Source organism: Puccinia triticina, chromosome 6A (genome assembly GCF_026914185.1).
Source record: "Puccinia triticina chromosome 6A, complete sequence".
Classification (NCBI taxonomy): Eukaryota; Fungi; Basidiomycota; class Pucciniomycetes; order Pucciniales; family Pucciniaceae; genus Puccinia; species Puccinia triticina.
The window spans coordinates 3,772,309-3,830,502 of NC_070563.1; the positions used below are offsets into that span (position 1 = coordinate 3,772,309).

At 45.8% G+C, this 58,194-nt stretch overlaps 10 protein-coding genes across 10 annotated transcripts; 6 read left to right on the forward strand and 4 right to left on the reverse strand.

Annotated features, from left to right (window-relative positions):
• Positions 1-12,521: 12,521 nt before the first annotated feature.
• Positions 12,522-13,343, reverse strand: PtA15_6A453 (uncharacterized protein; the record flags this gene model as incomplete). The annotated part of the gene is made up of 1 exon (XM_053170160.1): positions 12,522-13,343. One exon carries the CDS (start codon positions 13,341-13,343, stop codon positions 12,522-12,524), a length of 822 nt encoding a protein of 273 aa, XP_053021379.1.
• A 1,996-nt stretch (positions 13,344-15,339) lies between these two features.
• Positions 15,340-16,737, forward strand: PtA15_6A454 (uncharacterized protein; the record flags this gene model as incomplete). The annotated part of the gene is made up of 4 exons (XM_053170161.1): positions 15,340-15,695; positions 15,757-15,990; positions 16,083-16,587; positions 16,678-16,737. The coding sequence occupies 4 exons, from the start codon at positions 15,340-15,342 to the stop codon at positions 16,735-16,737; spliced, it is 1,155 nt and encodes a 384-aa protein (XP_053021380.1).
• Positions 16,738-20,272: 3,535 nt separating this feature from the next.
• Positions 20,273-21,391, reverse strand: PtA15_6A455 (uncharacterized protein; the record flags this gene model as incomplete). The annotated part of the gene is made up of 1 exon (XM_053170162.1): positions 20,273-21,391. The coding sequence occupies one exon, from the start codon at positions 21,389-21,391 to the stop codon at positions 20,273-20,275; it is 1,119 nt and encodes a 372-aa protein (XP_053021381.1).
• Positions 21,392-21,549: 158 nt separating this feature from the next.
• On the forward strand, positions 21,550-22,625 carry PtA15_6A456 (uncharacterized protein; the record flags this gene model as incomplete). The annotated part of the gene is made up of 2 exons (XM_053170163.1): positions 21,550-21,850; positions 21,991-22,625. 2 exons carry the CDS (start codon positions 21,550-21,552, stop codon positions 22,623-22,625), a joined length of 936 nt encoding a protein of 311 aa, XP_053021382.1.
• Positions 22,626-26,495: 3,870 nt separating this feature from the next.
• Positions 26,496-28,332, reverse strand: PtA15_6A457 (uncharacterized protein; the record flags this gene model as incomplete). The annotated part of the gene is made up of 4 exons (XM_053170164.1): positions 26,496-27,333; positions 27,431-27,674; positions 27,751-28,027; positions 28,162-28,332. The coding sequence occupies 4 exons, from the start codon at positions 28,330-28,332 to the stop codon at positions 26,496-26,498; spliced, it is 1,530 nt and encodes a 509-aa protein (XP_053021383.1).
• Positions 28,333-29,967: 1,635 nt separating this feature from the next.
• PtA15_6A458 (uncharacterized protein) lies at positions 29,968-32,060 on the reverse strand (the record flags this gene model as incomplete). Its single annotated transcript, XM_053170165.1, has 6 exons — positions 29,968-29,972; positions 30,058-31,056; positions 31,143-31,229; positions 31,313-31,402; positions 31,485-31,697; positions 31,784-32,060. The coding sequence occupies 6 exons, from the start codon at positions 32,058-32,060 to the stop codon at positions 29,968-29,970; spliced, it is 1,671 nt and encodes a 556-aa protein (XP_053021384.1).
• A 588-nt stretch (positions 32,061-32,648) lies between these two features.
• On the forward strand, positions 32,649-34,047 carry PtA15_6A459 (uncharacterized protein; the record flags this gene model as incomplete). The annotated part of the gene is made up of 7 exons (XM_053170166.1): positions 32,649-32,674; positions 32,749-32,875; positions 32,971-33,105; positions 33,199-33,264; positions 33,407-33,635; positions 33,738-33,917; positions 34,007-34,047. The coding sequence occupies 7 exons, from the start codon at positions 32,649-32,651 to the stop codon at positions 34,045-34,047; spliced, it is 804 nt and encodes a 267-aa protein (XP_053021385.1).
• A 5,035-nt stretch (positions 34,048-39,082) lies between these two features.
• On the forward strand, positions 39,083-41,065 carry PtA15_6A460 (uncharacterized protein; the record flags this gene model as incomplete). The annotated part of the gene is made up of 7 exons (XM_053170168.1): positions 39,083-39,349; positions 39,413-39,716; positions 39,916-40,330; positions 40,489-40,537; positions 40,608-40,724; positions 40,805-40,867; positions 40,931-41,065. The coding sequence occupies 7 exons, from the start codon at positions 39,083-39,085 to the stop codon at positions 41,063-41,065; spliced, it is 1,350 nt and encodes a 449-aa protein (XP_053021386.1).
• A 2,049-nt stretch (positions 41,066-43,114) lies between these two features.
• On the forward strand, positions 43,115-44,157 carry PtA15_6A461 (uncharacterized protein; the record flags this gene model as incomplete). The annotated part of the gene is made up of 6 exons (XM_053170169.1): positions 43,115-43,164; positions 43,226-43,296; positions 43,367-43,443; positions 43,515-43,608; positions 43,688-43,837; positions 43,931-44,157. 6 exons carry the CDS (start codon positions 43,115-43,117, stop codon positions 44,155-44,157), a joined length of 669 nt encoding a protein of 222 aa, XP_053021387.1.
• Positions 44,158-46,531: 2,374 nt separating this feature from the next.
• PtA15_6A462 (uncharacterized protein) lies at positions 46,532-52,752 on the forward strand (the record flags this gene model as incomplete). The annotated part of the gene is made up of 15 exons (XM_053170170.1): positions 46,532-46,568; positions 46,672-46,697; positions 46,813-46,902; positions 46,999-47,131; positions 47,223-47,548; positions 47,636-48,441; positions 48,518-49,459; positions 49,540-49,952; positions 50,040-50,524; positions 50,591-51,337; positions 51,419-51,999; positions 52,084-52,196; positions 52,295-52,356; positions 52,437-52,596; positions 52,706-52,752. The coding sequence occupies 15 exons, from the start codon at positions 46,532-46,534 to the stop codon at positions 52,750-52,752; spliced, it is 4,968 nt and encodes a 1,655-aa protein (XP_053021388.1).
• Positions 52,753-58,194: the final 5,442 nt, after the last annotated feature.

Consider the following 58,194-nt stretch of genomic DNA (forward strand, 5'->3'; position numbering starts at 1 on the left):
GTACTATGAGCTGACTACTGACTACTGAGGATGAGAGGGTTGGGGCAATGGTTGAAAGGGGCAAAGCAATGGCAATGATTCAATAGCAATGGGTTGATGAGAATGGGCACTATAATTTCTGTATATAAAATTCTCTATAATTTCTGCATAAGTTACAAGTGAGGGGGGAAGGACAGTTCTTATATGAAGGAAGGATGAGCACAGACAATGAGAAGTTCTGGCTATGGGAATGAAGGATGTAAAAATGAGGAAAGGTTCTGGCTATGGGAATAAAAGGTTGTACAAATGGGGAAAGTGATGTGAACATAGTAACTACTTGTAATGATGAGCACTACTGAAAGAGGTAAGCACAGATCCAATGATGTAATGTGTACAATAGGCATAGTACATAATGAGTAATGTATGTAAAGGGTTTAGTATGTGAGAAAGTATCTGTAAAAAGAATGTGATGTAATGATCCAACTAAGTTACCAATGGAATGAGTGTTGTAACTAATGAAGACTGTAAGGTTTCTGTAGGTCTTATATCCTCTATAACTACTGAACCATTGAAGATAAGGGGGAACTATGTATGAGTGACTATAGGTGAAATTTGGCGTAGAATCTGAATATTCAATAATAATGAGGTATTTGTGAAGGCTTATGGGGAAATGGGCAATGTAATGATGAATATATATAAAGGAAAGCAATAAAATACTACTTATGGTTTGGAATGGAGCACCACACCGGATCATTCCCCCTGTTCAGATATGAAGAGCATATTATTTCCATTAAGAAGTGGCATCACACCAGTTTAGCAAGCCCGTTCTCTTCCCATAGCATAGGTGGTGCCATAGGCTATTCACACTGTTCCCCTATGATATGCAACACATGCATCAGGGTATATTTACGGGTTTTTTCAACTTGGCGCATATTCTGCTTTCGGACCCGCTGATCCATGATGATATTGGTTCAATTAGCTACTTAGGTATTAGTGCATCAGCAGCGGGCAATAACTATCAATGGGTGGCAGGAGCCCGAGATCATACAAAAAAATCATGTTCAACGTTGAATCTTGGACTCAGGATTGCACTAAATAATTGGGACATATTACGAGACTGGAGATCAAACACTATCAAGTGTTGTCATAAGTCCTCGGCTGTTTTACTCAGTAAGGTTACCACTCACCAAAGCTCTACAAAATGATTTGATCCGGATTTGTTGGCTATTCCTGTTCTGGCTCTACAGATCTGACTGTTGTTCCGCAGCGCAGCCGCGATTTCCCTAGTATTTCTTTCTTTCCAAACTGAAATCAATCACAGGCCAAGCACAACAAATTGCCAGGACCGCCGTCAGTACCAGTTATGCTTCATACAACATCCCTGAGCTATCTGATCAAATTGATAAGAAAGGAAGGAGGATGATAGCTTATCCTTGCAAATTGTAAGTTCCTTGTCATCTTTATTATCACTTTTTCTGAATCATTTTACTCATAATCAACATTTTTTTTGTATCCTTTTAGATGTGACAAGAAAATTAATTGACCCATGAACAACACATCCTGCAGTAATCTCCTTAAACACGCTGCAAGCTGTGTCAAGAAGAAGAACAATATGGACCGTGCCCAGACCCTTGAATCTCTTGGAGTCACAGGCACTGGTCAAATTGACCCGCGGGAGGTGAGTAATCTTGATTAGTTGTTTATTTATGTAGCCAAATTTAAGATATTCAACATTCTTTTTGTGACAAACAGGTAATTCAGAAATGTGCAATCTGGTGTGCAGAGGCTGCACAACTGTTCTCTGCATTGGAAGACCGCAGTCTCCAGATCATCTTGCACACAACTGTCCTCAAAAACTTACCCCATTGATGCATGGTCTCAAAAGCGGTTCATGTCCTGTACACTGCGGTCATTCAGGTTGGAGTTGAAGGTGAAGAGGATTCAGTTCCATTTCTATCTCTTTGTTGGTTCTGATTGTCCCAATTTTTCTGGTCATCAGAACCACACAGGTGCATTGTATCTTGGTTTGGACGCATGGCAATCCCCCAACGGGTTCAACATTCTTGGTATAGTAATCTACTGGCTTAACAAGTGAGCCGGCGGGAAGTATCAGCTGGAATTAATACCACTTGATTTCATCAAGTTATCCCGCAGCCACACAGGCAAATACTTGGCTGAAACCGTGCAGATGGTTGTTGAAAAATTTGGTGTCGCCAGCAAGGTAAATCTTATTTCATTCTATCTCATTGACCTTGCCTGATTATCTTTTTTGGTTGGCCAGATATATGGAATTGTTTCAGATAATGCTTTTAATAAGTTTTGTCATGGGAAACAAGTTGAAAAATCTGAAGTGGCCCCACTTCAAAGGACAACCTCAATCGATACGCTGCTTAGCCCACATACTCAATCTCATTGCAAAAGCGATCATGTGACCTTTTGGACCACAAAAATGAAATCAAAAAGATACTGTAGAAGACTACAATTCAACTGATCAATCTGATGCTGAATCTGAATTCAATGATTACAAAGAGCAGATTGTGTTTTAAGGATTGGTCCATGCTTTCATTAATTGTCATTTTCATGAGTTGATCTGTTTGATTTCCATCCCTTTCAGGTAAACCAAGGGGAGAGAAGATCATAGGAACTTGGAATATGAAAATTTTGAAGAGGGGATTGCAAGAGTTTCCAAAAAAGAGGAATTGGACACAGATGACATTCAAGATGTAAGTGACAAAGACAAAGACATTGACAAATACACATCTTCAAATTGCCGACAAACGCTCGCAAAGGTGAGCCAAATAGCTTAATTTTGATTGTTGTACTCTTGAATAATAAGTCCACTGATGCACAATCTATCCTTTAGTTTTGTGTGATTCGTAAGCTGAAAAAATCACCAAACTCAAAAGCGGTGTTTATCAATTTATGCAAAGGAGAAAACTGTGATAAACCACATACTATTGAACAAGATGTCTGTACCCAATGGAACTAAACTCTAATTCAGCTCAATAGCATCATCAGATGTCACTCAGCAATGTAAGTTCAGTATGTGGTTTCCTTATAATCCATCCAACTGTCTGAAAAATGATCATTTCTTAGTTTTGAATGGCAGAAGGATAAAAATGGAAATATCAGATTGACAAGAACAACATAGAATTAGCTAACAATTTGGTGGTGATACTGCAACAGTTGTATGAAATAATGCTTCAAGTTTCAGTTGAAGGATTGGCTCAGTTATTGCATGTGGTGGTCTTCATTGATCAAATAATGGAACATCTCTCAATGATCATAGCTAAACAATCTTACCCACCCGACCCCGTCTTGAGGAATGTGTGCCGTGGCGGTTTGAAGCTTACTAATAAATAATACAATCTAACCAGCTGCTCACCCCTTTACAGAGTGGCTATGAGTAAGTTTCTGTTTCACATATTGTTTTTGTCTTCTGTATCCAATTCCTTTGTTTAACTGACTTCCAACAACACCACAACCGCTGTGCTTTGCTGATAAAAGCGCCAAAATAGCAAAGTGCAGCGGCCATCCGCTTTTCCTGGTGCCAAAAAGCAAAAGCGTCAGCGGCTAGACGTTGTTTTCAGCGTCAGCGAAGCGAAAATCCCGCTGCACGGATTTTCATTGTTAAATAGCGCAGCAATTTTTTTCCGCTTTCGCTGCAAAATAGCGCAGCAAAAGCGGCACAGCGGCTGGGAGCGCTTTTCTTTGCTTTTAGCAGCTTTTCGCTGCAGAAAGCGGTTCTAGCACAGAGCGCTGCGGCGCTTTTGCCCGCTGAGCCGCTTTTTGCTGCAAATAGCGGTGAGGGCGGAGAAAAAAGATGCACAAAAACAAACCTCAACTGGTTTGTGGGCAGGATTATCATAATTTCAGGTAAATTCACCGCTTTTCAGCGCATAGCGCAGCGATTTTGCGCTCTTTCAGCGGTTAGCGCAGCGGAAGACCCGCTGCGCGCCGCTGAAATCTGTTTTTTTTGGGTCAGGCTTTAGGCACGCCAAAAAAATGCCGGATGCACGCCAAAAAAGGCGTGAACTCCGGACCACTCCAAGATTTTTGGAGTGGAGGATCATTCACTCCAAAACCAGCCCTCATTTGGAGTGCCCAACCCGGCACTCCCGGCTGGTATGGAGTGAACACCCTGCCCACTCGATGACCGGCACAGGCCGGCCATCAAGGGCAGTATGTACACTCGATGACCGGCACAGGCCGGTCATTGAGGGCAGTATGTACACTCGATGACCGGCACAGGCCGGTCATCAAGGGCAGTACACTCAATGACCGGCACAGGCCGGTCATTGAGCGGACACACCCCTCTCAATGACCGGCATAGACCGGTCATCAAGAGACACACTCCTCTCAATGACCGGTGTAAGACTCAAAAGTGTTCCTGAGAACCTTTTGCTGAATGGAGAAGGGGATGATGGAGGTGCAAACTCTGCCCTTCTATGCTATCAGTCAACAAGACCCACCAAGCTATGCTTGGCAAGTTTTATTCAAGTGATAGGGTAGGTTGGCTCAAGATGAGTTGTTTGATTGACAAGGTATAGAGTTGATGATTTATATAAGGGTTGGTTATAATTGGTAAGGGTGAATATTGGGGTGAGTGATGAACTGAGGAGCTGACAACTGGGGAGGAGAGAGCTCCTTATATAGACAGAAGTGGAGCCCCAGAGGGCTTGTGGGTTAGGGTTTCAGCTGATCTGGACAACAGTGAGAGGGATTTTAGCTGGTGAGAGTAGATACAAATGATGTCATAATGTGTCAGGGGTACATAAATGATGTCATAAGCATGCAGTAGGGCTGCATGAAAGCTGCGTAAAGTGACAGTAGGCTGCATTAGTTGACAGGTCGATGCAGGGGGTGCATAAATGATGTCTGAACTGCAGGATCAGTGCGGGATGACATCATAATATAGAAATAGAAAAGTACTTGATACTATGTGATGACTATAGTCTGATGGGGAGATGTATGCTTGTATCCTGTGATGTGTATAAGCATAATACTGTGATCCTTGACTTGAGGCTTGTGACAGGCTGGTGACTGGGTATGCTGAACGTGTGATGGGTGTCCATTGTCCAAGGGTGTGTAGGTTCCAATCCAGAGGGGCTCCAGTGACGCTTCCAGTTGGGACTAGGGGTAAAATTGGCCGTAGAATCCATTTCTGGGGTCCATTTGATGGTATCTTAAGGCCTAGTATGAGTAATTATGTGGCATAGAAAAAAACTTTTTATTTTTCCACTTTTCCGTCTACCACACCGGCATAGACCGGTCATCGAGAGACACACTCCTCTCAATGACTGACATAGACCGGTCATCAAGAGGACCAACGTTGTATCCGCTGCGCTGCGTTTAGCGCAGCGAAGCGGTTAGCGCAGCGATTTTTCAAGTCGCTGCGCTACGCGGTTTTTGATTTCTCCGGAAAAAAAATCAAAAAATAGCGCGCTAAAGAAGCAAACATGTAGCGGTCAGCGCCGCTTTTCTCTATGCCATGTGGGAGCCAAAAAAAAAAAAGAAAAAGGTTTTAAACCACATAGAAACATGTTTAGAACATAAAACTGTTCTGCTATCCGCTAATTTAGCGGGTAGTGTAGCGAATTTTTGCTTTTGCTGCGCTTTCGCTAATGGCCCTGGGAGGGTAGCGGACAATTGCTGCGCGTAGCGAGTAGCGCAGCGGTGTTCTCGCTGCGCTCTCGCTTTTTGCTCTGGTCACGTAGCGGTCAACCGCTGCGCTGCGCTAAAAGGCCCCTTTTTTTAGCGCAACGCAGCGGATACACCGTTGAGAGGACACACCCCTCTTGATGACCGGCATAGAATGGTCATCAAGAGAATATATCCCTCTTGATGACCGGTCTATCCCGGTCATCGAGAGGACAGATCCCTCTTGATGACCAGGATAGGCCGGTCATCAAGAGGACACACCCCTCTCGATGACCGGGACTGACCGGTCATTGAGAGGGATATACCCTCTTGATGACCGGTCTATCCCGCTCATCAAAAGGACAGATCCCTCTCAATGACCGGTACAGACCAGTCATTGAGAGGGATATATCCTCTTGATGACCGGTACAAACCGGTCATCAAGAGGGGTGTGTCCTCTTGATGACCGGTACAAACCGGTCATCAAGAGGGATGGATCCTCTCGATGACCGGTCTATGTCGGTCATTGAGAGGAGTGTGTCTCTCAATGACCGGTCTATGCCAGTCATCAAGAAGAGTGTGTCTCTTGATGACTGGTCTATGCCGGTCATCAAGAGGGGTGTGTCCGCTTGATGACTGGCCTGTGCCGGTCATCAAGAGGGGTGTGTCTCTTGATGACCGGTCTATGCCGGTCATTGAGAGGAGTGTGTCTCTCGATGACCCGTCTATGCCGGTCATTGAGAGGAGTGTGTCTCTTGATGACCGGTCTATGCCGGTCATTGAGAGAAGTGTGTCTCTCGATGACCGGTCTATGCCGGTCATTGAGAGGAGTGTGTCTCTTGATGACCGGTCTATGCCGGTCATCGAGAGGAGTGTGTCTCTCAATGACCGGTCTATGCCGGTCATTGAGAGGGGTGTGTCTGCTCGATGACCGGCCTGTGCCGGTCATCAAGTGTACTGCCCTCAATGGCCGGCCTGTGCCGGTCATTGAGTGTACATACTGCCCTCGATGGCCAGCCTGTGCCGGTCAACAAGTGTACATACTGCCCTCAATGGCCGGCCTGTGCCGGTCATTGAGTGTACATACTGCCCTTGATGGCCGGCGCAGACCGGCCGTCGAGGGGGGGCTGGTTTTGGCGTGGCAGGGTGTTCACTCCATACCAGCCGGGAGTGCCGGGTTGGGCACTCCAAATGAGGGCTGGTTTTGGAGTGAACAATCCTCCACTCCAAAAATCTTGGAGTGGTCCGGAGTTCACGCCTTTTTTGGTGTGCATCCGGCATTTTTTTGGCATGCCTAAAGCCTGACCCTTTTTTTTTCCTCCCGTATCAATTAGCAAAAAGCGCAGCGGTTCACCCGCTGCCAAAAGCCTTAGCAAAGCGGGTCCAAAACTGCTCCGCTTTTGCTACGCTTCCCGCTGTGGCAGCGCAGCGGTTGCAGTGTTGCTTCCAACCATCTTGATCACAAGTCCTCCACCCCTTTTTCAAGGATGAATACTTCAAAATTGCCATCTGGGATAAAGATTGGATTGAATAGTATAAGCCTAAACCGATGCCAACTTCTTCCAAACCTACTGATCCCAAAGCAAAGGTATGTTTTCTCAATGTTTTATAGTATAAGCCTAAACCGATGCCAACTTCTTCCAAACCTACTGATCCCAAAGCAAAGGTATGTTTTCTCAATGTTTCAAACATTTTGCTTCAGTACATCTAAAATAGAGTATTCCTAGCCCCCCACTGGATCTGTCTCAACTTGGCGCCGCTTTTGAAGCACGCTCCGGGAACTCATCAATGGATCCGCTTGAATTCTTGCTTTCCAGGGCTCTTGTCTTGGATGGATCACAACCCGTCAACGCCTTTGAGTGGTGGCTGCAGCAAAAGCGGGGAGGTAACCGTTATGGTGGGTTTTTGACCATGGCACTGGATGTATTTATGGTGTTCAAAGTTGGTTTGCAGAGTTTATGCATGCATAAATCATAAAATCATAAAAATACTTTGGTGAGGAAATTTTGTTTTACATAATCAGACAGTCACATCCCCTGCAAAAAAGATTTTATGATTTTATGATTTATGCATGCATAAAATTATGCAAACCAACTTTGAACACCATAATTGAGTTGCCCAGGTATGTTATTTCTTTCTATTTGAGTATTTTTCCAATTGCTTTCTACTTTAGTATTGGTGCATTCCTTTGAATTTCCAGCTACGTTAGTCAATGTGGAGCGCGCGCTCAGTTTTGGAAGAGATGGCCCCACCGACATAGGATCGGTTGCGGAGACCGATATTATATCAGTCGCCTCTGGTCGACCTTACCGCGGGGCGTTGAAACCGATACAACCCCCTTCGCAGTGTCATGTAGCTTTTCTGGACATGAAAAGAGCTAGAAGAGGATTGCCCGAACTTTAAAAAGCATGTAACAATATGCAGACTATGAATTGCCGCCATGTTTTTTCTCAACTACTTTGTAACGTCGAGATATAGCTCGGTTAATTTATATCTAGGAATCATCTGTTTTTAATTAATGGACCCAGCTTTGAGTATGGACAACTCCGCCGCATGCTTGTGAACTTCATCAATTCCCTCGTAAATTTCGTGCAACGGCAGTAATTCCGCCACTGTTTGGTGCTGGACACAGTCGCAACGTGGATATCTTTGGGCTACTGAGAGCCAACATCGAAAAATCTAGTTAGGCTTGTTTTTTGGAGCCATATTGACCCTCGGCTGCCAACCACCGTTTCCCTGCAACTATAGAAGCAAAACAATGTGACTTTGTTGCTTGGAAGTCGCCTCGCTTTCTTCTCAAGGAAAATTTCGCCCGAGGACCGTCACAGTGCTACATACACTGTATCGGATTAAGTGACCCATAATCACCCGGCCTTGGGCGTCTACTTCCTAGGCTGTTGTGGAATCGGAAGCATTGGGAGAATTGAAAGTTCCTTCAGCGGTTGGGACCCGAGACCATCCGATCAAACAATTATTTCATTTAGTTGATGTCGGATGGCAGCAACACATTCTGGATCACCATGGAGGTCGGCTTCGATTGCAAGGTAGTTTCAAGATCATTTGGCTCCTTAGTTGAGCTGGAGGACCACCTGCCATGGCAAAAAACCGTTGTGAGCACCAATGTTCGTGTTTTGCCCTGCTAGACTCGGGCAGGGGAAATACCATTTAGGTCGGGCTGGTTTGGACGGCCAGGATCATACAATTTTATGAGGCCTATCTCGCCACATCTCACCATCACCAATAATTTTAAAATCCACACATCTAGGAACAGCTAGAATGATTGCCTCTAAGTACTTCTCCATTGTGATTGGCTTATTGGCCCACAGCTATTCATACCGTGTCCACTCTCAGGCGGTTAATCCTGCATGCTCAAAGGATCTGCAAACCACTCAAGCCAATTGTCAAATGTATGTTGAGTGTGGATTTTCTCCTTCCCGTGACTTCACTTCCACAAAGAATCACCAAATTGGCTAGAACAAGGATTTTTAATTTTGGCTGATCTTCTATTAATTGATTCCTGATGTTTATCAAAAACAGTGCTTACCGTGGAATTCAATATACTAAAGGTGCAATTACTGGAGAGGAAACCAAAATTGTTGTCAATGCTGGAAACTGCAAGGTAATTCATAAGTCTAGTTGCAACTTTTTATGCTTCCAAAATAAACATGTTTTATCCAAGCAACAACCATGCTAAATTTTTTCTTTTCCATCAGATAACAATTGGTGTATCTAATAGTGGAGGGTAAGTCAATCCCCCTCTTTCAAGTGATTCATGCCCTCATAAGTCAGCATGAATGTGTTGATGGACCTTCCAATTTCCTTACTTACCAGCGCTGTCATAAAGAAAGATATAGAAGATGCCGTAGATGGAATTTTCAAAAAATGCCCTGTATCATTTGTGTGCAATTTCATTACTTGGCATAGATTATTTTGTGAACCAAGGAGCTGACCAGATTCAAGATTCAATATTTTTAGCCTGCACAGAGTATCAACAAAAACTTCCGTGTTATTGTTATAACAATCAGACCTGATGATGCTCCATTTGGTAGCAATTCAAAACTTGGAACTCCAACCTGTGGCTTCAAAAGCAGAGCTATGTTCACCAAAGTTTTGATTAAACCAGAAGATTGCTCACAGTTTGTTGCTGCATATTTGGAACAAAAAATACATGAATATTTGGTTGCTTTGGATCTGATGACTTGTTTTTATAGGGCCTTGACTTTGGGGATTCAAAACTTTGGAAGGAAACCAATAATATTGAGTAAATCTGGAACATGTACTGTAAGTCAACCTGTAACAAAATCTAAATCTTAAACATATGATATCAAGCTAATTTTTCATCATCTGCACTGATGAAAATTGGTACTTATATCAAAATAAATGTGTTCATTTTTCCAGGTTTTGGTTAAATCAATTAACGATTTACCCATTACCCTGTCAGTATTTGATTAAAAACTCTAAATATCTATGAGTTAGTTCTCCTGAAATTAATATAACTGATTTAATCTATTCTTGTATTTCTTTGGAGCAGAGTTCAGCCAGATTTAAGTGCTCTACTGAACAAAATAACAGATACATGCAAAATCAAGGTAAGTAAAATCAAACCTGATCTGCATAATTTAATAAATAGAAATTTAATTTTATAAATTACTTCAACAGAATGGGATTCAGCCAAATGGTATCTTAATGAATCCTGGTGGTAACAGTGGGCCAAATGCAAAAATAACAATTGAAATAGGAAATACTATCAATGAAAGTTAGAATTTAACACAATCACTGCCTTGAAAAATCATTCATTCTGTAAATGTATGTACCATAAATAAATTGGCCCCTCAATCCCAAGAAAAGCCTGCAGTCTTAGAGTCAGCACAGCTGGCCAAAAGATCATTTATTTCTACCTCATTTCTCTTATATCTTTTTAAACTTAATTTTTAACTTGTTTATATTTCCTTGTGCAATTTTAATCCTAGTCCTCACTGTTCAACTTTCAACACCTCTACTGAGTTTGATCTTTCTTAAAGCACATGTGTCATGTGTGCAACACGTCACCAACACGTAAAAGCGTCTTAAAGCATCTCCAAAGGTCCCGGGGTTGATTGGCTTGCCTTTAGCAGCCTGCAAGCAGATGTCACAAGCTATCACCAATGTGTCAAAGCAGTCCATATTAAGGACTGTTGATTTGGGCGGGGGTGGATCTCACACTGCCAAAGAAAGCAGCCAAGGGCGGTGTGGTGGAAGAGAATCATCTCTGTCACAAAGTGACTGGACCACTCCTCCACAAGATTATCATGTAGAAAGTTGGGTGATTTTACTGCCATAGTGTGTAGGTTTTAGGAATGCAAGGGGAAACTCCTCTGTGCTGCGCCCTGTGAGACATCCAGTGTCCATCCCCTCCGGGCTGAGGTTGTCGGGTTGGGAGGAGGGGGTATTAGTGTCCAAAAATGGTGAGGCGCATGATGCGGTGGTCTGCCTGAGCCCTGCCAGTAGTGAGGCGTGATAAGAAGTAGAAATCCAAAATTAAAATATAAATAACCGCAAGTATGTAGAGTAAATCCATAGTAATTACTCAAATTAAAAGAAACAAATTTGCATGTAAAGAAAAAAATCTGCAGCAAATAAAGCAACTCTGCTCTCAAACTTAGTCTGTGGCAACTATATAAGGAATTCTATTCAAACAAATTTAACAATCACATAGTTCAAGAATGACAATGTCTGTACAAGTCCTGGGGGGACAAACTCCCTCCCCCTGTAGAAAAGGAAATACATGAAGTCATCCTCCTCCACCCGCCTCTCATGCACGCAATCCACCAAGCCACACTCCCACATACATTGTGTGTCCACTCCGCTCTCACGCTGATCTTCTGTCAAATTTGCCGCACATTGTTGACCAACATCAGAATCCTCTTGCCATAGCTTCCCTGCCCCTGCCTAGCATACAATTTTGGGATCCCACTTGCCACCTATGCCCGCTGGTGTAGCCCGCTTTGACTGCCACGGCTTCCCCCAATCACCGCCGCGACTAGCCATTCCACGCTGGCCTGCTTAGTTTGAGTCCAGCTCTGCTACAGCATTTTGTACAATTGCCCCGCGCTCCAGCTTGGTGAACCTCCTCCGTGCTGTGCTGCTCCGCGCCAGCCTTGCGCACTTGCAGTCCGCAACCCTGTCCGGACATATTTGATTACCCAAACTGAATATATCACTACAGCGGCTTTGATTGACACCTGCTAATTTTGGCAGCTCCACTGGAGGCCAAAAACGCCTTCCGGGCCGCTAAAGTTGAGCTCAGGTCGCGCAACAGCGGCTCTGTTGGACATTCTCTTAGCATGGGGTTAGACAGGAATGAGCCAAAGCAGGTGTCAATGTTGGATAGATGTCAGAATGGCTGGTGTATGCTTGGGTGTATACAGTAGGATTGGGAAGCCCAATGCATATGCAATTCCTAAAAATATGTATTGCATTGGGGGGCTTGATTAGGGTTCTCAAAGTTGGGTGACATAAAATCCTAGAATCTTTTACTCTTTGATAAATGTCAAAAATTTGATATGGAGTTATTTGTAATGTGATCTACTATCATCCCTCTACCCTCTGCAGGTTAACCCATATCAGTTTTTCAACAGTGAAATTGCACTCATAAGGCTTGGAATTTGTATGTTTTCAACTGTGAGAACCCTAAATGGATGGGAATGTTTTTGTTTTAATTCAAGTAAATTTGATTGCTGCATTCAAAAGACTCATGCCACTATAATATGAACAAGATGATTTGCTACTTAGAAACTGGATAAAGGAAAATTAGAGACCGGATGAGGGGAAAAAAAAGGAAAACTGATACTGAACTACTAGAGAAAAAAATGAGAGAAAGTAAGGAAGAAGAAAAAGGAAGGAAAAGCTGAAGATTAAGTGAATTAATTCCTGAAAAAGAGAAACCGAGATCGCGTCGGAGGTGGTGTTACGGGCTGAGTGGGTTGGACTCGTTCCCAGTAGTACTGATGACGCGAGATGGGGGCAAAGCTGGGGGTGGAATCTGAGCTGGTTCGGATGGAGCTGGCGGAAGATGGGAGATTGTTGGGGGAAGAAGAGCCTGCTGAGAGTGAGCTTGAAGCGCGTGAGTCGAAGACCGAAGGGATCCTTCTGAGGAACGCGACGGTTGCTCGGACTGGTTTGACTGCACGTTCGTCATCTTCATCGTCTTCCTCATCATCGCTATCGTCCAAGTAGCCGTCATTATTGTTGAGGAATACCGACAGAAAATCACGTTCCGCGTGCTGGTTGTTGCTGCTTCTTGAGACTTTGTATTTGGAGGCCGCGTTGTGAATGTTGGGTGAACACCACGAGGGGGATAAGCTGTACTCTTTCTTCTCGGCCTTGATGCTCGTGATCTCCTCGAGCTGTTCCTCTTGCTCACTTGCAACCGGACGGGATTGGATTTTTTGAAGCATCTTTGCACATCCGCCGGAGTCCAATCTAGAAATTGAACAATTGATTTTGGAGGGCGATGAGAGGCAAGGTGATAAGGCAACCCGAGTTTGCAAATTTAGAGGTGAACTGGTAGTTTGCTGTTGGGAGACGGAAGCTCGAGTTGAGATGCGCGGTTTCTGCCCGCGAACTGATGAAGGGCGGTAAGAGGCCTGTTTCTGTCGGACGCAGTTGCTGCTTTGGGGTTGTTCACGTTGCTTGGGGCGGGCAAGGTTGCGACGAGGCTGCGATGAGGATTGGATGGAAGACATCTTGATGCGAGTACGGTTAAACTCGCGAGAGCTGTGAGCTGAGTGCGAAGTGTAAAGGGTGGTGTGATACTGGGGGTTGAGCGCAGGAATAGTTGGGAGCGGGGGCTTTCCGAAAACTATGAGGGATGAAGTGGGATGATGGTGGGAACTCATAACGGTAGTCCTCTTTTTATAGAAAAACCTAGCTGGCTCGAAAACATGCACATTGACATTCCGCCCAGTTAGTCGTCTGACTCTGACTTGACCCAATTGCAAGCCCACTCAAATGAGGACCGGCCGAGATGGCGGTCCGGCCTCTTCCCCGCGTAGGGCTCGGCGGACCAGATTGAAATCGTCTCCAAAAAAATATTAACCAGCCCTCTCTTGGTTCTGCCTTCAACTTGCTCGTCATGAGGGGTCCCAGGATCGCCCCGGGCCCAGGCTAACATGTCCTGACAGTTCACCATTCATGCACACCCACTGGAGCCAAGTTAGTTGCTTCCAGCCCCCTCCCACATGCCGTTCCGCACTAGCATGCAGGCACATCAAGGGTCCCGGTTTCTCCACGGCGGCGCACGGGCTGAGGCTGTGCCAAGCCGGCCTTGCGGACAGATCCGGGCATGCCCTTACATCCCTATCCAAGGCGTGCTCATGGCAGTCTCAGCCTTTTTCATTTCTCCTGTTGGGGTCGTGGACGAGGGGACCTTTCTTGGTTGGTCCGAATCCCTGACATGTGCTGCGGTAGCGCCACGACGCTCTCAACGCGTCTTGCGTCCCCACCTTCTCACAGAGCTCGTTGAGTCACCCCTGTTTTTGGGGGACTATTATTTGAGCTCTCTTCTGTGCGTTGCGCCCGGTGGCTGCTGTACCACCACCCTCCCAGCTCATCCATGTGAGTGGTCAGGGTGTGTTTCCGGGCTCATTCTAGGCCCGGGGAGATTCATCCAAGCCGGAAAGGAGAACGCCCGAATCGAAAAAAATGGAAAAAATGGGGTCGACATTGTTCCCTCTCTGAGTCTTGGAAAGATGTTAATATTTCCAGCTCAACTGGCCTCTTTCCTCTGAACTCGAATCGCACCCACCGAATTAGGTTTGAGCTGAGCCAGCCAGGTTTCAAAATAGATACCGAGAAATAGCTCATCAAACCAAGTCGAATCGATGTCCGCACTGTATCTACATCCATGTTGTGTCGCGTGTTACGCATCGTCAAATGCCTCCCTGTGAAGTTTGATGAAAACACCCATTGGAGAAAGGGCCAGGCTTTCAGGGGAGTAGATATCACCACGAGACGATTCGACGTCATCCGACATTGTAGGCCGGCTTGCGTTACGTCCCGCAAGCAAATTCCACTAAGGTATATTTCTACAAACAATCGGCCAAAACATTGTGTAAAATATACAATCGACAATGTTGCTTCCTTTTGTCTCTAGAGTTGGCCGTGATACATTTTGGCCATTCGATCTCGCTCAAATCAAACTGGCAGCCGGTCTCGGTCGAGGGTCTCGTTGGATTCCGACTGGCCTGGCATTTGGGACAAACGATCTCTAAACAATGGCAAGTGATCTATTTCTGGATTGTTGGCTTTAGACATGAGGTTACATGACTTGTAAGAGCATAGTCGTGCTGAGTCTACCTTCCTTAGCCTTTTTTTACTCAGTGACGCAATAATAATGCCCCCGGCCCATTGCCCTGAGGTTTCTATCCGCCAACGTTTCCGTTTCTTTGGAAACTTTCGCGAATGGTTCACCCATCATCACCTGCTATTTTTTTTCTCACACCGGACATTCCTCCGGTCTTCTCTACCCTCAGTCTCCACGACTACATTTTTGGCGAAGAGTTCCCCCCTTCTTCCCACACCGATTGGCATTCTTAACCGCTCCCGACTTAGAATACAATTGCCGTTCCCCAATTCCTTTCGTCAATCCTCCAATTCAATTTCATCTGACCGTCTTATCCAGTCCCCAATCGGGAGGCCAAAAAGTCTTTACAAATTACGTCTCCGAAAGAGAATTTAACCATGGGTGGACTCAACTTATTACTTGTTCTAGTACTATACTTCGTCCTAATATCTACCGTGGCTAGTCATGGTTATGTGAAGTCCTGGGCATCTGAAGACTTAAAATTTCAAAAGGCTCAAAAACAACCTCTCAGTGACACCGCTTTCCGGAACGCGCCATCAAATATCGGCTGGATTGGCAGTCAATTTATCAACACGCCTGCATTCGTTTGTGGAGCCTCAGAAACTCCAAAGGATAAGGTGGCCCCACCAGGCGGAATCCTGTTCAGTGCGCCCGAGCAAAGCGCGAAAAAGACTATGTCGGTCAACGCTGGTAGCAAGGTATCGTTAATTATTGGAGGGAACCAGGGTGAAGGGTAAGCTAAGACGACTATCGTTGGTATTCTTAAACTAATTTTCCATGTTCGATATGTCCAGCTTTCCTCACCCCACTGGACATATGCTGGCCTATCTTGGCTATTGCGGAAAATCTTCGACGGCTTGTCAGGACTTTGATGCCTCTAAAACGGAATATCACATGATACAAGCCGAAGCCGATGGGATCTCTAACAAGCTCCGGAAACAGTTTAATTCTGAACAAGATGGACATCGCTGGGATGTCCCAATTCCGAAAGACATTGTGGATGGAAGCTATATTCTGCGGCTGGAAATGTAAGCTTTCTCTCGAACAGCACTGCTGACAAAGAAAAAGGTACCCAAAGCATGAGCTCTAACAATATGATTTTTTCTCCTTCTTTTTTCAGGATCGCATTTGGCCAATCAAGTTCTGAAGAGGGCCACCAGGATCAATACTACGTATTTTGTGGACAAATAGCAGTCAAAGGAGGTACCGGATCAACTCCTATCCCGGAAGATGACCAGCCCACCGTCAGGCTTCCAGGCGCATACAAATCTGGAAATATCAGCCCGAAATCACTACCCTCCCCGCTCAAGTTGGTCGCAGACTTGAGTGCCAAAGAGGCTAACAGTTCAAAAACAAAGTTTGAAGCAAAATCTTTTGAAAAAGATGAACGCGACGAAATTTTGTCCACTGGTTCCTCAGCGGATCCAGACCCGCCAGCATCGCCACCAGCATCCTCGGATAAAACAGATAAGATATCGGCGACATGTGGTGATCGATGTTTCAACAAAAAATTGACCGAGGTGAAGGATTTGGCTCCGAGCTGCTCTGTCGATCAACTCGCATGTCTTTGCAAATCTCAGAAATTTGTGAAGGCCTATCAATCTTGTTGCAATGATCATTGTCAGGTGAGTTTCCTTGGACCTCATTGCATACGTCGTTCGGTCTTATCGCTCGATCTCATCACTTGCGATATCTACGCTTTATTTCTCCTTTAGGGCGTTCGAGAAACTCGTGCAGCTGTCAACGACATATACGTCAAATGCGATTCAGCCTAGTCTTCCTATACTTCGGAAGACCGCCCATATTGTCAAGGATTGATCTTTGATGATCTCGCAATTTGTATTCTTCTCTTTGTCTTGGGGGCTTCGTTGTGTATATAATTTTCAAATGGTTTGTAGCTTGCAGCTCACATGTTCGGTTGATTTCTCTAGTTTGTTTTTGTTAAATTATCAATTCTTCTTCGACTCGAGTCTCTTTCTAAATCCTTGATCAAGTGAGCCATGACTTGGTTATTCGCGAAGTACGTATAGGATGCATTATGGCTTGACGTGATTTCCTTGAGACCAAAACTATTGAGATCAGCTGATTGTCTGCAATCATCCACCCATCCTTTCGAACTCATTGCTCACCAAGCTGAGTGTTTGAGTTTGATAGCCTCCTTAGTGCGTTTGAGTTGACGAAGAGGCTGGACAATGCCGTCTCAAATATAGATGAAATATGTTGGGGTAGGACACAAGTACCTCCCCAGAGCATCCGCATTGTCGTAGGAGTAACTTGAGGAGTAGCAGATAAGCTTACCCCCCGGATTAGCGCCACTCCTGCCCTCCAACCACATCGGCGAGGGCATGTTAGCTTATGTATGTAAGTTGTGTCTGGTCAGCCAGGGGCAGCCGCAGGGAAGGGCAGGGCACTGGGGCCTGCATGTGTATAGCCATTCCAAAAACGCTTGGCTTCCTTGGAAGGATTTTCCACTTGGATTCCCTACTAACTTAACTAAGTCCCTCTATTGGGGACGCCGTCCCGCAGGGACCCTCCAAAGGAGCGACTTCGACCCTGCGGCAGGAGAGAATTTATAGAAAAATGATGTTTTTCAATCCTTTCTCATCTGAACGCGCCATTTGTCACCAGGTAATAAGTTTGTGGGGAAGCAAAATGTGCACAACATCATGGAGTTCCTTTGTACATATTATACAAATTTTTTGGGGCCTTGGGTGCCCCATGAAGTCCTTTATTGTGACTGACAAGTGTCCACTTCATTGTGCATTCCACATTTTGCACTCTACAGAATCTGAAATTGATAATGTTACAACTATGATTGCAGCCCAGAGGAGTTGAGGATGAGAAAAAATTGTAGAAAGAAGGGTGCAGCTGAAGCCATCCCAGAAATGTAAATTAAAGCAAAAAAGGTTCAGAAACTCATGTGGGAGATTGGTTTTAAAAAAGTCCCCACCAAAATGCCTAATTCTCTACTGCCACGGGGTTGACATAGAATGTGAGTCCCTCTTTTGGAGATTGCTTTGCTCCCCCGAGGAGGGAATTAGCTAATTTAGAAATTTTAGCAACAAAAAAAATAGAAAAATTGGTGCGCTACCCGCAGGTCAAATTCACAGTGGTGCTGGCGCTCCAGCTTAGCGCGATCCCCTTGTTTCAGGCCGAGGGACGGGGGACCTGGATCGCCAAAAGCCCCAGTGGGCATATCTGCCATCAAGTTGCATAGGCCATTGATTGGAATTCTAAGCATGATTTGAGGGCGCTCAATCATCAATGTAAATCTGGCAGAGCTTTATTTGGGTAGAATGAATGTTTTTGTTAACTTTTAAGACATGTGCTTCATCATTGTAAAACTTTTTTGTTGAAAAGAAACCTATAATTAGTTATCCAAGCAAATAGTTATGGATCAATGATTTTTCTGCCTAGATTTGATGATTACAAAGCAGCCGGTTAGCCTAAATGTAATTGACATGAATTTATTTGAGATGTCCACTTTACACCCATTGGGGGGTACCTGTTGCCCTTCAACAGGTATTTGTGGGCCCTTGCAGGGACCCATGGCTGGTGCAGAGCTATGTACTTCCTTGAATTCTTACTAAGATGGAACACCCCTCACCCGCCATGGGTGCCTGCAAGGGCACACAAGTACCTTCTGAAGCGTGGCAGGTACCCGCCAACGGGTGCAAAATGGCCCCCGGACTGGGTTGCGATTTGGTTCCGGCAACACATGGGAGTTGTTTTCCCAGAAAACGGGAGCCGTTTTTCCAATCCTCTCAATTTATTGCACATCTCTGAAGATTGGTATCCATCCAGTTTGACACAAATTTTCATCTGGATAAATGCCCGCCGCTTCGAAGGGGCCTTGCAAAGCAAGCCTCTGAAAGAGGGGCTTGTGAGCAAAGTGTCCACCATGGCCTGAGAGCTACGGCTTTTTTTGGCTTCTTTGCAACTCCACACACCGTGAACTTTGGCATGGAGTGAATCATCTCATCTTTGTGGCCACAGCACTTTTTGGCACATTTCAAGCAAATAATATCCATTCCCTTGGGTGGTGGCAAGAGTCCAAAGGCGCCGTGTTCAATATTGGCAGCGGGGCATACCTTGCCCCCCAGGCCTGCTTAAAGTTGTTTAACAATGTTCACAAAAAGCCTTGAACACCCGCTTGATAATATCCATGCAAGTTGGACCCGGCCAACTTGGAATCCCCCATTGACAGCAAAGTATGCAACCAGATGCAACCCCTTGGCCATCTAGCCCAGAAAGATGAAGAAAACCCAAGCTTTGAAAGAGATACAGCCCCTGTATTCCTCCAGTGGTTCACGTCAAGAAGGTCGTACTGGCCAGAACCCATGATATTTTTGGCCAGCTATCACAGCGCAGACAAGCAATTTGGGAATTACAGTATATGTATAGCAATGATGTCCTTAGGGATACATACAACTTTCAGGCTACAACAGTATATATATATATTTTTGCGGTACATGTATATAGAGAGGATAGGCATAAATATGTACTCTGGAGGAGAAAATACATCTAGCTGTGGGGAAATTAAGAGATCAGGGGAGATGGGCAGGTCGGGTTCCGGGAATATATATGAGAGGACCAGAAAAGAGGGATACAAGAAACTGGGAATCGGACGGCTTGGTGATTGGTCTTGAGCTTGCACTGGATACGTCAGGGAATAAGCTTTAGTATATAAATCAAGAGGGGTTCTTCCTAGATGCGCAAGAACGGCGAAGTAGCTTTGGACTGTCCAAATATAAACAGATTATTGTTAAAGATAAGCGAACGAGCACCATTTCTGCCAACTGAGGATGAGAGGTTTGACGATGCGTTCGAAGGAGCCTTGGTCGAGTAGAAAGAGCTCCTGGTGAGTTTTGCCGCAATCGGCGCAAACAGTCTTGCGGTTCGTGGCGGGGCGTTGGAGGGCGGCGTGGCCGGCGAGTTCGAGGAGGGCGAGGCGCTCCCATTTGCGATGGAAGCGGATGCCGTCGCGGGCGACGGAGTGAGCGCCGTTGAGATAGCAAGGCGCGGGGCCGGGTGCTTCGGGGAAGATCCCGCGGACGATGGGCTCGCGCGACGGACACTGCTTCATCCATTGGCCGAGCCGCGCCACCGGCCGGACCGACCGCCCGACTTTGATGTACGTCCCTCCGCCTTCCACGCCCGCCGCCTTCGGCCGCATCTCGTGACAGTACAGATATCCCGTCGAGCTGCCGTCCTTCTCACTCGGCACCTTCGACATCTCCATCTTCAATGCGATCTTCACGTCTTCCGGCAACCCCGGCGCAATCCAATCTATACAAACGACAGCCTCTGTCAGCACCCCGCGATGGTCACCCGAGCCGGGCGGACAAGCGGGCACGCACCCGAGAACTTGACCCATGTGCTATTGGCGAACCATGCGCCTTCTTGGGCGCGAGTTTTGTGGTAATGCTGGAAGCAAAAGCGGGGGACTGTGGAGTGCGGGGTGGGGGACGGGTCGTCATGGGCGGAGCTGGAGAGCCCGAGGATCGCGTCGAGCTCGTCGAACCGCTCGGCCATCCCCTCGCTCGCCTTCATCGGCCTGCGCGAGCACGGCTTTCCCTGCTGAGTCGTGCCTGCACAGCGGCCGGTCGCCGACGGAGTGGCTGTGGGCGAGTCGGATGGGGAGGTCGCCGCGGTGATGGTCGGCGTTTTCGGCGGGCGGCTTGTTTGTGTGGCGGGCTTGCTGGGCGTCGAGGGCTTCGCCGCGGCGAGGGGCTCGGTTTTGCTCGGCTTTCTGTGTGGGGTTGGAGGCTTGGACGCGGTGGACTGATGTTTGGCGGGGTTTGGGGAGGTCGGGCCGGTGAGATCGATCGCAACTTTTCCTGCTGGGTTTGAGTGCCAGGGGTTGGGCGCGTTTGGGGTTGGCTTGGACGGGGTTTGGATGGGGCTGGGCAGGTTGATGTTTAGTTTGTTTGAGCTGCTCAGGGGTTTGGATGCGGCCGGCTTTGGATGTGAAGCAGACATGGTGTTATTATTGGGCCTGGCTTCTGTTGGGCGAGCATGATTGGTGTTGAGGGGTGTGGGGGATGGGGGCAGGGCTTGAGGTTTCTTTCCGGTTGGTTGTGGGATGGGGAAGGCGATTGGCTTCGGGTGATTGATCGGAGGGCTTGGTGGGGCTGGAGGTCGTGAGGCGGGGATGGGCAGAGGCATCCGGATGGGCGATCCTGATGGGTTTTGGGGGGGTGATGGTATCGGGGGCCTTTGGGGAGCGTACCAGGTCTTGCTTTGGGCGGCTGGACGCTGGCAGGATGTGCGTTGCCATTGGGCTGTGGGGTGAGGCTGCTGGGCTCCTGGAGGCTGCTCGTGCGATGGATGGTGGCTGAGACGCATACGCTGGAAACGGCCGAGGATCCTGTCGATGCGTGAGGGGCCCGGCGGGTTCCCCCCTTCTGGTTCCTCCGGGCTGGCCATCGTGGCTGGTCGGCGAGGATGTTGGCGGGGAGAAGTGACTGGGAGGAGGAAGACTGGCTGGATTACATCAGCACCGCCCTATGTATGTAAGCACCGCCCGCCACTCACAGCAGCAGATTTCAACAACCGCAAACCTCCGAGGAACGCAGCCAAAGAACATGAGCGCAGCCCCAACAAGCCGGCGCTCGGCCGGCTCGACCGCCGTCCGCACCCGACCGGCCCGCACGGGAACAGCAACCGCCAGCAGCAAAACCAACCAGAAACAAAGGATCAATCTGGCAGGCTCGACGGCCGTCATCTCCGATTATTTCCACTATGCGATCAACTGCATCCTCTACCAACGCGCGATCTACGACCAGGCGGACTTCAAGATGGTCAAGAAATTCGGCCTGCAGATGATGGTCGTCGAGGACGAAATGATTGCCGACTATCTCAAGAAGATCGTCGATCAGGTTCGCGGTCAGTCTTCTCAAGCCTTCCTGCTCGATTCTCTATCCCTTCCAAAACCAGGAGAGGAACAGCCATAAACGTGATTCATTTCATAGAGGAGATAGCCAGACTGATGTGTTCTCAAGTGAACCGAGCATTCTCATGAGCAGTTTGGCTAGTTGAAGGAAAGATATCCCGACTAGTACTGGTCATCCAACGGAAAGACAACGGCGAGACGATCGAGCGATGGGAATTCGATGTACACGTTGAACACCCGGCGGTCGACGCACACGGAACAGATACAGCACCACCCTCTGCCCAAGCGCAGCCCTCCTCCTCCTCGGCAACGGATCAACGCCAGCCTCGGGCGAAATCGAAAACGCTGGCAGAAGTCCAGAGCGAGATCCAGGTGATCATCCGCCAAATCATTGCCACTGTATCTTTCCTGCCGATCCCCGAGGCGCCGCGTAAGTCCCGTGTCTATCCATGCAGCCTCGACAGCCCGATACCGAAAGCGGCTGTTCTTGTCCCAGGGACATTCAAGGTGCTGGCACACACTCACTCCGTTGGCCAGGACGAAGCCACTCAATGGAACGACAGCGACGCCTTTGACATCACCGAGGGAGCTGAAAGGGTACCATCTCTCCCCTGCTTCAACGCCCCCTTCTGTCTCCAAATTCACCGCTGGCCCTACCGTCTCACAGGTCAAACTCAAATCATTCTCTACCGCTTTACATCGGGTAGACACCGCAGTGGACTACAAGTTGAGCAGCACTCTCTCTCCGCTTCACTGGCCGTCCCCTGACCGATTCGACTTTTTTTCTGCACGGATCAAATGTGTACCCAATCGTCAACGACATCGAATCGTAGACTGGGAGAGTCCGTCATCTGAGTCGCGGCGTGGTAAACCTATGCTTGTACAATTGATCGATGCATTTATATGGTTGTATTGCCACATATATTGGTTTACTCTCCAGGAAAGTGCAGTCCAAGGAACCCCTCATCGGTTCTGCGAAGGTGGGAGTATGCGGAGAATTAATATTCATCAGAGAATCCACAAATCCCTGCCGATCTTCTGCAGTATACATACATTACATGTAGAGGTACCCATGTGAACCTTGAGTTCTGGAGCTCTCCGAGTTCAAAATACACCCGTCCATGCACTTCTTTTATATCCAATATATTCCAATCTTCTCTTCCAATGTTTTTTTCTGAGCCTTCCTTCATAAGCTCAAAGGTTTCCTGTACCATAGGTACACCATTCCCAATTTCCCAAACCTTTTTCCCAATGTTTTCCACCAAGTTGCTATCCTCAACTTCGCCTATTTCCTTTTCCGGTACCTACGCTATTCCCTCCTCTACTTCCAAACACGAGCCAACCTTTTTTAAACGGACTTACTTCGCGCACTGCGAAAAGCTCTTCGCGCACTGTGCAGTGCGCGAAGTTTGCAAACACTTCGCGCACTGCGCGTGAAGGGCGCAACTTTTTCAAATTATTTTTTGACCAATCAATAGAAAAGCTTATTATTGTCCTCTGTGAATTTATTTGGAGTTTTTTGAAGCTTCCTTGTATGCTTAAAAATCCCACCAATAAAAAAAACAAGTACAGCCATTTGGGGACCTGGAATTCATATTCCCACCAGTCAAAAAATCCAAATAATTTAGTGAATAATGATACATATGAATTCAAACTTTTTAGAATTTTTTGGCCACTTTGTGCAAGAATAAGGCTTTCAAAAATTAGGAAAGTTCACCACTTACTGGCGCATTTTGGCATATCTTGAGAAACAGTTACTGGTTTTTGAAAGCCTTGTCCTTGTACAAAGTGGCCAAAAAGTTCTAAAACTTTTAAATACATGTTTAATATGATTCAATAAATTAATTGGATTTTTTGGCCTGTGGGAATATGAATTCCAGGTCCCCAAATGGCTGTACTTGTTTTTTTTATTGGTGGGATTTTTAAGCATACAAGGAAGCTTCAAAAAACTCCAAATAAATTCACAGAGGACAATAATAAGCTTTTCTATTGATTGGTCAAAAAATAATTTGAAAAAGTTGCGCCCTTCACGCGCAGTGCGCAAAGTGTTTGCAAACTTCGCGCACTGCACAGTGCGCAAAGAGCTTTTCACAGTGCGCGAAGTAAGTCCGTTTTTAAAACAAGAATATATTCATTATTTCTGTGTTCACCCTGTCCATGGCTATCCCTGTCCAAAAGAAATACCATTTAGCTCTTCAAGCAAATAACCCCCCATCTCCTGCAATGCAATCATTCTTCATGGCAGTAACTTCCACTGCCCAATTGATCTTGTCTCCTGAAAACATGCTGCTTCTATTCCTGCACTTTGTTATTCAAATTTGCCAATTTACTAAACCTGGGCCCCAGCTCCTACCAAAGATAATGGACACCCAATGAGCCCTGTGCCGCTCCTGTATTCTTTAACTTATCCCTGTCCTTTGTTATTCAAATTAATCAATTTGCTATACCTGGGCTCCAGCTCCTGCAATTGAATCCTTGGCCCTTTGCCGGATGGCAATCCAGCTAGGCAAAAACCATAAGAATCTACAAGAGCTTCTAAACACTTTCGACCTGCCAACGTTCCCAGAGGATTGTTTTGCCCTGAATATCAATATGCCAGTGGTATTTATCTGCAGCTTATGCTTGGCCAATGGCTTTGCAAATGGTGCTAATTTGTAGATTTGTGACATACTGCCACAGGTAAGTCCAAATCATAACTGGTCCTAGCACCAGGGGAGATATGTTCCCACTCCCCAGGGAGTGCCACAGCTGAATTTTATGTGAGTTTTGGTTGGATGTGGGCCTGGTGTGGATTAGTAACTCATCCCTAAATGAATTGTCAAGTGGATGGAGAAGTGATTCAAAAGTCAGCCATAATTGATTTGGGACTCAACACAATGTTGTGTAGAATTCTCTTGTTTTCTAGGCACAACTGTAGGAAAAGATATGATGAAATGATATTTCACCCAAATCCAACTCATCAATTGCTCCTGTTTACTGATGTTGAAGGATAGCAAAGCAAAATTGAAATTCTCAAATGTAATTCCTCTGAAAAAATGGGTTTCTTGTAATTCACATGATATGCCCTCATGTACAAAATTAAAGTAAAATTCAACTTGGTACTATTGGGTTTAGAATTTTGGAATGTGGTCATGTTGCAGTTAAATTAGTGAAACCCATTTTCTTGGAAATGCGGGAATTAATTTGAATTTGGCTAAAAAAATGGTGAAAAACTTTTTTAATAGGGTGAAACTCTGAGTTAAGTCGAGGTTGGACTGCGGTGCCACTCCAGTTTGGCCAGATATCCTTGCCTCCTCACAAAAATGATCTGATGAATTTTGCTTTTCAAAATTCACATGTGCACATGCAAGTGAATTTTTTGCACTTTGCTAATAGTCACCCTGATGTACGCGCGTACATTTATGTGGAAATATCACAGGATGGGCCTTTCAAGGCCACATGAAAAGTAAGAGCATCCGCATTGGTGCCGGTGCCACTTGAGGAGTAGTGGATTAGCTTACTCCGGGATTAGCGCTAATCCGGGTAGTCAACCGCATTGGTGCAGGCTTAAATGATGAGTAAGTATGGTGTATGCACCTGCAGCTTATGTCAGCTGTGTTTGGTGCATACATTTGAGTGAGGAGCAGTGCCCGCATGCATGGGAATATGCATGCAAGGCTTACTCCCAGGATTAGCAAGGAGTAAAGTTACTCCTCCTTAGTCCAAATCGTACTCCAAGGAGGAGTTTAGTCCGACTAAATCGGACCCAATGTGGTTGCCGAGGAGGATTAGCTATGCTAATCCCTCCTTAATCCGTGACCAATGCGGATGCTCTAAAACCTTTGTGTTGAGACACCAATTGTCCCCTTGATGTACGCGAGTACATGAGGGGGACAATAACACAGGCTGGGCCTTTCACATCTCCATGAAAAGGACACACTGGTCATGGAGCCAAGAAAGGCCTATATTCTGGATGAGTTCTGGATGAATTCTAGATGAGTTCTGGATTATTTCTTGGCAAGTTATGGTTTATTTCAGGCTGATTTACAACTGATTTCCACAGCTGACTTCCATTCTTTTTCATACCTATCCAATTTTCATTTACCAAAGGCCTCCAGCACAGTTATAGAAAAAAGTTACGGTAGGGCACTCCCTGGGGAGTGGCAAAATATCTCCCCTGGTGTAGTCTACCACAGGGTGCCTCGAGATGCTGCCAAGAATCACTCTGACACACAAGCCCATTTTTCAATTTGGATCTGCATTCAATCAATTTTAGTACCCTATAGCCAGTTCCTTCTGGTCAAAGTATTTTGATCTGATAAAAATATTGAGGTAATCAGGTGTTCACCTTGCATGACAGAGAAATTGGGGATCACATTTTTAATAGCTTGTTTCTTATTTAATGATCTGTGCAATATAACACCTACAGTTATGATGCATCCAAACATGGCCCAATACTATTTTATTTGTTGATAAAATGATTTTGAGGCTGAGAGACTGGAAATCCAACAGCTCTTCCACCTCCAAGCCAAACATCCGCAAGCCATTACAAAACATGCTTTTCTTGTAATGTATAATTCTACAATTCCATCAAAAAAGAGACACAGACAAACCATTAAAAGAGAACATGATTTAGCTACAGGTACACGACAATCGACATCACAAGTCCAGCATTTTTTCGACTTCCGAATGATAACTAGCGGCCTTCGACGGCTGCTCTGCTTTGTTCGAGTTTGAAGGATCTGAGTGGGAAGAAGCAGCGGCGGCCGCGGCCTTTCGGGCAGCCAAGCGAGCAGCAATTTGTGCAAATTTGGAGGGCGGCTGGACCGCGCTTGGAGCACTACTGGCCGGGAGAGGTGCTGGCCGATCGTCCGCAGATCGGGGTCCTTCCGGCGGCTGTTCCCGAGTCGGCTTGAAGCTGGTCTCTGCCGACGAGCTTGCAATAAATACGGGCGGCAATCGGGCCAGTGGCCCCGAGGATGATGACGATGATGATCGGACCGTAGGGGTCGGGGTGCTTGCAGCACTGGGGCCTCCGATCGGCTTGAACCCAGAGGTCAAAGAGGAGGAAATGGGCGCGAAGCCAGAGGCTTTTTTGAAGCCGGACGGTTTGAAGTTGTTGTTATGTTTATTTCCATCGAGTGGCAAGCTGGGACCCATACCCGAATCTGCGGACGGACCCTGGTTCTGGCCGGTGGAAAGGGTCGCGGCTGGTCCAGGAAGCTTCGCCCAGCCCGCAGTTGAGTTCTTGAAGCCAGCGCTAACAGGCTTCGGTAGGGCTGGCTTTACCGAGACGGACGGTCGGGCATCGAGGGTCATTCCAGCTGCGCGGGCCATTCGCTCGAGCTCCTTAGCTTCCCTTTTTCGCTCTTTCTCGAGTTTAGCTTCTGTCGAGCGTCCTATTGCCTTGCGTGATTCTCTCGCCTCCAAGGCACGCTTTGCATGATGATGGGCGTATGATCGTTCATGCTCCTCGAATTGACTGATCGTCGTATATCTTCACTCCGAGGAAATTGATACACAAACCAGAGCAGACAAACCTCAGCTAAAGACTGAAAGATTTTGAAAGGCATAGAGAGCGTAAGGAGACAAACCCTTTATCACACACTTGGCAGTGAAATGTTTTCAGCCGATCTTCCCGTTCGACCACTCTAGTTTGAACCTCCTTCACTTTTTCTTCTCTCTTTATTTTGTCTTCCTCGGTTTCTCGTGCAATGATGATACTTTCAAGTTCTTTCGGCTTAGATATCGCATTCGAGAGCATGTAGGCATCTTGCGTTGCTTTCCCCAGCCCGAGAAGGGGTGTTTGAGCGGGTGTGGGAATCGGTTCTTTTCTACCTAGATGTATACAAGTAAGGTTCAAGAGGACTTGTCTCAGATTGAGATCGGGCTTTTTGTGGACTTGGGTGCTTACCTTTCTGTCCGACACCCAGTCCGTTTCCTTGGATCCACCCCATCTTCAAAAGTAATTGCATTCCTTTGTTGTCCATCCCCAATTTGGCGCCTTGGTGATCCGAAGAGTTGTTCGAAAGGTCTTGCTTGCCAGAATGGGAGACATGATCATTTTTCTGGGGTTGATGGTCCAATGTGGCTTGCTTTTGATCTTCCTCATCTGCACTCAAGATGCTTCCGTATCCCGATGATGACGAGGAGGATGACGAAGAGGAACCAGGTGAGATGGAGCGAGTACGCTAGGTGAAACAGAGATGCGAGGCGGCGTTGGAAGAAAAGATGGAACGGAACAGAAAGAGTATGATAAAATGCCGAACCACGTCACGCAGGTTTTGATATGAGAGATAGAGGGAAGGAAGTAGGGATGGGTTACCTTTAAATGATATCTTTGAGCAAGTTGTGATAAGTCGTTAAGAGAAGACATGCTTGATAGACTGATGAAGTTGATCCGTTTATTTATGCCGAAATCGGGTTTTTGATAGTTCGATGATAATTGCTTGCTGTCCGGTGTTGGTGTGGTTCCGGGCCGATGGTGTGTCGGCATGGGCCGAAGATGCTCCCGGAGAGCGCTGATTGGCAAGGGGGCGGAAGGGGTTCCCGGACCCCGATACGATACGGGGACGTGTGGGTGGGCTTGACCTCCCGACGCAACCTCCACCTTTGCCTGCCACAAAAAACCCTTGCGAGCTTGCTGCCACAGGCGAGAGCCATGCGAGATGCACTTCTGTCGAGGGCCGGTGCTGCACTCCTCCACAAGGTTCACTTGGTACAAGGGGCAAGGTACTCCGTCAAGTCAGACACCCCTTGTAGACTTTTGTTCAGCTTGCAATATGCTGCAAAATTATCACCGCAACAAAACTCTGTGCAAACTATATAAATCACAACAATCAAATTGGAAATTCAAATGGGGTCACTGTCAATTCAAAAAATGCTGAATTCTCATCTTAGAAGTGTTGCTCCAATCTAATTCCCTTAATCTAATCACTTGGATTACACATGAAACCAGTTAAAAAAATTGTTTTGGAGGTTCAGAATTTCAGGAAGTCTTGTAGGTGGAATACCAAAATATGTGAGAACAAAAGGATCTATGAGAAAAATGATTGAAGTGTGACAGATGAAAGAGAGGATATGACATTTTGAAACATGAAATAATATATAGTTTGACTCTGAGTTGCTTTCTTAACATTCACATCAAAACATATAGTTTCTGAAGGGAAATTAAGTGATATAGTTCCAGAGCCCAGAGGATACATGATTTTCAGTTTTATGTGGCTTTGAGAATCAAAATAAACTGTAAAGACTTAAGGAAACAAGTCATCATCAGACTAGAGCCCCCTCTTTGAAATGCAGGTGAGCTTAGGTGAACTATGCAGAGAATCAATTTAGTAAAAAACAAGCATTGTGAATTGTTTCCATCAATTTGCTGTGTGGAATGAAAAACTATCAGTTGATGTTAGGATTGGCTTGCTGGATGTTTTTGTTTTCATTGGTTCTTTCCATGGAAGTAGTTGACGTGATTTCAGTTGAGGGGTTAAATTTCTTGCATGACGATTGCAATTTTGTGGAGAGCTTAAATTCTGAACCAAAAATAGAAAGAACGAATCTGAAATAAAAAATTCTTTCCATTTTTCAAAATTAACATTTTTGTAGTATGTTCCAATCAGACGCACTCCTGTCTTGCAAAGATATATTTTTTTAAACAAGCTTGTCTTGAGGTTGGTTGACTGTTCTAATTCATTAATCATTTTCTCAAGATCTTCACACAAAACAGTTGTCATCACATCATATTGGAGATTTCTCTTGTACAAGGTCATGTGACGACTGTGATCTTTAGGAAGACTTTCTGGGTGAAAATTTTCTGCCTCTTTTCTATTCATGAGGAATTCAAAATATAGTTGCATCATTTTCTGCTCCTTTAAGAATGGTTCTTCATGCATTTCTGCACCCATGAGTTGAAGGATTTTTCCATTGAGTTCCCAAATGAATTCAAACAGCGGGAGCAATCTTGTTTTGATTTCAGGATATGACAACCCAATGGGTCTAATTTTATTATTTTTTATTGAGGCATAATCCCAATAGCAGGAAAGCCAGCTTTCTGTAGGTCTAATTGATCTAGAATCAGGCTCCATTTCTGGCATCAATTGTGTTGTTCCCCATAGATTTGAACTTGCAATGATTTTTAACCTTTTTTGAAATTCCAGCACATTATTCACAGTACAACTTTTTGACATGTGGAATTGCTCATTATTTCCTATCTTCCACAGCTGACACTTTGGCTTGGTAGGAGGAATTGGCTGGATGAATTCCATGAAGTTATAGCGAGGGCTCATCAGATCATTTGGGCCAAACAATGGGAATTCCTGAGTGCAGTCATTCTTCCAGGGTATCAGATTCAATTCAGGTGGGAAAAACCACTCTGGCCTGTCTGTCCAAGCTGTTCCCAGGTCTTCCAATTTGACAACCAAATCCATGTCCTGTCCTTTAAAAGCGTAATTCCATTTTTTGAAGTTTGTGTTTTTGTAGTAAAAGCCAATGAGGTGCACAACCGCGTCACTAATAAGTAATTCACCCTCCGAAGTAAATAAATACTCTCTTGAATATGCCGGCCGAAAGGTCTGGTAGCAGTTTTCTGAACCTGGCTTGGAATGAATAGCTTTCAAGACCTTTTCGTACACCACCCTGCCCTTTTTGACAATCAAAGACTCGTAACTTTCTGGGTCATTCAATGACGTAATTGCTTCGGGATTGTTGAACAGCTTCATAAACAAAAAAAACCACGTGATCAAGCCACTTTGTTCCTTCCAATAATACTTACTGGGATTTGTAATGCGATTGGGTTCTTGAGCAAGACTGGGTTGTTGAACACCAAGAATCTCAAGCACCCTAATATGCACGGCCCACAAAAAAGAAGCAAATATGTTGATCTGATTGTTTTGCCAGTCGCTACCAGAGGTTTCTCCCATTGTTTCTGTTTGGGGATTTGGATATGATTTATCTTTAGGAAAACACCAAGATTTCAAATCCGCCATGTGTGGTTTGAGGTAGGTTTCTACTTCTGAAGTTGCAGATTGTCCAACATGTTCCCAAATTACCCAAACCCAAGCCCAGAAAGCTGCATTAACGCCTTCTAGCTCATATTCTCTGACTGCTTTTTCTGTGTTTGTAGGGCTAGATTCAGTCAGAATTCCATATCTATCCTCACCCGGAGATTGCTGGCCTTTATTTTCCATCATGCTATCCACTTCTTGGAGCTTGTTTGGGACATCAACTTGTGCAAAAATAACGGTATTAGCGAGTGCTGGCAGCTGCATTCAGTGGTAACCGTAATATCGCGGCTTTATCAAAATTATTTACCATTATCGTGCTGCTTCTCCGATGTATACTCTGATGGAATCAGAGAAACTTGGATCTCTCTCTGTCCGGGAAGGCCTTGGGCATCAACTTGTGCACAAAAAAACATTTATGGTGTTAGATGGTGCTGCATTCCGTGTTATGCTTATAGGGGCTTTGTCAAAATTAATTACCATTATCTTCTTGCTGTTTCCCTGATGTATGCTCCGATGGACTAAGAGAGAGTCGGGGTTCTCTCTGCGCAAAAGGACTGGGGACAGCAACTTGAGCATAAGAATGATATATGGTGTTAGATAGTGCTGCGTTCTGTGGTATGCTTATAGCAGCTTGATCAAACTTATTTACCATTATCTTGCTGTTTCTCTGATGTATACTCCGATGAACTCAGAGAAAGTTGTGACTCTCTCTGTCCGAAAGGACCCAAGGATAAACCTAGATCAGAAGCTAGTTTTTTTGAAACATGCTGGGGGGCGTCAGAGTCTCCTTCTCCCTGAGAAACCGACTGCTCGATTGATAGCCTCTTGCGGCCTGATATAGAGTCATCAGAAGGGGCACGACCTGCGATGGGAAGATTCATCAGGAATCAGTTACTTTTTTTTCATTCTCCAGCCTTTGCGAGAAATGTAAAGTGGAAGTTCACTTACTTGAACGACTCAATACCTCCGGTGGAGCTGTCTGCGGGCGTTCTGAAGGTGGAACATTACCACTTTCTTCCGATTGAGAACTTGGTGAAGTGGGAAAGAGCGACAATGGGGATGAGGTTTGTGGGTGAGTTCCTCCCATGATGGACTGCCTTTGCCCCTCAACAGCTTCATTTAAGCTGTTTGATGGGTCTAGATCGATGAGTACTTTAGAACTGCCTGCCAGGATCCAGTGAACCTTGGAAAGGGCTAGAAGGAATAAAACTAGGGAAATATTCATTGGTGTTAATCAAACCTCTGTATCTCGTTTTGGAAGATAAACTAGTAGGGCGAGGAAATGAGACCTGAACGGAAACATTCCTCTATTTATTTCATCTAATGCTTCCCCGAGGTGTCAACCGCAGTTTTTGTCCCTTGCAAGTTTGGAATGAGAGAAAGCTTGAAACTTGCAACTGTATCCTGTCCTCGCTGGTGCTTGATTGGGCAGCAGTACGATCACGACAGTAGGTAGCAGTCCAGGCGTGGTAGCAATCCGCAACTCTGTAACGGTTTTGGCCAGGAAAAACTTTTACTTGACAACTGCGCACAGGTTAAGTGATTAAGCTGTGGTCTATGTACAGGTCCCTTGCAAGTTTTGAATGGTAAGAAGATTTATGTATTTTGCTGGCGTTTGAGTTGGCCATGGTAGACGAAGCAGCACAGGTGTGATTGAGCTGATAGGCTTGGTCTAAAAACCGGGTCCAATCGGGAAAAACCCGATTTCCCCACGTATTTGGTCGGGGTTTTCCGGGGTCCTGCCGGGGCCCATCATTCGAGCCCTAGATAAACTATCCAAAGCAGGTGCAATTTGTCTTGTGCAACCCACGATATGGAAATAAAAAATCAGATATTCTTGTGAGTTTGCATCTCTTCCTGACGGATCAACAAGCGAACAAAAAATGGTGATAAGCTTAGCATGAAATATTCAGCGTGACTGGAGGCTGCTCGGGACTGGGCTTAGCGGTGACGTATGAGCTACTCGAACTTCACGGTTTAGTGTGCGTGCTCGATAGGGATGAAGAGCAAGGAAACAATCTGGAAAAAAAGCATGATGGTGTGAGTTCTCGATCCTAGCAAGCTACATTTGAGGTAACCATCTGAAAGGGAAACCGCTATTGATTTGTTTCTTTATCCTGACGGAATGATCGAAGCGGCTGCTCTTTCAAAAAGCCGATGTACGGTCAGAGTTGGAGATCCACACTGGCATAAAGAAAGCTATTGAGACATGGCCGGAAAGGACGATCGGAGGACTAGTTCATTGCGCCGGCATCGGGGCCGGAGGTAAAGTTCGTCACCACACACCTAATCTTCCCATCGAGCCCCAGTTTTAGTCTAGACCAGTCATTCGAGGAAGCCTGACACCCCCTCCTTTGCTCAAGGTCGTCGGTTCGAGGGGGCAAGCCGGTAGCCTTGAAATCTTCAAGTCGGTGATTGACATCAACCTAGTCAGTTCGTCTGCATCACAGGGCCAGTACTGAATCATTACAGTCATTAGGAAAAATAAGCGCAAAAGAAGAAAAGGAAGAATGTCTAGGCACTAAGACATTACTGCTTGAAGCGATGTACTGATGTATAACATTCCCATAGACTGGGAGCTTCAACGTTGCGCGCTTGGTAGCATCGGAGATTGTCAGTCAGAGTCTCCCTATCAATAACTCGAAAACAGGCCAGAAAGCAAAAGACGACCAGGGCGTCATCATCCTGACGAGCTCGACCAGCTATCAAGACGGACAGGTAGGACAAGTTGGGTATGCCGCAAGTAAGGGCGGGGTTGCAAGTATGATATTACCCATGGCCAGAGATCTGGCAAGGTTTGGTAGGTCCACAGCTGATAATATGTTTCAAAATTTGGGCGCGCACGAGAAGTAGACAGAACCTCATACTACTGCTATGGTTCCTGACTGCTTCAATCCAACAGGAATCCGTGTCAATGCAATTGCCCCGTCACTCTTCGATACTAAGATGGGAAAGAGCGTTTCCCCAGCCGTCAAGGAGAACTTACTCAAGACACTCGAATATCCGCTTAGGTTTGGTGATCCTAGAGAGTTTTCATCGTTGGTGGTGGAATGTATTCGCAATACTTACCTTAATGGAACAGGTGTGCTGCCTTCATCAAGTTGGACATTTCCGATCAAGCGTCCTCAATTCTGATATTGTTCCTCTCTCCTGGCCCTTTGCTATCTCGAGTCATTCGACTTGATGCTGCTGGGCGAATGGGCAAAATATAAAGCATTATTGCTGTGCTGTGGGATAATTCTTTTGAGCCCTGAAATGAAACGTGTAATGCTAATAGCTAATCCAATTTCTCTTAAGATACAAATGAAATTTAAACAATGTTAGGCAAAATACAATCTGTACTGCCTTTTCTCACTTCAGGAAAGAGACAAAACAAAAAAAACAGGGGTGTGAATAAATTGTGCAGCAAAGGAGGCGGCAGAAGGTTTAAAGAAGGACAAGTTCACAACAAACATATTTGGAAATCAGCAGAATAATGGATGACTTCCTGATTTAGAGAGCTCTAGATGCCCCTCTAACTCCTAAATTAAGATGCCTACCAAAACAACAAAACAACAAACAGTGCACATGAAAGCAGTAAGCTACAGGCTGATGAAACCATTTTCCTTTTTACTGAAAATTAAGAGTTTGGCTGTGTAAATTGAGATCTGGGAGGCTGTCAGACTCAAAGGGAAGTGGGAAGTCATCCAATCATTGTCAGCAATCTTGAGTTAGGATCCTTGAATATTGAGGCCAAGACACAAATGATTTCCACTCCATCATAATTGTGACTTTGGATCAATTCCTCCAGGGCAGGAGTTGCTTGGCTTTAAGTTGAGGGTATAGTTTTCTTTCCATTTGATCACATTTCTCTGGATTGCTAAGGGTGGTGATCAAATTTAAAAATAACTTATCTGTTCCAAAAACAGAGCTCCACTTTGTGAAGTTTTGGTTCTTGTAATAACTGCCAATAAGAATTACTGCAATCTGTGTCATTATTAAATACTCCTTTGACATACCATCTTCCTGAATCTGGGCCTGGCCAGGAAAAAAAAAATCTATTATGCAATTTTGTAATGTTTCCTTGTGATGCTGATTTATTACCTTTTGTTCCTCACTAATCATTCCCAACTCAGGTTTTTCTTCAGCAATATGAGTAAGAAATACCTCAGAATGCATTTGAACCAATCTTTGCTCCTTCAAAAAGGTTTCTTCAAAGATTTCACATCCCATGCATTGAAGAAGTTTTGTATTGATATCCCACACAAATTCAAATATTTGGAACCATTTTTCTTCAAATTGAGGACCTTCAATCCTTTTGCTAATTTTAAAGATTTCATTCACATTTTCAATTTAAAGAATCATAAATTTGAATACATTTTGAGCAGATTCTATAAACTCAGCGGTTGGGCCAAACCCAGGAAGTATTTTGATGCCTTTCTGCAATTTCAAGCTTGATACACTTTTCCATTGATCTTCGTGTACATTATCCAAACCAAAAACATGATGGATCAGAAATTGGTTCAGGTCTCCAATATTCTTCACCTCTGCAATTGACTTCATGCAAGGAATTGGTTCAATACATTTATTGTAATCATGCTGAATAACAATTATATCAGTTAAACTGAGAGCTGGTAGCTCATGTGTGCATGGATTTCTCCATGGTATTAGATCCAAATTGCTTTCAAAGGTCCATCTTGGCTTCTCTTCCCAAGATTTCCCTGAGTGCTCCAACTTCATTATAAAATCCATGTCTTTTTCTCCAAAAACATATTTCCATTTTTCAAAATTTGTAGTTTTGTAATAAAAGCCAAGAAGGTTCCCAACAGCTTCACTTAGTCCTATTTCTGCTTCTGAAACTAAATACATCGTGCTTTCATTTTCTGGTTGATGCATTTTGTAGCATGGCTGCAGTGATTTTTCATCAATAGTAATAAAAGCTTCTGTAATCTTTTCGTAAACCAACCTGCCTTCATGAGTGATAAAATAGCCATAAGTTGTCCCGCGGTTCAATGAAAAGTCCATGTTGGGTTTTTTGAATTGCTTTATGAACCAAAGACACCAATTCATGCAACTCATCTGTTCTCCAATGTAGTAAGGACTGTCTTGATAGATGTTGATATACTCCAGCGCTTTCATATTCACAGCCCATAATAAGCATACAAAATACTTTACCGGATTTTGTTTCCGATTCACACTTGATGTTTCTCCAATATTACTAGAGGGCGGATGTGATTTGTTGGGAGAAATATAGACAGAAGTCAAAAGATCAATGGTGTTTCCCATGTGGCTTTCTACCTCCTTGATTGCTGTTTCCTGGACGTTTTCCCAAATGAACCAAATCCAAGCCCAGGTCCTCGGGTGAACTCCTAGTGGTTTGAATGCCACCGGAACGGAACCATCAAGGACTTTCTGATGCGTTGTAATGCTATCCTGACTGGCAAACCTTACCCTTTTATTTTGAAGTGTTTTGTCCACGTCTTGAAGTTTACTTGGACGTTCATGCTCTGGGGTAAGGGGTATTTCTCCTTAGCAAGAGTCTTTGTATGTTGATTTTGATGTATTTTAAAAATACTTACCAATAAGTATTTGTTCTTTCAAAACTTTCCCCGATGAACCGGCCAGAAAAATCTCATACTTTTTTCCACACGCTTGGGGATCCAAAGACAGACTGAAACCTGTGTAAGCTGCGTCTCTTGAAGCTGAATGATTGGGGGTACCGCCTCCTTCTTCCTGGCGCCCCGAACCCGGTTGCTCAACTGATACAAATTTTCTTTTTTTGCTGGCAGTGGAATGGCCGGCATTACCTGGAGTGCCACATCACACATAAAAAAAATCAGCAAGTCTTCCATATCAGCCAATCCTTCCAAAAGCTGGAACAGTAACAAGTTTTAGATGCTGACGTACCTAAACTTGCATGATGTGATTTTTCTAGGGCTACTTGTTCTGGTGATAAGAGACTGTTATCTGATAGAGAAGCGCCCGAAGTGGGAAACAATGAAAGTACAGATAATGGCAATGGGGATGCCCCGGCGGGTTCTTGAACATTGTCACTAGATAATGGAGCTGAATTTTCCAACTTATTTTCTGCCAAATCCAAGTGTTCCGTGGTTCAATCAAACTTTCCAAAGATTAACAAAGAACAAAAAGTTTCAAATCCCGACATACCCAATGGATTCAATGTTGCTGGTAGTACTTTGCCAGGCATTTGATGTTCCGGAGAAATCAAATTATTCTTTGAGGGAGAATTGGCCAGGGGGGTACACAACGAAAATGGAGATGAAGGCAATTGTTCCTCTTTTTCCCCAGCTAATGGAGATGAATTTTCCAAAACATCTTCTACAGTAATGATTGGAGGTAAGATTTTGGGGTTAGATGGCCCTTCTGAAGCGGCAGAAAACCTGGTCGGACTTGGGGGATCTAAATCAATTATAACTTTATCCTTCATTGCTGAGATTATGTAGATTTGGACCAAGGCCGTTAGCAGTCCAAAATGGAATAAAGCTTGCATTTTTGGTGTTTTAAATCCTACATGTACCCTGGATAGACCAGATAGTCCTTGTCTCCACAGTATTGGAGGAAGTAGTGGAAGGAAGGGGGTTTAACTGTCTGTTTATCTATTTCTGACGCTTTTGCATAAATTAGGAGCTGGCAATGACCGCAGGCCTCCGCAGGCTTTTTGTATTGAAAAATGTAAAATTTCAAGGTGGATGTTTTGTATTGAACGAGTATGTATTTATGTACAGTGCCCCCCATGACTTCTCAACTACCCCTACAGGGGGGTTCCAAATTTTGGAGATTTTTTTTCCAAAAATTATTTTAAAAGTGGGCTGATGCTGGGCTCTTTTTGGCCCATTTTTTGATGCAAATGTCACATTTCACTAACCAGACCTGGTAACATGCATGATAATAGTCCAAATTCATTGAAATTTCACTGGACTCGCTGCCAAGAGAGCAATGAAGAAATATTCTTCACATTGCCACATTCCAAAGAGTGTACTGATGGATATGGCAATCATCAATAACTAAGGAGGTGCATATTTGCATAAATACCTACACCTGTAGTATGTATGTACATAGATACTTTGGTCTCTAAATACATAATAAATATTCTATAAGTCCATAGTACATGTCTGTAACCACATACTATGGTCTTAAAACCAGCTGTTCCAAATTTTGCATCTGAAAAAAATGAAACTTTTTTTTGAGGCATTGCACAGACTTCAAAGTTATATTTTTGGGTTCTCCTACGTCTGTAGGGCTCAAAAATGTATAGTTTACATGTGATACATGTCTGGTGACTTTGAACACATTGTTCAAAGTTCAAATTTTTTTTGCAGGTGTGGGGTAGTTGAGAAGTTGTGGGGGGCACTGTATGCACAATTCTGCCCTTGCTCGTTCACTTCGCTACCAGTACGACCCTAACTTAACACAAGTCTCCCCTGGGAGGCTCGCTGTGGCTGGCCGCGAAGCGGCCCCTCCCTGCGGGAGGGGCCGCTTCGCGGCCAGGGAGAGCCCTCCGGGCGGGCACCCCCGGACCCTCCGTTCGAGAGGCTTAGTTAAGCTAGAGTACGACCGCCGGCCTACTAACTTAACTAAGTCCCTCTACACGGCGGGGGTGCTTCCTGGCCCGCGCGTTTGTGGAGACGACGGGATCACCGGCTCTGTGAAATCCACGTGGATTTCACTGCTCCCCCCGTCGTTTCCACCCTCCCGTGGAAAATGCGTGGAGACGACGGGCTTTCCCGTCGTCTCCACCCGCCTGGGATTTCCACGTCAAGAATGACGAGGATTCCACGGCCGCCTGCGGGATCGCGGTGGAGCCCACGAGCACAGGGGCAGCCGTGGATTCCCCGTTGTTCTGAACAACGAGGAAACCACGGCGATGGGGGCATCGCCGGTGGAAACGACAAGAGCCAACGACGGGATCTCCCCGTCGCCTGTGGGTGCACTCACACCCATCGTGGGCGTGGAAATGGCTGCCCATTGACGCTCACAGACCTGTCGGGCATCAAAGTCCCCAGGTCTCCCTCCATCTCAGCATCTGCCATCCGAACTGAGGACGACAGATCCCCCCCAGGTCAAGGTCACATCCTCTCCCCCATCCCTTGCACCCGCCCTGGCCCTTGATATCCGACATCGATCGAGAAGAGATCGTCCGATTGCTCTTGCAAAGCCTCAAGGAAATCGGTTATCCGTTAGCAGTTTCATCAACCCCCCACACACACAAAAGATGGGCTCGCTCTGACTTACATTGTTTTGGGAAATATGAGAGCTGCAGCCATGACATTGGAGGTCGAATCTGGATTCTCCCTCGACCCCAGTCCAGAGATCACCTCCTTCCGCCAAAACGTCCTGAATGGAAAATGGCGCGAGGTCGACGCACTGCTCCTCAGGGAATATCTCAGGTACTCCGACCAATCAGATGACGCCCACATCAACCCTTCCCCCCTCTCCCCCGTCTTCAACAAACATGACAGCTGCGACAGTAGGATTGCCCAAAGTCTCTTCGGCGTCGATGCCCACGTCCTGAAAGTATGTCTCAACATCCATCTGTCTCTCCAGGCCTCTTCTCTAATAACTCTCTCTCTCTCTCAGCTGGCCAGGTTCCTGGTCATCCAAGAAAAATATCTCGAGCTGCTGGAGTCCCGCCAGATTCGAAAAGCGCTTGTCGTCCTACGAAGTGAGATTGCGCCCCTGGTCACCCCGCCCAGTCAGATAGGCTCCGCCTCCTCCACCCAGAAGCCAAAATCACCCCCATCGGGGATCGGCCTGCCGTTCACCAACAAGCTACCATCCTCCCCAGCGAACGCCGCCCTGGCTGGATGGTCAACCAACCAGGACAAAGACCCCGGTGTCCAGAGGCTCTGTCTCTTGAGCTCCCTGATGATGTGCGGTACTAGTGAGTAGGTCCGTGAGAGGGCCGAATGGGATGGGGTGGCCTGCGGCAGTCGAGTGAAACTTTTGGAAGAACTACAAGGTATCTGTTTTAGATACTTTCACACCGGTCATTTCAGCTCACTCACATATCCATAAGCACAGTCCTAGGTTTTCTACAAACTGAACTGTTGCCTTTTCTTTTTCTTCTCGATCGTCCCTAGAATTGATACCTCCACAGAAGCTGCTCCCACACCAGCGCCTGCCGCATCTGCACGAGCAATCGAAGACGCTCCAACGCCTGCAATGTTTGTGCCATGTGACAAACCCTCCGATCTCGCTGTTGTCGAACCACACCTGCAGCCGGTCGGCGTTCCCGACGGAGACCAGCCATGTGCTGTCCCAACACACCGACGAAGTCTGGCGGATCGAATGGTCCCACAACGGCCGGAGACTCGCCTCCGCCGACCGCGCCAAGACATGCATCATTTGGAAGCTGGTCCCCTCCCCCAAATCCTTGGCTGCCTCCAACGGGGACTCGGCCCGCCACAACACGCGCTCCTCTCGCCTCTCCGGCCCCTCCTCACCCGACAAGAAACCCTCCTCCCGCAGACCCCATCCTGCCACCCCTCACAGTCCGTTTCGTCTGCTTTTTGAACAGTCATTCGTCTCGAGATCGCTCATCCCTGTCTCTCTCTCACTATCCATGTAGATGACGATTTCGAGTTCGAAGTCGAGCTCATCTTGGACTGTCATCCCGCCGGGATCGCGTGTATTGCGTGGTCGCCGGACGACAGCGTCCTCCTGACGGGCGCCGATTCGACGATCACAATGTGGAACACAACGGTCGGCCTCCTAGCCCCAATCTCTCTTGTCCTCTTTTCTGAATCTATTGTTGTGATCGGGGTTTACATAGACGGGGCAATGTATCGCGACGATGGTCAAACATGCCTACGACGTGGCCGCCTTATCGTGGCTGCCGGACGGCCGAAGCTTCGTCTCGGGCGGGCTAGATGCCCTTGTGCTGTTTTGGGTAAGCCCTGGAGAGTACCCAAGCCAGTTGGACCAGTGGGTGCAGACTAACGACAAGAAATGTTGGACGGCGGCGTGCAGGACTTGAAAGGACAAAACACTTACAAATGGCAGGTCGGTCCGACCCGAATCACCGATCTGGCGGTCTCTCCAGACGGAAAGATGTGGTTGTCACAGTAAGTCTCATGTTATCACTCTAATCTAAAGCCAAAGACGGCGCGTGAGATTGCCAGCATCTCGGTTGCCCTCCCCTCTGACAAAGAAGTGCAGGCGATGCTGCGTGACAGAGCCCAGGAGGCCCCGGGTGATGAAGATGAAGATGGTGCCGCAGACGGCTTCTAATTATTCATCATCACCTTTGTCTCTCTCATGTTTTCATGTTTTATTTTTTTTCCTTTTTTTCCTCTTTATGTTGTTTGTTTTCTTATCATTCCTTGTCCCAGTTCTCCTCCATGTCCCCCATGCAATGCAGTGCGTGGTACCCAGGCGGTACCACATTCTGCTGCAGATATAACCCGCGGATTTGATCCGCTCCGCGCAAGGCTAACCGAGCCACCGCACCCCCCAAAGGTGAATGCGACGGACCGGTCAGCCACGTGGAGACCACCGCTCGAGGTGTCGCTGCCTCGTGGGCTCGACCAACCCGTCGTGATCACGGGTTTTCCTCAGTGGAATTGCCGTCGGTGGTGAGGTGGGGCCGGCGTGGACCCGACCATCCCGTCGGTGCCACGAGAAATCCACGGAGAGCCAAAAGCCCACGTGGATACCTCGCCGTGCCCAGTTGGTGGAGACCCCGTGAACGTGTGGACCAACAGCCGCTGGTCCGACCTCGCGCGCGGCTACCACGTGGAGTCCTCGTGGAATCCGCGTGGTTTCCCCGTGGATGGACTCCCCGGGTGTATTGGAGCGGGGACGCCGTCCCGCAGGGACCCTCCGAAGGCCTACACCACGGGTGCAGTCTGACGTCGATCCGACGTCGCAATTTGCGTGAGCGCCCACCTTTCCGACGCCGCGCTAAGCCAACGTGGAATTGACGTTGGGAGGCAAACCGTCGGACGCGTCGGCATGATCCCGGCGTCTGAAGGGGTAGTCGGATGGCTTCCGGCGTCGAACTGAGCAGTCGGTTCAATGCCGACGACAAGTGTGATGTGTACCCGACCTTTCGGGCGGGTGGGTTGTACTGGCCCCGACGGCAGCGATGGCAGCCAATCCCATCCTCATCAAGCAAAACGGACCACCACCTGCAGCAGTCGAACTCACTATCTGAAGCATTGGGAAGGTCACATCACATGAACCGCAGTGCAGACACCGCTGTACCAACTACACCTTGGACGTACGCCTGTACAATGGTTTAAATCGCACTCTAACCCCTTACCGAGCAAATCCTTCCTGAAATTTGTGGTAAAGTTAAACCAGCTGGTTTATTTTTTATTTTTATTTTTTCTTTCTGTGTATAATCTGCCGATACTCTTGCAGATCATTTTGGTATAGGTCAAGGGTCCCTTTTTTCAGGTAATTTCTTGACCTTGCCAACGGACAGGTCGGTCCGACTGAGCAGGAACCAGTCAGATTGAGCTGTCTGAGGGCCTTGTCAGACAGGTCGGCTGGTTTACTCAGACCGCCGACTGGCTGACAACCTTTCGGGCGAGCCGACGCTCGTGCCCCACCCGTCGGGACTGTCGGCTCGATCCATGCGCCGGGCCGACCCTGATGACCAGCGCATCGGCATGGTCGGACTGACCTTCCCGTCGGCAAAAGTACTTTGGCGTCAATTTACCCCGGTCGGGCAGGTCAGGCTGACCCTTTGGCGTGTCCGACGTCGCGCCCGGTCGGCCTGACCATAATCCGACGCCGGGGCAAAAACGACGTTGGCACCGCTCAACAACTGGAGCCGTAGTGTACCAGCTCGTTGCAAGCGGGTATCAAATTGACTGCGAGAGCAACGTCAGGTTGGATGAAGCAGACAAACCTGCGGGGCCCTCTCGGGTAGGAGTCGGGCATGGCCGGCCAGTCCTGATCATTCAAGGGCCGTCTCGGCCGAACTTAGTCAGTCCCTCTTCTGAGGGGCGGGCAGGCGCGAGCCTCCGAAGGACAGAGACCCTGCGGCCCTCCTCCAGAGAGGCTTTGTTAAGCTCGGTCTCGGCGGGTTCAGGCTTGCCCTTCGTCGGGCCTGGTCAAGCCTGTTCGGCGCTCTCCCTCCGGAGCCACGGGGTGTACCGTGTGTGCGGCCCGAGGTGTGCGTCACTGATGACGTATGTATTTATGATTTCGGGTGTTGACCGAGCAGATAACAACTGTTTTCTGCCTCTATCAAGATTCCAACACCTCCCAGTCCCACATAGTGGATCTGAAGTCGAATCAACCCTCTCGGAATCCTTATTCTCCAAGCTTATGGACTCAGCGACTAGCTCCCCCAACGATGAATTGGAAGACCTTCACATGTAAGTGCTTTGGTGCAACATAGGAAAACGCAATTCTCACTGAGCAATGTTTGTGAAGCAGATCCTCTCACCCGGTGCTGAAGCATAAGATGTCGAAACTCAGGGACAAAGAGACGCCTCCAGCCGAATTTCGTTGAGTTAAATTAAATGTTGCTGTTGATTTTCAATCTGATCGATTGAATTATCCTTTTATGATGGATAGGAAAACTTCTGAAGGACATCTCCTTCATAATGGCGGTCGAGGCTTCCCGCGATCTGGAGACGGAATCTGTCGAAGGTGTACGTCACATGACTGCATGAGATCGGCAAAACTTCCAACTGAGCCGGTATCGTATGGTTTGAGTAAAAAGCTTCAATCTCCGATCGCTCCCTACACTGGTGTCGCCCTGGAAGCACGCATTGGCATTTCACCAATTCTTCGGGCTGGAATTGGAATGACTGATGGTAAATGTAATTTTTTTAAATTCCATACATAGTCAACGATGCTACATTCTGAGACTAATTCGATTTGAATCTTGGTTAGCGTTTTTGGACATATTTCCAGAAGCATCTGTGTTCTACTTGGGCCTATTTCGTGATAAAACGTTACTCCAACCGGTCGAATACTACCAAAAGCTTCCCGCGGTGCCACAAGTTGATACAGTCTTTTTACTCGACCCTATTCTTGCAACAGGTCAAATACCGATTCTAAATGCCACAAACTCTGACAAAGGATAGCAAAAAGATCTGACTTTGACTCGATTTTGTCAAAAACCGCATCATTTAGGTGGTACCGCTATAGCAGCGTGCAACATGTTGGTCAATGCCGGAATTCCAATGGAACGCATCAAGTTGATCACGATTTTGGCCAGCATGCCAGGTCTCCAAGCGGTCATCAAGGACTGTCAAGGTCTTCAGATTTGGTGTGGATCAGTTGATCAAGAATTGAAAAATGGAATGATTGTTCCTGGCCTCGGTGATAGTGGCGATCGTTTGTTCAATACACTGGGCTAGTTAGGTCGTGCTTATCAAATTATTCCTTACATTGTTTTTTCTTATCCATCACCGTTTTGATGCGGTTAGCGCGTATTCTTCAGCTCGATTAATTTACAACAACATGTATCACCCAGACTCTAGATCCAAGTATGTATCCATATCTCAAATGTTTCATGTGATTTGACGTCACGCCTATTTGTAAAATTGCTATCCCGAGTTAAACAGGTGGCGTTGCCCGACATTTTGTCACTCAACGACCTCGCTTAGATACGAAGATCAATCTAATCTTGGATTATATTGGCTAAATCGGCCTTATGGTCACTATGAAGGTGACAATGTTGAGTGCTAGCCAATCACCTGTTGGATCAATTAAGTTGAGCATGAAGACATCGCATGTCAACTTCGATCAACCAATACCTGACTTCTTGCCAATTGGATGCACAAGTCTTAAATCTTTTCCTAGTTCTGCCGCTTGAAAAAAATTGGCAGAGGATTGGGTTGGATTCATCACCAGTTTGAATTTCAAAAACAACAAATACTGCCATCCCCTCTACGTGTCAATACCAGCAAATGTCTCACAACATCAATTTCCTTTATCCTTGTCCCTCCAATTACTTGTTTCACGAACAAGCTGGGGTCCTTGGTTTCTTCATCCACTCATGAAGTGACATATTCGAACCCCAGAATACCATCAGGCGCCGCGGGACGTCTGTCTCATACAACTTCATTCAGCTTACACAGACCGTCCGAAATGAGGAAAATTTGCACACAAAACCATCCAAAAGATAAGCAACTAACTTCAAAAAAAAGGTAGATGTTCCAATCATAATCATCTGCAGCGTGCCAAGGTAAAAACATTCCGACACCAACGAGATTCGAACTCGCGCAGGTAAACCTACCGCCTTAGCAGGGCGGCTCCTTAACCACTCGGACATAGTGTCTTCGGATGACCGACTGTTTTAGACAGGCGGATATAGAACCCGTTAATATACTGAGGAGTGTCGTTCCAAGGTGATCGAACCCTTTGATCAGTATGTTTGAGGTCCAGAAGTGCCAGAGCACTTGCGATAATGGCAGCATGTAGACTAGTAATCATGATACGAATGATAAGAGAGCAGTACGTCTGTACGCCGTTGCTTGATGAGAGATTGCGCGTTGCTCAGATTTTGTACACAAATCCCAGCCGATGATCGATGTTGGATCTCGGATCGCCTTGGCCAGACCCGCCAAGGCTTTCAATGGAGTTAGCTGGAGTATTTTGTGTGGTACGATCTGGGGCGTTGATGAGAAGTAGGTGAAGTTTTGTGTGGCCGATGTCGTATGGTCAAATCAAGTCGTGTGAGGAGCTGTATCGGAGTCACACGGAGGGGTGGTTTTGAATTATTGTACGTCGATTGATGATGATGATGGTTGTTTGATCGTCGCCTCGTTGTGGTCACCTCTGGCTCCTTCTGGCTCCCGTTCGGTGCCGCGACCCGCCCGTGATGACGATGCCGATGACGATGAACGATCTTCGACCGCCCTTCTCCGCGAGCTCAGCGACTCGCCGGGACCAGTGATTGTCTGCCTGAATTTACATAAGCTTATCAAGATGCAACTTTCTGAGTTTTCTTTTCTCTTCACATCCACACCGATTCATGCACCATGACATGCGGATAGATAATCCCTGCTCGTTCGGCTTGCTCATAACGCCACGTTGAAGATGGCCTGTCTGCTTACATGTGGACATCATGCTTTGCGACGTGATTGTGGTTTTGAATTTTCGATGGTTCATCGGAGTGATGCTCTTTTGGAGTCCTTCGATTGTGTTTCGTTCAAGTGGGCTAGTCTGATGAGATGTATGAAGGTGTTCTTGATGAGGATGGCAATGTTTCGTCGGCTGGCCAAGTCATAAAGGGCTGTGTCCAGAGGTGCTTGGCTTGAGTCGAATGTGCTGTTAATAATCTTTAGGTTCGGCTTACATAAACCCAGCCACCTGTGGAGGTGGTGTCAGTTGTGTCCTCCTCTCCCTTGACCTCTCTCTGTCCTTCCTCTGCTCCACTGCACCCTCAACAACCCACAACAGCATCCACCCACCCTTTCTCTCTCTCCATCACCGAGTCCCTCGACCGATTCAAACTCATTCGGTCCGATCCACGTCGTTTGTTATTCTTATTCCTGTTGTTGTTGTTGTCGCTTGCCTTTCTCTCAGCCCAGACCAACCATCCATCGATCCCATATCCCACACACAAACCAGCCACTACATAGTGGGTTTGAGATTTACATAAACCAACACTCCTACGCGCAGCATCCAAACCTACTCTCAAAACTCAGCCCAACTCAAGCACTCTGAGCCCGATCACCGTCAAACGCATCCCAAGAAACCCTCGATTATCACGAGCTCAATTCCATCATGGAACTGACAGTCTCGTTAGACTCCTATACGAAGGGTCAGTCGATCAAATAGAGAGAAAAAAAAAACAAAGAAAACTGTATCATCTCAGAGTGTTGACCAAATATCATTTGATTCTTTCCCCTTTGGAAAATATATAGGTACCAGAGCGTGGTTTCCAGATAAAGTATGAAGATTTGAGCCAGCTTATCTTCTCAAAATCGAAAACTCTACATTGAAAAAGATTGGAGATCGATGCTAAATTCGATCAATCGTTCTCTTCCGTTCGCTATGTCCCCTAGGATGAAGGTTGGCTTAGTGCCGAGTTACAAGAAAAGGACATCTCGGCCAATGGATCGATCAAACTACTGTTCATAGACGACAACGGTAAAGTAAATAAAACCCTCCCAGGATTTCCCCTTTGTCGAACCCTTTCCATGGCGAAATATTGAGCTTAGATGTTGTTTTTCTACTGGTCAATTTTCTAGGAAAGACAAGTCACAACAACCACCGACCAGGTCCAAAAAACAAGAGGTGCAGATCTGCCACCTCTGAGGAACCCTCCACTTCTCGAAGCAACCGAAGATTTGACAAACTTGTCCTACCTAAATGAACCGGCGGGTCAGTCTGTTTTCCGTCGTGCTTGTTAATCTTGGTTTAGGTTTGTTGAACGCTTGTTAGGCTGACATGCTTCTCGATCTCATCTATCCAGTTCTGCATACTATCCGGACACGTTACACGACGGCCCGTCAGATTTATACCTATTCTGGAATCGTACTCGTTGCCGTCAATCCGTTTATTGCTGTCCCGCTCTATTCATCCGATATCGTTCAAGCATATGCTGGAAGGAAGAAAGGAGAATTGGAGCCACATCTTTTCGCTATCGCTGAGGATGCGTATCGATGTATGATTCGTGATCGACGCGACCAAACTGTTATTGTCTCCGGCGAGTCCGGTGCGGGGAAAACGGTTTCAGCAAAATATATTATGAGATATTTTGCCACGGTCGATGATCCCGATCGGCCTGGGAAAAAGAAGGTGACCTGGTGCTTTCTGTAGACTGAGTTTCACAAGTGGGATTGACCTTGCAAGTATCTGATCCATTGTTTTCTTCCCAATCCCCAGGGTGCAGAGGGATCGGGTATGACAGAGGTTGAAGAACAAATTCTAGCCACAAATCCAATCATGGAAGCTTTCGGGAATGCCAAGACCACTCGAAATGACAACTCGTCCCGATTCGGAAAGTACATCGAAATCCTTTTTGACAACGAGCAAAATATTGTGGGAGCAAAGATTCGAACGTATCTGCTGGAGCGATCACGTCTAGTTTACCAGCCTGAAACCGAACGAAACTACCACATCTTTTATCAGCTGATTGCTGGCACACCACAAGCGGAGCGAAAACAGCTTGGTCTAGACTCGATCAGCAAGTTCCATTATCTTAACCAGGGTGGACCGAGTGCGGAAAAGATTGCTAGTGTCGATGATAAGAAAGAATTCGGATTGACTCAAGAAGCCCTCAGTACAGTCGGTATTGGGATGACGCAGCAATGGGCCATCTTCAAGCTATTGGCCGCCTTGCTTCATCTTGGAAACATCGAAATCAATGCTGCCCGGACAGATGCCTCGCTGAACGACGATGATCCCAGTCTGGTTCTAGCATGTAATTTGCTTGAGATCGAACTTGGCGAATTCAAAAAATGGACCATCAAAAAGCAAATCATCACTCGGTCCGAAAAGATCGTCACCTCCTTGAGCGCCGCCGCTGCGATCAGTGTACGAGATTCCGTGGCAAAATACATCTACAGCAGTCTCTTCGAATGGCTTGTCTCTGTCGTTAATGGAAGTTTGTACAACACCGATCTCGATGATAAGGTGGCCAGTTTTATCGGTGTGCTCGATATTTACGGATTCGAATTCTTCAAGACCAAGTAAGTTATTGTGTTCTGAACTGCCAATCCTAGTCGAAGATAACTGATGTGACAACCTCTTACCGAACCTCCGCAGTTCCTTCGAACAATTCTGCATTAATTACACCAATGAGAAATTGCAAGCCGAATTCAACGCGCACGTGTTTAAGCTAGAGCAGGAAGAATACATCAGCGAGAAGATTGACTGGAAGTTTATCGAGTTCTCTGACAATCAACCTACCATTGACTTGATTGAAGGCAAGCTCGGTATTTTATCTCTGCTAGACGAGGAATCCAGGCTACCATCCGGATCAGATTCGACTTTTGTCCAAAAACTCTACACCCAACTCTCCAAGCCAGAACACGCCAAAGTGTTCAAAAAGCCAAAGTTCGGCACATCCGCTTTTACGATCGCCCATTATGCGCTTGATGTGACTTACGAGGGAGAGGGATTCTTGGAAAAGAATAAGGATTCTGTCCCAGATGAACACTTGACGCTCCTATTTGCAACCCACAATTCGTTCTTGAAGGATATACTCGAAAAAGCTCAGGAGATCCGTAACACTCCCAATGGCCAAGCTACGATCGTCAACAGGTCAACCATGGCTGCTTCGGACACCGCCACCTCGCCGATGTCGCCCACGGCTTCGAGCAAACGCACGAGTCTTTTTGATGGGCCAGCATCGTCGATCGTCTCAAAGCGCACTAGTGTTGCAACTGCCATCAGCGGTGGCGCTTCCCCTCGCGCTTCAGGTCCTGTCAAGCGTGTAATGGGTGGTGCGGCTGGCCCTGGTGGAGCAACTAAGAAGCCGACGCTGGGTTCGATTTTCAAACAATCACTCATCGCACTAATGGAAACAATTGATTCCACAAACGCCCATTATATTCGTTGCATCAAGCCCAATGAGGCCAAGAGGGCTTGGGAATTTGATCCTCCGATGGTCTTAGGTCAACTTCGTGCTTGCGGTGTGTTGGAAACCATCAAAATCAGTGCGGCTGGATATCCGACACGCTGGACATTTGTCGACTTTGCTGAACGGTCAGTTAATGAAGGTTCTGTTCGACTACCAAGATTGGTAGACAACTGACTAACTTAGCTGTATTAATCTGCGTACGTAGGTACTACATGCTGATAAAATCAGATCAGTGGAAGAATGATGTCAAGGATGTCTGTCTGAGCATTCTGAAGAGCACGATCAAAGAAGAGAATAAGTATCAATTAGGTTTGACTAAGTTATTCTTCCGAGCGGGGATGTTGGCATACTTGGAACAAGTCCGAGGTGATAGGATCAATTTCTTAGTCACTCTGATGCAAAAGAACTTCTTGAGAGCATTTCATCAAACCAGATACCGTCGAATAAGGACGACCATCTTAGGCATTCAATGTCTTGTTCGAAGGAAGATTGCTGTTCAAAAGAAGGAGCGTGCCCGAGAAGAAAGGGCGGCGCTGATGATCCAGAAGGTCATTCGAGCGTTTTTGGGCAGACAAAACTTCTTGAGGACTCGGAGTTTCGTTGTCCAATTACAGAGCCGTCAGTTTTATTCATTGAATAATTATGTCATCTTTTGATCCATTTTGGTGAGAGGGATTAAAATAAATGTCCTCTTGCTGTTGGCAGGCATACGTGGTGGCAAGATTCGGTCGACTTTCGGTCATCAAAAGACTTTTGTTTCCGCCTCCAGACTTCAGGCGTTATTCCGGACCATCCTGTGTAAACGGAAGTATAAGGTTGAGATCAGAAAAGTGGTATTAATCCAATCTCTCCAACGGAAACGAATGGCCCGACGGGAACTTTTAGCTTTGAAACAAGAGGCTAAATCAGTTGTTCATTTCAAAGAAGTCTCATACAAGCTGGAAAACAAGGTGGTCGAGCTCACTCAAACCTTACAAAAACGCACTCAAGAGAACAAGTCCTTGCAATCCAAATTGAACGAGCTGCAAACCCAATTGGAGAGCTGGATGTCCAAATATGACGAAATTGATCGTCAAACCAAGGACTTGAAGACCCAGGTCGATAAACCTACTGTCGATCTACCCGAGTTCGAAGCGCTGGGCGAGGAGAAGAAGAAGGCTGAATCCCAGTTGGCCGAATCTTTGCGAAAGGTTTGTCTTTTGTTCCTCTGTTTATTTGACATTCCATGTATGAAGTACTGACGTTTGCCAATTTAGATTGCTGAGCAAGACAAGCATATCACCAAGCTTACAATAGAATTCGAGAAGCAATCGAAGGAAATGGAGGAACGGCAGAAGCTCTTAGATAGTATGACTGTCAACGGCAGTGGCAACGATGCAGCCACAGTGTCTGGAATGAGACAGGAGTTGCTGAGTTTGCGGGAACAGCTCAGTCGGGCATTGAACACTCAGAAGGCGATTCCTCGAAGTGATACCGCTTTCCACATGTCGACTGGCCAGGGTCACCAAGCCAACAACCATTCGGGTGGTCCGGCCCCACTCAACATGAGCATCACTGGATCGCCTTCTTCACTGAGCCAGGCAAAGAGGAAACTCCGACGACACAGCGCTGATGATTTGGGACCAGAGGTCCTACCGGTGGTACCCACAACTTCGAGCGGACTGGCAATCCCCGCCAACCGATTCGACAATCCTCGAGCGGTTTCGGTCGCGTATGCTCAAACGCTCAACGTCCACCCCGAAGATCAATTGGAGGATCCGTCGGAGATCGTCATGCGACTGTTGGAAGATGAAGAGCCATTGGACGAGGACGTCTTGGTCGGTCTAATCAAGACTTTGAAAATCCCGATTCCTTCAATACAAAACCCGCCTAGCGCCAAAGAAGTATTGTTTCCAGCTCATCTCATCAGCTTGGTGACCAACGAAATGTGGAAGTACGGCCTGATGAGAGAAAGTGAACGTTTCTTGGCCAACGTCATGCAGACCATCCAGCAACACGTTATGGTAAGCAAAGTTTTCGAACGAGAACTACGTTTTTTTAGAGAGAGCTGACCGAAATCCTCCATCTAATGCGACTTCATGTAGGGTTTCCAAGGAGAAGAAGCAATCGTGCCGGGTATCTTCTGGTTGTCGAATGTACATGAAGTCTTATCGTTTGTGTGTATAGCAGAAAGTGATATTCTACAAGGCATTGGACCGGGAGTGGATGGAGCTGGACGAGACTTCGACTGGGATGACTACGAAAGACTGGTGACGATCGTCAAACATGATCTAGATTCATTGGAATACAACATCTATCACACATGGATGCAAGAGACGAAGAAGAAACTGCACAAGATGGTTGTCCCCGCCTTGATCGAATCTCAATCGCTGCCCGGATTTGTGACGAACGATAGCGGCGGGAGATTGTTCAACAGGTTATTGTCGGGTAACAATCAACCCGCTTATAACATGGAGGATATCTTGAACCTCTTGAATAAAGTTTGGAAATCGTTGAAGTCCTATTACGTTGAGCAATCCGTCATCCAACAAGTGGTTACCGAATTGCTCAAGTTGATCGGCGTAACTTCTTTCAACGATCTCCTGATGAGAAGGAACTTTTGCTCTTGGAAGCGAGCCATGCAAATTCAATACAACATTACCCGATTGGAGGAATGGTGCAAATCGTAAGAACTCCTCTCTGTATGTCGGCTTTTTCTCCCCTCGTTTACTGATTCACATGGTGGCACCGACTTGGCAACCCAACATAGACGCGAGATGCCTGAAGGTACCTTACAGTTAGAACATCTCATGCAGGCAACGAAGTTGTTGCAATTGAAGAAAGCAACGATTTCGGATATTGATACTTGCTATGACGTCTGCTGTAGGTCAAGTTTTCCTCGTGATCTATTCCTAGAAATCACAGATGACGCCGGATGTAAGCGGCTAATGTCATGTTTTTTTTTTTTTTTTTGCACAAAGGGATGTTGACTCCCTCGCAGATCCAGAAGTTAATATTGCAGTATCATGTGGCTGATTATGAGGTAAGTCTGGCCGACCGCTGCTTCATTTGTATCCGATCCAAATTGACTTATCCATTGATCAATCAAACGAAAAACCGCAGAATCCGATCGCGCCTGAGATATTGAAGGCTGTCGCCTCAAGAGTGATGCCGAATGACAAGAACGACCATCTGATGTTACCACCTGAAGTCGAAGAAGCAGGCCCGTACGAGGTGCCTTTGCCGCGCGAAGTCATGTCCCTTGATACGTATTGTCCTGCTTGTAAGTCACCTCTCCTTTTCCGCTCTTCTGATCCATGTCGAGAATAAACAGTGACTCAAATAATCGCGCTTACATCGGGTCGGATCTCCTTTTTTTATTTTCTTTGTAGGGTTGAATGTACCCCACATACGCCGATTGACCTCGGTCGTCACTTGAGAACCTGTCCTGCGATATACACCCTCGATCATCATCATGGCGATATGACTCCTTCCTCCGCCTTTTTGTTCCGTCTATTTTTTCTTTTCTTTAATTATTATGTCGTTTTCGAGAATTACAACTGCGAGATTGATTTCTTTGATACAATTTACAAAGGATTTCTCTATACGTGTAAATCTTTCTTCATACATATTTATATATAGTTATAAGTGCATGTGTATGGGTGTGTGCTTGATTGTTGGAGATTAGAACAAGCAGTTGGATGAATGAAGACCCACTTTTTTCTCTCTTTCCTGTCTCTTATATTCACACATACGTATACGTTCTAGACTTCCATTATCCTCTCCTATCAGCTTTTCCTTCCCCTTCACGTTTTTATTCTTAGCAAGTTCGTAGTTAATTGATCATCCCAATCATCTTGTTCTTTTATTTATCTACTCTTCCCCTCTTCATGATCTCTTTCTTCTGATACATTTTACGCAAATACTTCATTTTAAAAAAGTCTTGCTTGTCTCCACGTTAAGCAGAGAGGGTTCTGGGTAGTACGCGTGACGGCGAAATTAACGAGCTCGCGCGGAGGCCCGCTTCGTGTATTCCGCCCGAAGTCTCGCGGAACTTGGTTGTTCATCTTGACGGCTTTTCCGACGAGCTAGCAAAGCCTCCTCCGGGCTTAACTAAGAAAACACTGGCCATGTTGGCAGGGTCCCTGCAGGACGGCGCCTCCCCTCCACAAAGAGGGACTTGGTTGAGTTAGAAAGCCTCTCTGGAGCAGGGTAGCGCTTCCCGTCTCGTTGACACCTGAAAGATAAACTTTTTATTATTTTAATGCCAAAAATGAGGTTTCACCACGATTTCAGTTGAGCTCGCCGTGTTTATCGCGCTCGATTGTGACGCAAACTCACAGGGCGGACTCTCCTGAAAACCGCGCAGGCTGCGGGGACTTAAAAGCAATTGGTATTAGAGCAATATTTGAATCTTGTGGAATCACATCTGGAAACATCGACCCGATCATTTCTACGTTTGACTCTGGATGGAGTATACGCGGAATGCAAAAATACTAACACAAGTTCCATCGCCTTATGGCCGGTAGTTCTGCGCGCGAACTACGGAGGTGGGAGGCGCTAATCAGTGTTCAAATCTGCAAAGAACTGGAATTTCCTCCAGCAGTCATCTTCCCGTGAATAATCTGGGACTCTTTGTCTTCCAGGGCTGATTAAACAATTATGAAATCAATTTTGCGAAGCCCGCTGATTCTTCTACTTCACATCGCTCTTCTTCGAGTTCAGTCTGGACCCACGTCGATTGGACCATCTGCATTGGAGCATAAAGACTTCTGGGGGGATGAACCTACATAGGTAGGTACAGTCACTTCAAATCAGTGGTTCATCTTCCACTCATTAACAAATCGGACGTTTTTGTTGAATTTTGGTTAGACCAGAAGGGCCGTTGCTTCCACTAAGCTGGCATGTTCCAAATCGGGAGACCGCTGCTTCGGAAAACCACCAATTATTCAACATTGGAAGACAGGCTTCCTGGCTGCCAAGACCAAGTCAAACAGATCCTTTGCATGATATCGGCAGGGATCATGGCCAGGTTCAGGTCTCACAGTTACAGCCTCGTTTCGATTCAGCCTCGTCGCCGCACACCCCAACGATGGAAATTGATTTTTTTAGTGAGGAATTTGTTGTTGTTCTTGTTTTCTATCGTATATTTCCTGGTTCACTGAAAACGACTTGATGCGACACTTTTATTTTGCGCCTGCCTGTATACTCAAATTTAATCCTTCTTACAGAAAATGGACAGGAAAGGCTGTATTATCCCGAGGAGCCCGAGGGCGATGTAGCTTCCAAATTCAGGGATGGTGAAAAATGTGCGAATACGGCCTTTTTATGATTGCTGACTAGAGCACCATAGGCTTAAAATGGTTGATCACAAAATACCTGATCAAATTTGGTAGATGTCGAGCTTCAGCTATCTCTTGGTTTACCCTTGTATAACTCAAAAGTTAACAAGAAAAGAAAGGAATTTTCTGATACTCCTTCAGGCTTCGCTGCTAAGGGCAGCTCGCAGAATAATGCGAATGGGGATGAAAAGTGTGAGCTCTCCAAAAGACTTTGTATCGTTGTGGCTTATGTTCATTTCATACGAACGCTAAAAGATGTCGCCCTAACCTCAAGCAAAAGGAAAACTGGTCCTCTGCTTTCCTTGGGGAGAGTCGGAACCCAAAAAGAAAAAAGAAAAAGCTATCACCACTGCAGCGTCAGTAGATAAGTGGAAAGCCCATGACAAAAAAAACGGGAAGAACCAAGGTTGGTTGAGATGGAGTTTGCGCTGGAGAGAAAAGACCGGGTGTGCAGGGCTTTTGATCGCCGCAGTCGCAACGTCGCTAAGCCCCTGTGCGCCCTCGCGAACCATGATGGGTGTTACTTTGCGCATGGGCTATTCATCCGGATCGGGAGGGACCGCTTGGACCAGTTGGCCAAGAAGCAGCCCACCCACACTAGGGAAGCCTAGTTTCCCAGGTCACCGAGATGGACTGCTTCTGGTAGCTCGCCTAGGTACCAGATCGCCGGGGTCTCTCCGAGAGAAATCCCTCCCGGACACACAGCCCATGCACAAAATGATAGCCCTCGTTGGTTCCGGAGGGCAGGATGGCGACATCACGACCCCGTGTTTTCTCTGGCGCGCAAAGTCTGTTGGAATGATAGTTTTTAGCTAAATTTTTTGTATTCATTTTGTCTTCACATACAGGCACTTCTTCAAACGTTGTCAAGTTTGACGCTTCAGGGGCAGGTTATACTGATGCAGCTTGTAGCCAAAGAATAAGGAATAAAGGGATGGATCTCTTACCCAAAATCAACATTAAATCAGCTTCCAAAAAATTAAACCTGGCTGGATTCCCTGCCCAAGAACAAACTAACTGGTGTTTCAGCCCTGGTGGGGATCTAAAATTCACTGATAGAACCCAAATTCCACGTTTTGCTGGAAGATTGGGAGCAAAAATTAATCACAAGAAGAAATCCAATGTCAACGTAGAAGATAACATAGAAGATAAAATCAAGGAGGACAAAGAAGTTGAGTATTTCTCTGATTTAGCACATACACAAATGGTCTGGGGGTGGATTTTTGGGATTTCAACATACCGTGCAGAGAGCTTTCACCAAAAATTGAAGGTTGCTCACAGTTCCACTGTTTCAGAGTTCAATACCAAAATGACAAACCACATTAGTAAAATTCTAGACAGAGGTTACCAAGCCAATAGAATTAATGCCAAAGAAATAAACCAAAACGTTTTACAGCTTTCTCACATCCTGTGGTTCATCAATATAAGATTCATCCAAAATCTTGTGATTCTTCAGAAAGTGGATTTTGACTGCGCAAAAGAGTGTGTGCTTATATATAAATGGATTCTTGATATCTTTGAAGACATACAAGAGGGGCCAATTATTGCTGCATCAAAATGGAAAAGCAAAAAACCTTCACATAGAAGGGATCTGAGATGTGTTTTTTCAACTGTAACTTCTGCTCTGCTTACAGAAAAGAAGGATAAACTGTTTTATGAAATTCAAAGGAAAGTTTCAAAATCATCAGAAGCCCAGCACCAAACACCTATAAAAGTTAAAATTGGAGCCATTTCAGAAATTCAACTATTGATGACTAAAGCAGCTGTCATTGTATCAGCTTTGTATTACAAGATCATTTCTCCAACAAAGTGGGCTATCCTTTTTGCAAATGAGGCGGATTTCTTGCATCATTTGCAGAAGTTACAGAATGGATTTTTATATTCAACAAGCCCATTGGGAATAGCAATAGGAGGAATCCATTACATTTTAACACTTCCATGGAAAGATGGTTTCAATGAATCTGAGAAAATAGGATCCAATAAGATACATCATAAGCAAATTTGCCCAGTTCAATTTGAAAAATATTTAATAGATATATCCAATTTGAATAATCAAGTGTATTTTGAAAGACTAACTCAGCTCTTAGATAAACAGCTTTACTTGAACTGTCATTCAAAGGAAGAAGCTGGGAAAGGAATTTGGAAAGCAATTTTCAGTCTCAAGAAGTTACATGAATCAAGAACAGGGAAAGTACATGAATTTGATTTGAATTACTTTAATTCAAATCTCAAGATAGAATATTCAGCTATGAGTAGAGGTGAGGCTGAAAAATTCAAAAAATTCCACCCACTCTATCAGCATATTTCTAGAGATTTGTTTTTAAACAATTTAAAGCACTTTTCTGAACTTTTGTGGGCATTTAATTCTGTTTTGATAGACGCATTGGGTTATGAAGGAAAACATGAAAGCCTGATATATCAGGAAGAGCAAAATAATATGCAGGAACAGATGTTTTTCATTATTAATCTATCTCCAGGTGGTGTGGGAAGCTCCTTGGATCCTCATGATACTAACACCATAGAAACCAAAATTCAGAATTGCATTTTGAATTCATTTTATGGTACTGGTGAAGAGATACAGAAGGAAGCTCAAACAAGAGCTGTGTTAATTCTGATGGCTTATGTTTATCATGAATCAAACATATCAAAATGGGCAACAATATTCCAAAATGAGAATAATTTTATTGAGACATTTGTAAGGATTCAGAAAAGGCTGAGGAAAACAAGTCTTTATACAAAACACCAAGAAGATTACATACCACATGTAAAAGAAGCACAATTGATACCTTAGAAAAATCCTTGTAGTCTCACAGCAACTCAGAAAAGACGTATCAATTGGCTATTTCATAAACAGGAAACTCAAAATGCTAAAATAAAAAAGGCAATCAGCATGACCCCTGATGTCAGCTGACTTCATTTCTTTGATTTTTAAATGAATTTATGACTTTCATATATAGAATTTCTCAGATGATACTTGAAGAGTGAAATGCACAACTTTGAGTTTGGTGTAGATTCACTATCACCAAGGCATGTGTTGAAATATCTAGAGATTTCCAAACCACAATCTCTACTAGATTTCTGTCAGATATGAACCATAATGCCTCATCTGGAACTGAATTGTGGTTTGGTTGCATTTTTATACTCATCTGCATCAAATTTTGTTGGATCTATGTAGTGAGTTAAAATCAACTAATGGGTTTCTTCACACAATGGCTGGTACACAGAAGGACTCCACTGAATTGTGTGTACCGGCCATTAAGTGGAAACAAACTCCACTTGATTACCAGGTTGTATGGTATTCAAGTGGATAAAATCTCCACCTGATGACTTGGCTATCAAGTGGAGATATCCTCAACTCAATGATCCTCTGGATTGATGGAGTGGAGAAATACTCCACTTGATGACCAAGTATACCAGCCATTGAGTGGAGAAATTTTCCACTAAATGACTGTGTTTTATGGAAATTGAGTGGAGGGATTCTCATCTCAATGACAGGTTTATACCAGCCATACCAGCCATTAAGTGGAGACACCCTCCAC